The sequence below is a fragment of the Berghia stephanieae genome, chromosome 5 (genome assembly GCF_034508935.2).
Source record: "Berghia stephanieae isolate SIO BIC M18660-M18661 chromosome 5, UCSD_Bste_1.3, whole genome shotgun sequence".
Lineage (NCBI taxonomy): Eukaryota > Metazoa > Mollusca > Gastropoda > Nudibranchia > Aeolidiidae > Berghia > Berghia stephanieae.
Genome location: NC_088364.1, coordinates 70,573,419 through 70,645,507, shown reverse-complemented (window position 1 = coordinate 70,645,507; position 72,089 = coordinate 70,573,419). Strand labels below are relative to the sequence as shown.

General features: G+C 35.4%; 5 protein-coding genes across 7 annotated transcripts in view; 3 read left to right on the top strand and 2 right to left on the bottom strand.

The window, feature by feature from the left end:
• The window catches only part of LOC144973531 (chitinase domain-containing protein 1-like), a 28,779-nt gene extending 22,331 nt beyond the window's left edge, over positions 1 to 6,448 (top strand). Inside the window, exons 9-11 of the mRNA XM_078916066.1 lie at positions 123 to 278; positions 1,003 to 1,080; positions 2,985 to 6,448. Of these exons, the coding sequence (XP_078772192.1) occupies positions 123 to 278; positions 1,003 to 1,080; positions 2,985 to 3,126 (376 nt within the window). The 3' untranslated portion in view covers positions 3,127 to 6,448. The remainder of the gene's footprint in view (positions 1 to 122; positions 279 to 1,002; positions 1,081 to 2,984) is intronic.
• Positions 6,449 to 13,370: 6,922 nt separating this feature from the next.
• Positions 13,371 to 14,072, bottom strand: LOC144974010 (uncharacterized). Its single transcript, XM_078916898.1, has one exon. It carries the CDS (start codon positions 14,070 to 14,072, stop codon positions 13,371 to 13,373), a length of 702 nt encoding a protein of 233 aa, XP_078773024.1.
• Positions 14,073 to 20,426: 6,354 nt separating this feature from the next.
• LOC144973530 (N-alpha-acetyltransferase 60-like) lies at positions 20,427 to 36,749 on the top strand. 2 transcript variants are annotated; one of them, XR_013645569.1, is made up of 7 exons: positions 20,438 to 20,571; positions 24,753 to 25,090; positions 25,868 to 25,997; positions 28,388 to 28,484; positions 29,174 to 29,408; positions 33,347 to 34,962; positions 35,517 to 36,749. XR_013645569.1 is itself a non-coding variant. In XM_078916065.1 (6 exons), the coding sequence occupies exons 2-6, from the start codon at positions 24,975 to 24,977 to the stop codon at positions 33,483 to 33,485; spliced, it is 717 nt and encodes a 238-aa protein (XP_078772191.1). In that variant the 5' UTR covers positions 20,427 to 20,571; positions 24,753 to 24,974; the 3' UTR covers positions 33,486 to 36,749. The 2 variants fall into 2 exon arrangements, 1 of the variants encoding a protein (XP_078772191.1); XM_078916065.1 differs by having other exon boundaries at positions 20,427 to 20,571; positions 33,347 to 36,749.
• A 13,122-nt stretch (positions 36,750 to 49,871) lies between these two features.
• On the bottom strand, positions 49,872 to 64,061 carry LOC144973538 (cyclin-dependent kinase 20-like). 2 transcript variants are annotated; one of them, XM_078916079.1, is made up of 11 exons: positions 63,666 to 64,061; positions 61,789 to 61,862; positions 61,263 to 61,302; positions 60,716 to 60,904; positions 58,908 to 59,029; positions 57,346 to 57,408; positions 56,276 to 56,327; positions 55,862 to 55,933; positions 53,523 to 53,684; positions 52,520 to 52,705; positions 49,872 to 50,042 (listed from the first exon to the last, which is right to left on the bottom strand). In XM_078916079.1, the coding sequence occupies exons 1-11, from the start codon at positions 63,738 to 63,740 to the stop codon at positions 50,013 to 50,015; spliced, it is 1,065 nt and encodes a 354-aa protein (XP_078772205.1). In that variant the 5' UTR covers positions 63,741 to 64,061; the 3' UTR covers positions 49,872 to 50,012. The 2 variants fall into 2 exon arrangements, with proteins under 2 accessions (XP_078772205.1, XP_078772204.1); XM_078916078.1 differs by lacking the exon at positions 49,872 to 50,042 and adding an exon at positions 50,248 to 50,426.
• A 307-nt stretch (positions 64,062 to 64,368) lies between these two features.
• Positions 64,369 to 70,584, top strand: LOC144973539 (baculoviral IAP repeat-containing protein 5-like). The gene is made up of 4 exons (XM_078916080.1): positions 64,369 to 64,575; positions 66,643 to 66,752; positions 67,170 to 67,287; positions 70,426 to 70,584. The coding sequence occupies exons 1-4, from the start codon at positions 64,453 to 64,455 to the stop codon at positions 70,540 to 70,542; spliced, it is 468 nt and encodes a 155-aa protein (XP_078772206.1). The 5' UTR covers positions 64,369 to 64,452; the 3' UTR covers positions 70,543 to 70,584.
• The last annotated feature ends 1,505 nt before the right edge of the window (positions 70,585 to 72,089 follow it).

Sequence of the window (72,089 nt, the reverse complement as noted above, 5' to 3'; positions counted from 1 at the left end):
ATGAAAACAAAAATCCTGAGGTTTTCATTGATGAGACCTCAATATGAGAATCCAGTTCTTCATTTTCCTTTGTGTTGTTTGTGATATATATATTTTACATTCAATCTTAATCTCACCCTCAGACCTGGCCCAAACAGTCCCATTGATTGGGTGAAAGACTGTATATTGAACCTGGCCCCAGACTCAGATTCCCCCATCAGAAAACAGTTGTTGGTTGGAATGAATTTGTACGGTTTGCACTTTCAGCAAAGCCAAGGCGAACATATCCTGGGATCCCAGTAAGTGTTCAACTTTTAAAAGACAAAACGAAACCAAACAAAACAAAAAAACACACAGCACAGCTTTCTTTTTAATCCAATATCTGGTGTGCTTTTTCTCAGTCACTCTGATTAAGATTTAAAAATAGTTTTCATACTTTTTTCTAACAGTGGATTTAACAGGAATCAGTGGCCTCAATCCACTCTGCAACACTTTCATCCCCCTTCCTTACCCCCCCCCCCCCCCCCCTTACTGAAAGATTCTTTTCCTATCCAAGCCCAGAAATTGAAGAATTTATTTGTTTTGATTTTATTTTTACATTTTGATAAAATTGTTTAGGTGCAATATGTCGCATATCGAGGGTGTTCACCTCTAACCGTGCAAGCACCATGTGCAGTAAAATTATTTTTAAAGCTTATATTAAAGTCCAACCCCTTCTCTACCCTTGTGACCAACAGAGACTAATCATAATCCCCGTTATCTGTGATCTCAACACACATGTGAAGTTTTATTGCAGAAGCTGCACTAGTATGTTTTTAACAAAATTATTCTCAAAAATCACCTCTCCCACACTGACACAATTAGAGTCGGGTGCCTTGATACGATATTATTACTGAAACTGGAATTAATGAATTAATGTTGGTTGTGAAACATCAGTTTTATAAATAGAGGTTTTGTTTTAAACTCAGCCATTTTAAAAAGAAATAATTTGATGATATTTATGTACTCTACTTATCCTCACAGATATATTGAAAAATTACAGAAGCATAAAGCTACAATCCGTTGGAATGAAGACTATGCAGAACATATTATCGATTACAGGTAGGTGGATCTGAAATGTTGTCACTTGTTCATGTCAATATCTCTTAACCATATGCACTCGAAATTTAGCTGTGAAGATACTGGCATGTGCTCTTGCCAAAATGACAGTGAAAGTGTGCCTCACATACTACAGATGTACTTGCTTTATGTTATGGGTTGAAGCAGATGCTGGCCTCAATACACAGATATTACTACGAACCTCTACGGCCATGCCAGTGACCTTCAGAGGTCCGTGGACTTTGTTATAATTACCAGTATCAGATTCCAGTTTTGATCAACTTCGGGGGAATGCAAGAAGAAGAAGAGGAAAAATCTCTTTTAGACTCTTTAGAATGAATGAAGTTGACCATTACTTTGCTTTTCAATGGTTCAACATCCAGTTTTTGCAATTAGTTCTCTTTAATTTCTCTCCAACAGACTACAGATGTTTAATGTTACAAATTGCTTTTTATTGCATATAACCATCAATAAAAGGAGGCGTTTGTAACAGATTGTGCCCCTTAGTTGTGTTGAAAGCAGAGATAGTGATAATGAGGACAACTAATGCAACAAGGCAAAGGGAATTTGATGATTTCTAGGAGTAAACAAAACTCTCAAACATCAAAACTTAGAGAAAACTAAAAGCCATTGCACTGTTTACCAGACCCATGATTATTATTTAGTCACTAACCAAGGGAACTGAAGCGGGAAGCATATGCATTTCACCCAAGTACTCTTTTCCCCTTATATATCTATTTTCTAGCGCACTTATACAGTTTTAATTATTGGTAAATTGAATCTTGTGAAAAGGAATGCAGCATCCATCATGACAAAGAAATATCAGAAAATATCATAAACCCATAGCACAACAGTGTCCAAAACATAATAGCAGGTTAACGATTACATTCCCAGCCTACAACGATATTGACGAACAACGAGGAAGCAAATGAAGATCTGTCCTCAGTCTTAGGACAGATCTTCGTTTTCTCCCTCGTCGTTCGTTGCAGGCTGGGCACGTAATTGTTAACTTGCTCATGTCAAAATGCAAGGGCAACAATCGCCAAAACAAAATGAATAGTGAATTGTCTTTGATAGTACAACCAATGGGTTCATTTGTTTCCACAAGTATCCTACTACTAACAATAACTCACTGTTCACTTTCTTTTGGTGAACATCGCCTTGTAATGTGACAAACATTTTTAGGGAAGTGTCAGGGTATCCTGTTATTGAATGAAACTACTTTAGCATTTTTGAGCAGAGTGTAGAGCCTTTTCCAAAGACTCAACTTGGGACCGAATCCAGGACCAACCACTAGACCAGAAGTTGCACTAGTTGACTCTATTGTACATCAAATGCAAATAACAAAGAGTAATTAGATTCAATATTTCGTAATTACTAAGTCATTCGTTAGAGCCATATAGCACATGGAGGAGAGTTTAGTTTGGTTTCTTTAGTGTTAATAAATGTACAATAATTGTTGCTTGTTACCCTTTGGATAGGACACTAGTATGTTTATCACAAAGTGGCCTCCACCAGATCGAACATAACCAGTTAGATGGAAACCAATGTCCGTCTCTTGTCTTTTAAGTCTAGACTCTCTCTCTCTCTCTCTCTCTCTCTCTCTCTCTCTCTCTCTCTCTCTCTCTCTCTCTCTCTCTCTCTCTCTCTCTCTCTCCCCTCTCTCTCTCTCTCTCTCTCTCTCTCTCTCTCTCTCTCTCTCTCTCTCTCTCTCTTTCTCTCTCTCTCTCTCTCTCTCCCTTCCCCCTTTTATTTTTTCTCTCTCCATTTATTACTCCCCCCCCCCCCACTCCACTTCTCTTTCTATATCTCTCTTCTGATTATTTTCTTTCTAATTAAGATTATGCATTGCAGTATTGATGCTTGTTTTATTACAATTATTCTCATCATTCCTCGATCCAATTCAGACACGCCAACACTAATTACCAACTGTTCTACCCGACATTGAAATCCATCCACGCACGACTAGAACTAGCCAAAGAAATGGGAACTGGTGTCTCGTTATGGGAAGTTGGACAAGGATTAGACTATTTCTACGACCTTTTTTAATATTTGCCATTCCAGCTCATTTTCACATTCTAGCTCATTTTATATATTTACATTTACATTTTTGAAACTTCAGATGGTCTAAAGTAGTCCTTCAGAGCCATTAGGTCATTAGGCCAATGGAGCTTGAGTTTACCCAGTTTCTATATCAAGAACCGGACAATAGCAATTGCTTGTTACTATTTGGATAGGATGCTAGTCTATTGGAAAGTACTTTCTGCCTGATCTGTCAGTTCTAGCTGTCAAATCATTGCTAGGTGGACAGGGTGGCTGGGAAAAAAATCTTGACTTTACTCAGGGTTGACCCTCAGTCCTTTTGCATGTGAAGTAATTTCTTTATCAGCTGAGCTGTCATGATCACCAGATGATTTATCTTATATAAGATTATATGGACATTTATAAAATTATTTGGACATTTATTGTGATGCACTTAATGCTATTGCAATGTCTTGTTTTTGTGTTAAAATGATTCAATATTGAATGTGTGAAAACGGAATCTGAATGTAACTGGCAATACTATGAAAAAGTTTAGAAATCTTGTGTTAAGTAGCCTATGTGTTTGGTTTTTTTTGTTTTTGTTTTTTTTTCCCAATATATATGTGTCATTGAGAAGAAAAATTAAAATGTGTAACAAGATGTGTTTTCATAAGGTGTCTATAAAATCCAATATAATGTCTACAGTTCAGCATAGATATTGTGGACTTGTCAGTACTGTTCCTTATTATAGAGATATGAATTTGATGGCGGGAAAGATAGCTCTTGCTGTTTCTTCTATCCGTCATTCCGTTTTCCATTTCCATTTTGCTTCTGTCTTTGTTTTAGATTGAGATTGCTCAGTCTTTTCCTGGTCCTTAGCTGAGAGGGAGGCATTTAAATGTATGGCTATTTGACTATTATAGTTTTCAGTTTTGAATATATTGTACTTTGTAAGCATTTTGATGTATTCTTCATATCGGGATCCTTTCCTTGTGCCTGGATGAGAGTTTTAGAGAATGTCAAAATAGGTACATGGATGGATTGCTCACGGAATCTTCCGTTCCCTATTTGAATAAATCTCCTTTGTTTTACTTTTTCTCTGGCGCTTTTTATTTCAAATATGCAACTTTCTTCCTTTGTATCATCTTCCTTTTTACTGGCGCTGAAATTACCTAAAAGTGTCACAAGCTCTGAAAAACCCTTGAAAAACCCCAACAAAACATGAATTTCAGATTGGTCATTGTAACGCAGCTATATATATATATATATAATTATATATATATATAATCTTTCTTCTTGTATTGTGTGTTCTGATTTGTCTGGCACTGTTTCATACACACCTTTTCAGATTTTTCTCTAACACTAGTGCCTGCTTCCTACTTGTCACTTTGTTATTTATATTATTCAGAGAGCCTCGTGTTTGCAATTGTCTTAACTATACATTGTGTCATCATCATTATCATCATCATCATCATCATTACCCTCTTCGCCAATATAATTTAAAGCTTAGCTATGTATTATTGTCACCATCGTCTTTTTTTTACCCTTTTGATCTAACTTATTTTGTAATAGCATATCTCCAGTAACAAGTAATTTACATTACAACCCCTAGATAACGACATCGCTCGGGGCCGGAAAATTATGTTGTTTTTCCAGGGTTTTTAAGATGACGGAAAAAGGGTACGTGGTGAGACCTATGAATACATAACATATCGATGTGCGGACCAGTGCCTGAGAAATGGCAATCCCTACAACATTAGAATGTGTATTTCTCCTGTTTATAAAGGATATACGAGTTGCGCTTTCACTTTCTAATTTAGTGTGTATTGTCATTGTTTTGATCGTAAACAATGCTCGAACACCATTTAACAAAATAAACCAAGAAAAGCAAATGCCAATATGATAATACCACACAAGAACACAGATGCACCCGTCTAGTTTTAACAGAGAAGGTTCATGGACCCTTGAGAGTTCCATCTATTTAACTGCTTTTGCTGTGGTTCGAATGAACTTGCGCTGACTCCATGCAGCGTTGTATGTTTTCTGATTGATCAGTAACAAAGCGATCTCATTGAGGAAGGGGGGGGGGGGGGCATCTTTAATTGGTTAAGAGTACGAGAACTGCCGATTATTGTTATAACAATGTCACTAAACAGGGGTTTTACTAAATTGTATGTCGCGGTTTTGAGGTTTTTATTACTGATAACATATAGCGAATAATGTCACTATCCAGGGATTGTCGTTATTCAGGGGTGTCGTTATCCAGAGGTTGCACTGTATTTGATTCTTGTTTCTATTTCTATACAATAATATGATGATTTTGGTGAAATTGTTAACTAGTAATTATGTTTTGATTTTTTTGGTTCTGTATTGACAAACTGCCTAAAATTAACTTTGAATCTTGAATCTTGGTGTTTATTGAAATGAACCTTTCCTTTCCTGATCTCCCATAAAGGCCAGGGAGGCACTTAATGTGTCTTCTATCTCCTTATATTATCTGCTTTCTATCTTTGTCTTGGAATGAGATTACTTGGTTTAGTCCTGGCTCTGGCTGGATACCTTGGCTGGGAGGGAAACAGTCAAATGTATAGTTAGAGTTTTGGGAGATTATATTTTTTGTCTTGTAAACCATCTCTCTGTTATGCACTGTATTAGTTTTGGTTTCCACATATATGATTTGTATACATTTGAGTGTGTTCGTCTTAGTGGGGACCTGTGCTTGAGTCAGGATGAGGTATTTAGGTGATCTCAAACTAAGCACTCTAATGGTGTGCTCTTGGAATCTACATCTGTTCCTTTTTTTAAAAACTAATCTCCCTCCCATAGAGGGCAGGGAGGTATTTGCTGTGTTTTCGACCCCCCCCCCCCCCCTCTATCTGTTTTCCAATAGTTATCTGCCTTTGTCTTGGAATGAGATTATTTAGTTTTGTCTTGACCCTGGCCGGATTCCTTGGCTGGGAGGGAAACAGTCGAATGTTTTGTTGTAGTGTTGGGAAATTATATTTTTTTTCAATGTAAATCATCTCTCTGTTATGTACTGTGATTTATTTAATTTTAACATATGATTTGTAAACAATTGAGTGTATTTCTCTTAGTGGGGACTTGTGCTGGTGTCTGGGTGAGATTTTTAAGTGATCTCCAACTAAGCACACTGATAGCGTGCTCTTGAAATCTACATCTGTTCCATATTTGAATCATTTCCCCTTGTCTTACTTTTTCCTCAAGTCCTTTTTAATTGTACATCTAGAATGTTTTTGCCATCCAATTTTCTTCCTTTTTACTGGCGCTGATAAATGTGTTGCAAGCGCCGTAAAATCCTTAGAAATTAAAATTTAAATTTAAAAAATAATTTCCCTTTGTCTTACTTTTTATTGAGTACTTTAATTGTAATTCTATAACTTTTTACCATCCGATTTTCTTCCTTTTTACTGGCGCTGTATGACCCAAATGTGTAGCAAGCGGCGTAAAACCCTGGGGCAAAACAAAAACAAATAAACAAGAACCTTTTCTTGTAAATAAAAAGGCGGCAAGATGGAGGGGGGGGGGGGGGTGCGGAGTGGTACAAAAGGCTAAGGGTATGATAATGTACTATGGTCAGACATCTCTTGTCTTGGAATGAGATTGCTTGGTTTTTTTTCCTGGCCCTGACCGGAGTCCTATGCTGAGAAGGAAAGTCAAATGTGTTTATTAGTTTTGGGAGATGATATTTTTCCCCTTGTAAATCATCTCTCTCTCTCTCTCTCTCTCTCTCTCTCTCTCTCTCTCTCTCTCTCTCTCTCTCTCTCTCTCTCTCTCTCTCTCTCTCTCTCTCCCCAAGTGGGTCTGCTTTGACGTGGCGGGGAAGCTTGTGTGCTTTCAACGATCCCAATGGAGCTATATCAGCGGGGACTTCGTGTACCCTGGCAGGTCTAACCAAGCCGAACAGGTCCGGGGGGGGGGGGGGGGGGGGGGGAAGAGGAGCCAGACCAAGCAAATGATTCACAGGGTAGGTGGAGCTCATTACTCTCATGGGGAAACACTTCACCTAGGAGAGGGAAAACTCTGATTTCAAACCTGGGTATGTGGAGCTCATTAGTCTCAACTGAGACAATTCACCTATGAGTATGAGAAGGAAATTATTTCAAACCTGGGTAGATGGAGCTCATCAGTCTCGGTAGACAATCGTCTAAGGGAAGGAAACCCCAGCAGAAAACCATGGGTAGACTGAGCTCACTAACTCGATAGAGTAACTAATCTAGGAGTGTATCTCCAAAATTAATCCTGGTCCTCCAAGTCGTGGGGGGGGGGGGGGGGGGGGGGAGATGCGATGGGCCAACTAACCGTCCATTTAAAAATAGCGAGTTACAGAAACCTACAACAGCAATATAACCATGAATTCAGTTCTTGGGAGATCAGGGACTCCAATCAGGAGATGAATGGAGAACTTTTGGCCGACGTCTGTTCTACAAACAACCTTGTAATTGTAATTAGCGGCACACTTTTCCCACCCGAGCGTTGCCATAAAGCTACATGGGTGTCTCCAGAGATGACCCGCTATGGCCAAACCTACCAGGGAGCTGCAGAGCTAACGAACCCTCTTTGCCCAAGAACACCCTTGACAAAAATAAAACCTCCAAGATTGTTATCACATAAAAAGGCCATCCTATTAGGAACGGGGAATGTGAGAACGCTCTGGGAGTCATGTAGATGTGATCAAACCGTGGCAGAGATGAATAGATACAATCTCACCCTTTTGGGCGTGTGTGAAGTTCGTTGGAACGGCCTTGGAGAGACAAAATTACAAACAGGAGAATACTAACTTCGCGGAAGTTGTGTGTGTTGGACCCGCGATCTCCAGTAGTCGGTGAGAGAGAGAGAGAGAGAGAGAGAGAGAGAGAGAGAGAGAGAGAGAGAGAGAGAGAGAGAGAGAGAGAGAGCTCTAGTAATGAACGACCTGAGTTTGATACGATTTTTATGGATCGTGGATAGCTCATACGGTAGAGTCACGCTCTCATCGGCCAGGCGGAGTTGTCGTACCAATAAGGTCGCGGGTTCAAACCCCCATCACCACCGCGAAATTAAAAAAAAATTCTCTATTGTCTTCTGGCACTTTTCTACTCACTTCATCTCTTGTTGTTATAAACAGGAGAAACATTGATATATTCTGGAAAAGACATTAGCGACCACTATGAAGCCTCCTTTTATCCAAAGCAGCTGCTTAATGCCCCTTGGAATGGGAACCTGTGTATGATCGTATCATTACTGCACGTTTCTCTTCTCGTTTCCAGGTGTCCATATTCACGTGCTATGACCCCCCCCCCCCCCCCCCCCCCCTTTTTTTTTCCCCCACAAACACAGCAGAGGAAGAGGTTAAAGACAACTTCTATGCCCACCTACAGGAGTGGTAGATAAGATCCCAAATAGAGATATGTTAATACTCATGGGGGATATTGGTGCCAAGGTTGGAGGCACAAATGTAGATAGCAAGAAATGGGAAAGCAGCGGCCAGATGAATGGGAATGGAGAACTTTTGGCCGACGTCTGTTCTACAAACAACCTTGTAATTGGCGGCACACTTTTCCCACACAAGCGTTGCCATAAAGCTACATGGGTGTCTCCAGATCATCAGACAGAAAACAAAATAAATCATGTCATTGTGAGACAACGGTACATTTATATATATATATATATTATATATATATATATATATATATATATATATATATATATATATATATATAAAGAGAGAGAGAGGGGAGACACACACACACAGCGAGAGAGAGAGAGAGAGAGAGAGAGAGGGGGGGGGAGACACTCACACACAGCGAGAGAGAGGAGACACACACACACACACACACACACACACAGCGAGAGAGAGAGAGCATAAAACTAGAATTTTTCACTTTCCAACCAAATGGCTACGTTTCTAGAAAAAAATCACATGTATAATGTTACGTCATATGTACAAATAGTACCCTTCATCGATATGAATCTCGATCAATATGAAAATATTGTGTGTTATGGGTTGTGTTTGAAACAGAGAACTGTAATCGTATTTTGACAACAGAGAGATGTCAGATGCAATCAAATTCACACAAGACTTAAAGCAATAATGGTGAGACGTGTGGACATCGAGGCGTTGGAACGAAAGAAAGCCACACATCCCAGTCAAGTTGTGTGATCAACCCTGTTCCAGGGGAGACCAGTTTCAGCACCCATCTCAGATCACCAATGGGCACCATCTATATTACATTTCCATGTGCTCGAGGTCATTGGTCACATTGCAAAGTGTGCTCAAAATGACCCACATAGTGAAAAGTGTTCACGATTTGAGAAATATCCAACGCTACAATTGGTCATTTTGTTCAGCATGACTCATGGGTATGTTTACAACTTTCATAAACAAAGCAGCGTGTTTAGATGCATTGAGAATGTCCAATCGTTGCACAGCAACAAATCATGTGATTGGTGACTAGGTTGGACGAAAACATGAATAGAGATCGCTCCCATTCGCATGGATGGTATTATTCGTGATCATTACCACATTAAGCAGATGGACAACAGTGCTGAGATAGAGGTATCACAAGAACGTGTTCACCACATGATCACCCACTTTCTGGGGCTAAAGAAAAGTCTCTGTATGATGGGTGCCAAGAATGCTGGCACCGGAACTGAAGGGCCAACAAGTGCAGACGTGTAAACAGACGTTAACACAATATAAACAAGGCGACAAAGTATTCGTCTGTCAAATAATCACTGGAGATTAATCTTACTTACTTACTTACTTACTTAATCCTCTTCGGGCCTTGAGGCACATAGGGCATCCACCAGACATCTCCATTTTTTGCGATCGGCTGCTTTTGCGGTGGCTGTATTCCAGGACAGGCCTGCTTCTTTTAATTCTTTCTCCATGGTCCCTCGCCAGGTTTCTTTGGGTCTTTCCCGCTTTCTCTTCCCATCTGCTGTCCAGTACAAGGCTGTCTTGGGAAGTGACCAAGGCTACCACACACTCAGGCAGATTCCCTCGCGTATTGCTGACTGCGGTATAGGCCATCCGGTATTGCGTGTTCATTACGTGGCTGTATGTGTATGTGTAGCGCGAGATTCAATATGCTATTCATTCAACAGTTCCATGCTTATCGTGTTGCGTCTGTTTGTTTTAAACAATTAAAGTTTAATTCATGGATTACCATCATAGATGTGGATTATAATATTGTGTTCAAGTACAAGTCTTCAAACCACTTCGGGGATTAGTTCTACATTAATACTTTGTTCGATTTATTTATTAATTGTAAACAGGAATAATGGCATTGTGATTCGTTCGCTTGTTTCACTAGGCATTCTTTATGAACAGTAATGGCGTGGTGCTTGTGATTATGTGTCGGTTCAAGATTTGATTGACCTGTGTGTTGCTTTGTTTTAGTTTTAAATTGGTTCTCTCGTATAAATTATTGGACGTACATCGAATTATTTGTTTTTTAAAAAGTTTTAAATAACTAATAATAACATGGCTATTCAGACACATTTCTTTATCCTCATCTATATCCTTATCCAGACTTGGGGGTGATATCTGTATCTCTAGTGATAGAAGTAATATAATAGTATGAATAAGATATTACAATACCTTAACAGCTTGCGGATCATTGTTTAATAAATTCTGTCATTGAAATGTAGCTACTGAGTGCCGGATTCAAGCGTAGATTATACTTTGTAGTTTGTTTGTTTGTTTGTTTTTTAATTTTAAAGTAAAGACACGGATAATGACGAGAAAGTGTTCTGTGTTCGGTTGCAAAGGCGGCTATGCAAGTTGTCCTAAAAAAGTGACTGTGTATGGATTTCCTCATGATCCTGATGAAAGGATTAAATGGATTAGGAGCTTGCCGAATAAAAATATAACCATTGAGCAGGTGACGAAATACATGGGTGTGTGTGAAATCCATTTTAACAAATCTGACCCTATGAAAAAAGCCGGGAAGTATATGATACCTATAGTTCCCCCTTCACGATTTTGTAAAATAGATGAGAACGACGACTTTGATGAAAGTGTTTGTTCTAAAGTTCCACCCTCTTGTTGTCCAACACCCAAATCAAAATTAAGGTCAACTGTTTAAATCGTCTGCAGCCTCTAGGGCAGTACATGTAGGTGAATTTGAAAAATACAAAGACATGTATGCTTTTAAATCTGACACTTTTAAATGTGATGTTGAGGAATTGTTTAGAGAACGGGGAGGTACGCTGGCATGGGGTAAAGATGACACCTCTTTTGTTTATTTGAGTGAAAAAAAGGAATGGACCAATTCATGAGTGTACTGTGTATTTCACAATAATCGTTGATGGTGACCGTATTATCGCGGTGAAGTATGAAGCCTATCAAGAAGTTAGACGTATATATAATGCTGCGTTGAATAAGGATACGTTGACAGACTGGACTCAATTGAATGAGTTAGTTCGCTATATATTTGCACCATCAGATAGTGATAAAGAAGACAAAAAATTCTCTTATGTTAAGCGACAAATTGAGTTATTGAATTCACCAAAAAACAACAGGATTTATGATGTTGATGATTTCTGCCAAGCGTTTTCTTGGTACACAATTTCGCGGTCATTGTATCAAAAATTAAGAGGGGTTCTACAGCTCCCTTCTGTCACAACTCTTCAGAGAATAACTCATCATCTAGTCAGCTGATCCTGCGTAGGACGTTGCTTCCCGAACTTTCTTGCGAAACAGATTACGGTTTTCCGCCAGTCTACTTGCTTGAGTTGCTGTCATTCCCAGCCATTCACATATATCCTGTTCCCAGCTTCTTGTTGGTCTACCTCTTCCTCTCTTGCCGTCTACCCTTGTCTGCAGAATGTGCTTTTCTAATGATTCGTGGCGAGTCGTGTGGCCAAAATAGTTTAGTTTCAATTTCTTTACAGTTTGAAGAAGAATTGGTGATTTTATTCCGATCCTTCTCAGGACTTCTTTGTTTGTTTGTTTTTCAGTCCATGATATTCTGAGTATTTTTCTGTAGCATGCCATTTCAAAAGCTGTGATCTTTGTGCTCTCTGCTTTGCTGATAGTCCATGCTTCGCATCCATATGTTGCAGTTGGGAAAACAACACTTTTGAGGATTTTGATTTTTGTTTGAATGCACTGCCCTTTCCAGATATTATTCATCTTTTCTAGCTTTGATCTTGCCATTGCTAGTCTCCTCCTGATCTCTGGGGCCGATTTCCCGTTGTACTCAATCCTGGCTCCAAGATATTCAAAATTCTTTACTCTTTCTATTTCTTCTCCATTGATTTTTATGATGGCATCTGTTTTGCATTTGTCAGTATTCATGATTTTGGTCTTCTTTATATTCAGCTTAAGGCCTTTGGTCTCGCTATGTTCCTTTACAGATGTTATTAGATTCTCTAGTCCCCCCGGTGTTGTGGACAATAGTGCAGTGTCGTCTGCGTACCTCAGATCTTTTATGGGTAGACCTTGCATTTTAGGTTCGTTGTAATTACTTCTCCTGACATCGTTTTCCACATCTCGCATTATACTTTCAGTGTAAATGCTGAACAAATGGGGTGATAGAATACATCCCTGTCTTACTCCTTTTGTAACTTTGAACCATTCTGTTGTTCCGCTTTCTAGTTGTACCGCTGATTGTTGGTTCTCATAGAGGGATCTTATCAGGTTTCTAATTCTAGGATCAAAGTTCATCTCCAGGAGAGTTTCCCATAGTTTCTCATGATTAACACAATCAAAAGCTTTCGAATAGTCTATAAAACAAGTGTGGAGGCCAGAATTTACTTCTCGATGCTTCTGAATAATTTGACGCAAATTGAATATGTGGTCTCTTGTCCCTCTGTTTTTTCTAAAACCTGCCTGGGTGTTACTGACTTCTTCTTCCAGTTTACGTTCAATCCTGTTCATGATAATTTTTAGAAGGATTTTGCTTGCATGACTGATGAGTGATATTGTTCGGTAGTTGGAGCATAGTTGTAAGTCTCCTTTCTTAGGCAATGGTATAAAAATTGCTCTCCTCCAATCTGAGGGCCAAATTTCTTTCTCCCAAATTTTCGTACAAAGTCTTAGATATACTTCAACTCCTTCATCTTCGCTTGCTTTTATCATCTCAGCTTGAATGTTGTCACAACCTGGACTTTTCCCATCTTTAAGTGATTTAATTGCCCATTCTATTTCAGATTTTAGAGGTGGTAAGCTAGATTCTTCGTTTTCATTTTGCATGTTGTTTTGCAAAGGTTGGATTTCGTTTATTTGGTCTTCTGTGTACATATCTTCACAATATCTTTTCCACCTATGTTGCTATGTCTTCTGCTTCTGTGAGGGGTTTACCTTGCTCATCTTTTATCACCCCTATTCGTGATTGAAAACTTTTTGTGATGGTTTTTATTTCATCATACATTTCCCTGGTCTTGTTTTCTCTCTGAAGGTCTTCTATTTTTCTGCATTTTCTCATGAGATATTCTTTCTTATCCGTTCTGCACAGCTTTTTCACTTCCTTAGCTATCTCTTTGTATACATTGCTATGAGTGCCATGAGTCGTCTTTGCGTCTTTCCTCTCTTTGATTTTGTTTAGTGTATTTTCACTCATCCATGGTTGTTTTTTGCCCCGTTTTTTAGGAAGGTGTTTTTCAGCGGATTCCAAGTATATTTTCCTTGTCTCATTTGCGATCTCATCCGGTTCCTTTTCCTCGATATCTTGAAGTAGCAGTTGGAAACGATTCTTTACTTCAATCGCAAATTCTTCATTGATACTGTCAACTTCGTATCTAATAGGTCTTGTAATTTTTTTCTTCATTTTAAGCTTCAGTTTCAGTTTTGATATCAAAAGTTCGTGGTCTGTGTCACAGTCTGCTTTTGGTTTGGTCGTGACGTCTTGAATTATGGTGTTCCATCTTTTTTCAATCATGATGTAATCAATTTGGTTTTTTGTTCTTCCATCTGGCGATGTCCACGTAAATAGTCTTCTTGGATGTTTTTTGAACATGGTGTTCATAGAGAATAACTAGGACAGCAAAAAACCTTGACAATGATACGTTGTTCAAAGCATTTTTTGAAAATCAGGTCGAAAGAGGCAGAGGATGTGTTTTGATAATTGATGAAATATACGTCAAAGCTTCTCTCTCATACTCAGGTATTAAATCTTTAACAAAAATAATCTAAAATAATTACGTGCAATATTGGTTATGACAATAACGTTCAGTAAAGGTTGAGAGAATAATGTTAAAAAAACAAGTCATAACTTATTTCGGAATACACAGGAATTGTAAAGTGATCTAATTACATAACATAACATAACATAAAATAAGCGGCATCGTCTTCAAATTACCATTGTCAAAAATAAGTTTACATTCACATTTTGTTACATTGAGGATCCTGTGGTCGAGCTAAACTGCGATTGGGTCGCTGTGTTTTAATAAGATATAGTGGAAAGTACTCTGGATATCCGAGCGGCCTATCATGAGGATTGCAAACAATTACTGCAGTCCAATTAACGCCACAGAAACTGAGATAAACTTTGACCCTTTTAAATAAAATATTCTCTCAACGTTTACTGAAATTTATTGTCATAATCAACATATTATGCCTGACATTAGAATTACACATTTGTGTAATGAAGAGAACAAAATTGACTTAGCATTAATTCAATAGACAACCTTGCCTGAAATTAAACATTTTGGTCAGTAAAATCGAGTCTTACTGTAATAGATCTAATTAATGTCTTTATTTTTTAATTATTATATTTATTTCCAAATAGGTGGTGTGTTGTTTGGCTATGCAGCTGATCAAAAAGACAAACTAGCAAATACACTATTATGCATCATGGTGAAATGCTTATTTACTCACAAACGTTTTTTAGCTAGATTAATTCCATGCCATGCTTTGACTGCGGATTTTCAGTTTGAATGCATTAAAACTGTTTTATTACAACTTAGTTCTTGTGGTGCTAATGTTATTAGCATCATATGTGACAACAACAGAGTCAATCAATGCTGTTTTAGGAAATTCACTCCCCACTCACATGAAAAACCCTGGAAAGTAAAATCACCAGTCGACAATGACAAAACAATATTTCTAATGTATGACTCTGTGCATTTACTTAAAAACATCAGAAACAACTGGGTGACTGAAAAATTGAAGCGTTTTGAATTTTCGGATTCTGGCGGAACGAGAACTGCTTGTTGGGGCGACCTCGTGGAGTTTTACAATCACGAATCGAAAGGTATTGTAAAGCTTTCAAAATTAACCAAGTCATCGGTGTACCCTTCAAGCATCGAAAAGCAAAAAGTGGGACTTGTTTTGAATGTTTTTAGTGAAGCAACCAGTGCAGCTCTGAAAACATCGGAGTCTAAAAATGAATCCTGGTTGTCTACGGCTTTATTTATTGATAAAGTTGTTTCTTTGTGGAAGGTATTAAATTGTAAAAGTATTCGGCATGCTAAACGCCAACAAGACGTTCATTCACTCATCGTAGATAATGGCTCCGATCAGAACGATGCCTTCTCTCTGTTAGGAAAGTGGGTATCCAACGAATATCTGCCTCAACCCCCGAGAGGACCCAGAATAAAATCCTTGACCAAAGACACAGCCAATGCCTTATCGTGGACTTGTGGTTGTTTGCGCGACCTTTGTAGTTATTTGTTAAATGACACTGGTCCATTCAAACATGACTATGTCTGTCTTGGATTTTACCAACAAGAGGACTTAGAAAACCATTTTGGCCATTTTCGAATGGCTGCTGGTTGCAATTTTTATGTAACAACTCGTGAAGTATTGCAAACTCACAACCTGGACAGAGCCAAAATGATGCTCCGCTATTGCGAGCAGATTAATTTTTGTAATGATGATGGGCACCAATGTGGCATTTGCAACAGACGTTTGACAGACGCCGTACTTATACTAGTTGATGAGATGGCAACCATTGTTCACACTATAAGTCATGACGAAAAGTTGTCTTTATTCTATATTGCTGGATATGTTGCTTTTAAGTATGAGCATTTACGTGGTGTGAAAGATGAGTTTGATGGGGAGGTGACGTCTTACTTGGAAACACTTGACAGAGGAAACCTGCAGTATCCAGCTGTGGATTGTTATAATCTGACACTACTGGCATATATTTACTTCATCAAAACACCTGAGCAACTATGCAGAGTGAGATTTGTAAATATTGTGAAACAATTTCCAGCAATGTTCCACTTGAATGTTGATGTTTCTAACGATCCACTCATGAGGTTATGCAACATATTCATGAAAAGGTTTAGCAAGGAGAACATAAAGGAATCCACAGAACACATAAAGAGAAAAATTGTCAAGCTGTCCTCTCAGTCACAATGAGTAAGTACATGTTAAATATGCGGCCATATGCCATTTATAAATCAAAATTTGCTCCCTTAATAGCACCATATGAACCCTGGTTTCTATCATCACTTCATTTTTTTAAACTCCCTTTTCTTTCTGTCTTTCTACTTCTTTTTAGTCCTCTTTTTCAACCCCCCCCCCTCCCCCCACGCACACACACACACACACACACACACACACACATTCACACACTCGAAGAGAGGGAAAGTGAGAGAGAGAGAGAGAGAGAGAGAGAGAGAGAGAGAGAGAGAGAGGGGGGGGGGTGGCATGCTTTGACATATTTGACCTTTATGTATGACTTAAATAAAACTCATATCAATCATTTCATTTCATCGGTTAATCCATCAATTGCCTTATTCAGCATTCCAAAATAATCTTGAGCATTGTTATCATCATCATCGTCAATTCCTCCTCCTCCCCCCCCCCCCCCCCCATTTAGTTGATTTAATGTTTTTTTATTAGTACATCCTCTGTAATAAGTAATTTGTATTGATTCTTGTCTAATTACAGTAATACGATTATGTCGAAGACAACGAGAAAGTATGTTTTGATTTGTATTCTTTATAGTCAATCTGCTTGAAAATGACCCCTCTCTCTCTCTCTCTCTCTCTCTCTCTCTCTCTCTCTCTCTCTCTCTCTCTCTCTCTCTCTCTTTCTTTCTTTCTTTCTTTCTTTCTTTGTCTGTCTATCTGTGCGCGCGTGTATGTGTGCGTGTCTGTACGTCTGCCTCGATCTCTTCCATCTATCTATATTACTCACCTCTCTTTTACTTTACTTCTCTTTGAAGACTTGATATTCTTAACATAATACGTTGCGAAAGTAAATACAAAGACATTGTGCACTCTCTTATAGAACCCCCCCCCCCCCCCGCCCCCAACCCCAACACACAGACCATAATTAAATAATGCAGTTGAATCTAACACAATGCCGGGATTACGATGATCCATGCTTGTAAATTTGATGTGTAGCTGCGTGTGGGCCGTGCAAAGCAATGGCCTACACACTCGGCTGTGGCGAGCGGGTGAATCTGCCCGGTGTGAGTGCCCTGGAAGTGACCCTTTTTCCATTCTGGCCACATGACCCAGCCAACGTCATCTTCTTCTTTTTATTTTTGCTTTCAATGCTAGTGCAGTCAGCTTTCTTTAATAGATCCACTGTTTTTATTTTTGTAGTAATAAATTTTTGTAATAAATGAAAAATTCTTTCTAAACACTTGTTCTGAAAGGCTTCTAGTTTCTATATTAAGGAGGATGTCATTTTCCAGCTTTCACTTCCATAAAGCAGTACACTTAAAACATTGCTCTTGTATATTTTCAGCTTTGTCTTTCTCATTATTTGCTTTGATTTCCAAAAGTTTTTCAGCATGCCGAAAGCCTGGTTTGCCTTTTGAATTCTGTGCTTGATATCGTGTTCTGCATTTCCGTCGTCTGTTATTTTGGATCCGAGGTAGGAGAACTCTGTTACCTCTTCAATTATATGTTCATCTATCCTAATTTCACTGCCATGTTTTGGGTTCACCCTAATGTACACAGTCTTATCGAAATTTATTTTCAGTCCAATTTTCGAGGCGTTCTTGTGTAGTACGTTTAGTTTCTCTGAGGCGTCTGTGTGTGTACTGGAAACTAACGCGATATCATCTGCGTAGTCTATATCTTCCAGAAAGGATGTCAGTGTCCAGCGAATGCATTTCTTCTTACCATCTAAGTGTCCTAAGTATTTTTCACGAGCCAGTCTAGAGCCAGGATAAACAGAAGCGGGGAGAGTATGCAGCCTTGTTTTACACCAATTGTTACATTAAAGCTGTCTGTTAAATTGTTACCACAGATCACTTGGCATTGGTAGTTGCAGTACATTGCTTTTATTAAGTTGACTATCTTCATCGGTATACCGTAATGGCGGAGTATTTTCCACAGGGACTCTCTGTGTAAGCTGTCAAAGGCTTTTTCAAAATCGACAAAAATGGTGTAGAGGGTGCTGTTCCATTCAATGCTTTGCTCCAGGATTTGTCTCAGGGTAAATATGTGGTCACTACATGACTTCCCTTTTCTGAACCCTGCCTGCTCTTTTCTAAGAATGTTTTCAATGTGAAGTGAGATTCTTTTCAGAAGGATTCTATTAAAAATTTTGCTCGTTACGGACAGGAGTGTGATTCCACGCCAGTTAGCACAATTTCCCAGGTCTCCTTTCTTGGCTATTTTATGGATGATGCCTTTCTGCCAATCCTCTGGTATTTCTTCCTTTTCCCAAATGTTGGTGAACAATTTACTGAGAATTTTGGACATTTCTTGCAAGTTCGATTTAAGCATTTCCGCACTGATTTTGTCAATACCTGGGGCCTTGCCATTTTGTTGTTGTTGTATTGCCTCGTGCACCTCATGCTCAGTGATTGGACCAAGATTACGTCCATTTCTGCTTCTGGGATATCTGTGTAAGAAGATGGGTCTGGTCTGTTCAGAAGGTTTGCGAAATATCCTCTCCATCTTTCAATTTTCCCCTTTTCGTCTGTGATGACACTACCATCTTGGGATTGTAATGGTTTCTCTTTACCATAACTTCTGTTTCCTGAGAGCTTTTTTGTGATTTTGTATAGAGTTTGTGCGTCTTGTCTTACAGCTGCATTTTCTGCTTCAGTTGCTAAATTTTCTGCAAAATCTCTTTTGTCTTTCCTTGTGGATTTTTTCACTTCTTTATCCTTCAATGAGTATTCACTGGATAGCCTTTCTTTCAGTCGGGGGATTTAGCGTTCAAGAGGTTTAGTTTGATCGATTTTCTTTGGTTAATGAGCTCCCATGACCTTGCTGATATCCAATTCTCTGTATTGGATTTATTGTGTCCTAAGTGTTCAGTGGCACTTTCCTGCATGATGTGGTTGAAATCTTGGATTGTCATGTTTGTAATATCTTGTATTGCACTGAATTTGTTTCTTACTGAGATATTGAAATTATTTTGGATATCTGGGATTTTCAATTTATTGGTGTTGAAACGCTTCTTCTTCTGTTTTGCTATTTTTGTTTTCATCAATTTAGTAGAGATTTTGGCTGTGACAAGATGGTGGTCACTTCCAATGTCTGCCAATCGTCTGATTCTGACATCGTTTAAGCTGCTCTTCCATTTTCTGTTGATAATTATATGGTCTATCTGACTTTCTGTTTTTCCATCTGGTGATTTCCAGGTCAATTTGTGTATGCGTGGGACGAAAGTTCCACCAATAAATAATTAATCTTAGTTTCATATATTGACCTTGAATTGAAACAACAGTCAATTGAATGTATTTATAAGACCGTTCCATCCCATAAAAATTTTAAAGTTTTTGTGTCTGAAAAAATACAATAAACAATATGCTTACTATCTTTCTTCGTATGGCCAAAAATAAGTTTCTTAAAGCATTTTACTCGCTTATCATTGAACATTCTTAAGTTATATAGACGATTTATGTTGGGCTCCGAAATGATTGCAAACTCGAGACATAAATTAGCAAATAAAGATAAATCTATCACTGTCAAGACCATCAAAACTTCTGTAAATAATTCCAAACATTCTGTTGTATCGATTAACAAAATTATTTATACGAGTATTGAAATTTAAATATCAAAGATTTATTACATCATTATCTTTTTCACAATATTTTTTTACACTAAACTACTGTCATAATATAGATTTTGTCTATGAGCAAAATCTGGCATTTTTAAATGTTAAAATCCAACAACCACGTCATCCAATTGAATTGTCTGCGATTTATCCATCATATTTTTAGCAAAAAAACCCCCCCAAAAGCAACAAACAGCAAGATACAAAGAGTTATATATTGTGTTATCATCCTCATCATTTATATTATTGTGATGTTATGAAGATAGATTGCTGAACACTCTTTGTAACCCCTGACATTTAAAAATAGCACATTTAATTTTCAAAACCCCAGAGGCATGAGAGGATACACTCAATGTATAAGTTCTTCATATAGAGGACTGCATACGCACTTTCATTTCTTTCAGGACTTCCGGAAATGAATAAAAAGTAGGAATTTTGCCATCAGAAATGAATAAAGAAAAACATCAACAATCTAAGATAGACGTCTAGATCATTGTATCCGATTTTGATCAAATCAAAGTCAGACATGTTCAATTTAACTTTAGTTGGTAAGATTTTATATCGAATGCTGTAACTTACTTGCATTTATGATCCTTATTTCATACCCAGAAGTGATCTTTGGTTACTTGCTACTTCGTTAAGTTGATGTAGAAAGTCCTGGCTTGAGATTTATTTTTATTTTGGTTGATTGATTGACGATTGAATTTGAATGGAATCATTGAAGAATTGAAGTAAACAATAATAATGTAGGCACTTTGATAAAATTTTCAAACTCAAAATATCTTGATTTGACTCAGTCAGGGGGATGGGACTTGAAAAAACATAAAATTTGATACCTTATTTGTTTCTCTACGACCTACGGTTCCAGAGTTATTTATATTTTTCTACTGAAATTTGTTGTCAACTTTACAGAGAGAATCTGTGATCTCACTGCTGCCTCAAAACCAGCATCTCGCGGCGATCGGGAAATTTTGAGTCTTGCAGTCAACATGGCCCACTTATTGTTTTCAGTAATTTTGTTTCAATTAAAAAATAAATGGCAAGTGTTAGATATCATTTTAAAGGTCAGAAAATAAGCTTTATTTTCATATAAATCATTTTCATGTATGGAAAGTATGGAAAAAATTAATGATAAATGAAAATGGGAAAAAATATGAGGTTTTTGTCCTAAAAAGTGGGGTTGGTGGCGGGAAAAATAAAATAATGAGCGAGTGTATCAATTTTGATGAAATTTGGCAGAGATGCTCTTCAATTAATTGTCTATCGATGTATGAAGTATAATTAAAATGTATCCATAATTTAAAAAGTTCTTATAATTCAAAAATGTATAAATTTTTATTACATAAGTTTTCTGAGAAATACAATCAGGAATTGAGAATGAAATACACCGTTAGAAAGCTTGTTTTGTGCCCTTTATAATGATATCAAAATTAGTCACATAGGTTCACAAATAACGCCATGGTGACCAACACGGTAAAGGGTCAAAAATAAAGTTCCAAAAAACGAGTTTCACCTTACAGTGAGCCTATCGGCGGCCACTGGACTGGAGTTATCAAAGTGCCTAAATAATGACAATAATAATAGGGATTCTAGTAAACCTCTCTTTTCTCGACGTTCACGGTAATCGAATTTGACCCAAATGTAGATGCTTTATGATAAAGTATGATTTATCAATCTCCGTGGTAGACAGTACAGTTCAGTACGGCGAACGACCATAAACATGAACTTCATGATGAAGATTACTCGCACTCACAACAGCTCGATCGAGACACGAGTCCATAATCATAATCATAATCCATAATCATAACATTCATAATAACAAAACTAGTGGTCTAGAACAAAACAGTAACACAAAACCTTCCCATACCTATTGATACATCTTCCTTCAGTTCTCTATCTCTACACTCTATCTCTGTCATAGTCATAGTCATAGTCACATACTCTCTATTGTGAAGTTGTTTTTTTTTGTTTTTATTTTCAAATTTCATTGGCATTGGAATTTATTATTATTATTATTATTATGACATATACTCCTAATAAAATTTTTGCCTCAACTACTCAAACTTGAGCTTTTTTATAGGGTAGCGTCAATTGCCAAGGACCGTGTCAGTTCATCAACTACGCATGTGTACTTTTAACTGCCACGGAGTACCTTTAGTGTCACGAAGTGATGCATTGCCACAGAGTGATGTTATGTATTAATATTAATATTAATTAATACTCTCGTTTACTCTTCTTTCTCTCTCTGTGTCGTTTTCTCTTTTTTTTTTCCTCTATTACACACACACTCTCTCTCTCTATCATTTTCTCTTTTCCCTCTCTGCCATTTTTTTCTCTGTGTATGTATTTCTCTGTCATCCCCCCCCCCCCTCTCTCTCTCTCTCTCATATTTCCTCTTTTTGTTACGGACCTTGCCAGTTGGTAGATCATCAACTATTTACTATTAATGCCACGGATTGATCTTGTTGCACAAATGTTTTACGTTAATTATTCCGTATTAAGACGATGTGCAGTATATTTCCTTTAAAATAAAGGAAATCTTACTTTTCTTTTTTAATCTAGGACATCTTGGCAGGGATTTGCCACCTCGTCCTTCTGTTTTTTTGTCCCCGCTGAATGCGAAATCAACAGTAATTTTTGTTTGATATTATTTTAAATCATCTTGGAATTCGTGAAAAGACATAAAAATTAAAAACAAATGCCAACAAGTGTGGACTTGATCCTTTCCACAACGATTGACAATATGAGTGAATGGCGAATGGAAGAAAAGAAAGTGACGGGGTTCGAGATTCGTATGCGCGCAAATCGAGGCTGAAATCACCACATGCAGCTGATTGAGGCCCGACTGAAATCACCACATGCGGCTGAAGAGTTCCAATTTGACTCCTTGGCAATTGATGAACCGTCAACTACCAAGGACTCACTCCTTGGCAATTGACACTTCCTTTTTATAGCGCAATATCCACTAAATGTGCTCAAAGTACTTTACAAAGGGTGCCTTACCAACAGCAACACGTAACATGTAGAACGAGACAAGATGCCTGCTGTTAGGCGATCATACAATTTTTTTCCGACAGAGACAACGCTGTACTGTTAACGGCCAGGTACTAGTTTTACACCTTAGTACAGTGAGAGAATGTGAGCAAAGAGCCTTTTCCAAGGACTCAACTATACACCGAGTGAGGCTGAATTCCATGACCTTCTGATCTGAAAGCGAGTGTCATACCACAAGACAACATAGCCGCATGACATAATACCTAACAAATAGCAAATTATCGGCCTTACACATTACAAAAATAAAGTATTTGATTGGCACTGGTTTAAACCTAAACAACAACAATAGATAAGGGATTTCTGTTCAAAAGAAAATGAATCTTAAATCATTGAGAACCAATCCATAAACAAAAAATGCTGTGATAATTCACAACCTGTCTGTTTTTAATCCCCGGTGATTATTCACAGACGTTATTTTGAAACTCTGCTTGATTATAAACTAGACATTATTACACACAATACACATACATCATGAGTGCTTTAAACAAGCCATTAAGAATCAAATTTTTGGGAGGCCTTCTGAAAGCTCCTACATCCCCAGTATTCTTGTTTTATATAATGCTCTAGTAGGGGGTTTGGGAGGGGGTAAACTTTTATTTTTAAAAAAAAGTCTCCCCCCTCCCAAACCCCCTACTAGAACAAGAATACTGGGGATGTAGGAGCTTTCGGAAGGCCTCCCAAATTTTAAAATTTATTTTTGGTCTCAACAGGGTGGACAAAATTGCAACTTACACCCCATTGTTGTTACTGTATTCCAAGAAATATTAGCTTGTCATAGGCATGCATAATTTGGGGATATCATTCGTTCACACAATCTTCTACACTGGCCATTGTTATGCCGATGACACTCAGATTAATAAACATATGACTCATATTTGTGGGTCCCCGATAGCTCTGTTGGTAAAGCATTTGCTTCACAAGCAAAGGGACTGAGATCGATCCTGGGTGCAGTCGAGAATTTTTCGGACCCCCCCTGTCCACCCAGCAGTGAATGCGTAACTGAGTCTGTTAGATTTGGCGGAAAGTACTTTGTGATTGACTAGCGTCCTATTCAAGGGATAGCAAGCAATTGCTATTGTCCGTTTCACGCTATAGAAACTGGGAAAACTCCGGCTCCATGGGCTGAATGTCTCTAAAGGACTACTTCTTATTTTTGACCATCGCCTCTAAATAGTATAAAATGTTGGCTGGTTTAGTTGTTAAAAATTAAATTAATAGTCCTAATGATTATGAAGTGTGGGTTTAGTTTACATATTTTATTAGATATCGGCTATGTGACATAGTGGTATGCCACTCACCTTCAGATCGGAAGGTCCAGGGTTCGAGTCCCACTCTGAGCGTCACATAATTGAGTCCTTGGGAAAGGACTCACCATACTCAGGTGTAAGTAGAGTACCTGGTTGTTAACAGTGCTGTTTATGTCAGAAAAATTGTGATATCCCTAATAGGATCATGTCTCTTCTTATAATGCTCAGTGTTGCTGTTGGCTTGGGACCCCTTGTAAAGTGCTTTGAACACTTTTAGTGGATACTGCACTATATGAATGTTCAAGTTTTAAATCACTTTATGACATCTGCTTCACTCATTCTGATATAATACTGTTATGAAATGGGAAGTCACATTTAGTGTTATTACTCTATTTACCATCTTGAACAAATTTTTTTTTTTTTTTCAGAAACATGTTTTCAGCTGTCAAGGAATTTGGTCGACTGTTGTTCTAGTTTTCACTAAAATTTTGTTATGAGGAAAATGTTACAACGAGCATCATTTTCAACAAACAATGCCATTCCCAAATTAATTGTTCCTGGACCCAGCACCTTTAAAGAAAGCTTTGGAGGAGTGAAGATAAGTGAAAGACGTTGATTTTGAATCAGATAACATAAATGAATTTGATGCCATGGGGAGTGCAGCTCCTTTGTCACTGAGCATTCTTCAAGAGATTCAATTGCGGTTTTTGAATCCATCTGACATAGAGGAGGTGAAAAAACTTTGCAGGGAGTGGTTTCCAATTGAGTGAGTATTTTGGAGATTCCGTCAGATAATATGAAAAGTATGAATATTTATACTTGTAAATAAATATTGCTCAATATTATTTGTCTGATTATCATTACTCAGTGTAATCCCAGTGAATAAAATAATGAATCTAGTGTAAACTTGGTGTGAGCATTAGGAATGAATTTTATATTTTTTTCTTTCACATTTGCGTAGTAGTACTATTTAGTATTATTTTTAAATTGATTAAAATGTAACTAAAGTGATAATAAACTGTGATAATTTACTTCAGTGTTGACATTCAGTCTAATTCAGATAATCTGATCTGGGATGCTAAATTTCGGCTTTTCCCAGGTTTTTTTACACCCATCACTTCACACCTCAGCAGCTTTTTCAAGAAGGAGGTCACCGAAGCTCCTTCGTCTCAAGATATAAATAGTATTATTAGAATTGATGCAACTTGAAGTGAAATAAAAGGTCTTATTCTATTCACATTAGTAAACAAAATTTGTTATACAGCAGAAACTATAATCATTGAAAGTCGTTCAACACAGTGACTAGAGATGAAATCTCAAGAAACTGACTTTTGACAATTATACATGTTTTTTAAAACAGGATATTCATAAGATATTTCTTAATTGTAAAATAGAAAGTTCTTATTTTTGGTGATCAAATTTTTCATACATTAAGACTCCTTTTGATAATTATGTAATGGGAGCAAGCATATTTGTTTGCCATTGCGCTTTATAGGGTTTGTACACTGGAACGATATTATGGCGTTGTACCTTCTTATTTTAGATACCCAGACTCTTGGTATGAGGAGATCACATCCACATCCAGGTTTTACTCTTTGGCTGCAACTCACAATGCCCGAATTGTTGGTTTAGTTGTTGCTGAAATCAAACCACAGAGCAAGTTGAATAAAGAGGTGAGAAATTTGATTATTGGACTTTTTTTTTTTTTCTCTTCTTTTTCTGTTCTTGTTGTACTTCTCTGGCCAGTTCATTAGTGTCATTATGATTGTTTTGTTTTACTGTTTGATTGTGTGTATTTGTGATGTTTGATTGTGCATTTTTGTTATAACACATCTGTGTTTTCGAAATAGATGTGTTGAAAGAAAATAAAAAGATTTACGTTTTACTGTTTGATTGTGTGTATTTGTGATATTTGATTGTGCATTTTTGTTATAACACATCTGTGTTTTCGAAATAGATGTGTTGAAAGAAAATAAAAAAGATTTACAAATTAACACTTTTTTTTCTATCCCAGTGATAAGTTTTATTTCAAAATTTTGTTCAGATTCATTAAATGGAGTTAAATTAAACATTGGTTGCACACAAAATGATATTGGACTTGATTCAATGGTCGTATTTTAATGGCATAAATGTTTGCAACAGTGGTCTCAAATTTCTGCTGTTTAGTGGATTTCGGATATTTAAAGTCCTCTGCTATTCTGAGTTGTTAACTTTAGAGGCACTGCAGAATGCCAAGAAGAAAGGTCAGGTCTCTCCAACGTGAGAATTGATGATTAAGAATGACTCAGTGTTTGTTGGCGAGGAAACTAATATAATTTAATAAGAAAGTCACCTTCAAGTCATCCCATTAGGTAATTTCATGGACATATCCAAGTTTGCTATGTGGTCTGTACTAAGTCACTTCAAGAGAAGATGCCACTGGGAAACAAGTTATTGAAGTGCTTGCATTCCTTCACCCTCACACCACGTGCAATACCTTTTCATTGAAATGCCTTGAGAAACCAAGGTAATCAAGCTAGAGAACTAAGATAACTGCAATCTGGAGAGTTTGCCTTCTTGTGATGGTGGGAATATGTGGTGGGGACCATCTTTCTTCAAGGGAAAGAGTTCCTTACATTTATCAGATGTCAGCGTCCCTTTTCTCATGTTTCCATGGAGCTCAAATAAAGAGACACACACAACACACATTCAGTATTATGACTAATATTGTCTCCTCTTAAGTCATCAAAAATGGATAATAATACCCTCAGTTCATTATGTATGATATCATCTGAAAGCAGAAGGAAAGACCTCCCAGGAGTACTTTTATAAGAAAGATCATCTGGATGAGTCAGTGTGCAAAGAACTGGTGGCCAACATGAAGTCAAGTTAACTAAAGCTCAAGTGAAACTCAATACAGAGGCCTGCTAATTATGAATCACAATACAAGGCCCTCAGATATCTGCATCTTCAAAAATCATTGTTTTTGCTGTAAATATGTAAGTTTCATCAGTTTTATTTTGTGCAGATCCAATGGCGTTATCCATATTTGTTAGCTCTTTAATAAGAGACATGACTGTATATGTTAGAGACATGCTTTAAGTAGCAAAAATTCTGTTACATGAGAGTAGTAGATTGTTATGTAAAGTGGGCATGGAGGTTCAATATGTGATCAGAGCTAACAAATGTATAGTAGCAAAAAGTGGAATTGTATGCTTTTTGGGCTTTTGTATGTTTATACACAATGCTGATATAAATAACAATGTGAAATTGAATGTAAGCTTCCATTTAATATACGAAAACAGATAAAATGGACGTTGATAAAGGGGAAACCCGAAACGTTCATTTTATCTGTTTTCATTTATTAAATTGAAGCTTACATTCAATTTCACATTGCTATTTATTTCTTCAAGCTTCGAGCAGCGACATTTACATTACACAATGCTGATGACATTCGCAATCAAGTAATGGCTGAAGTCAGCCAGTAAGATTAACCTAAGTGAAAATTATACAGAGATCTGGCAGATGAGTAGTGGTCATAGTATACAACAGTTGTTCTGCACTTGATATTCAATGCTTATCTATGTTATGTGTACTTGAAGTTCTTGTTTTTTTCCTCTCTCTGAGCATTATAGGAATTGGTCTCTCAATTATTTTGGACATATATTTTTCATCAATCAATTGATATCCTTTCCTCTTTTTTATCTCGACTTTTTTAAAAGTGTATTTTATTGTGTACTAAGATTGTATGTACCTCTTTTTTTCTCAATCTTCATCTTTTTTTGGCTTAATTGTGTACTTATTCATCCCTTGGGGTTGCACAGCTGACACTTTAGGGGCATTTACAATAGATTCTGTCTTTTTTATACTTATTGTGAGCCAAATCATGGTGCAAAGTTTATTTTAACTTTGACTATATTGCTTACACTAATACACGCACTACTCTGATCAAATAGTGTTGGATTTTATAATTTATTTGTATTGTATAATATAAACAATGCTTTTTATTACCATTTTGACTTGTCAAGTGCTATAATTGAATAATTTTTTTAAATTATTAAAAAATTTTATTTACATTATCTAGGATGGTGAATTGTTGGGTCGCTGTCATCCCCCATCAACTCAAGTTGCCTACATTCTTAGTCTAGGTGTTGTCGGGGACTTTCGCAAGAATGGAATTGGTAAGTCATGTAGGATTTGTGATGTATCTCAAATTTTAGCCATTTTTGCTTACATTTTTTACAACCCTCTTCCTTCAGATTGCATTTTTTTTATTGGTTTCAAAGTTTCACCATATCCATTGTTATTATGTTTTTTTTATTTTTTTAAATAAAATTTAATTTGTTTTTTTTTTTTTTTTTGGTCTTTTAATGGTTTCAATTTTATGAAGCAATATAGAAATGTAGAACTATTCACTTTTCATCAAAATGAGATGTTCCTCAGAGGATAATTCATCCCTAATCATTCCATTAAAAAAAAAAATATATATATATATTGAAAGTCCCAACCCATTTCACTTCAAAAAAAAAAACCCCCCAAAAAAAGGAACGTGTCGAGAATTTAAATCAATGGTGTTCCATTATTAGCAGGAAGACAAATTGTACATTTGCCTCCCCCCCCCTATGGAATTAAGAGTTTTTGTTTTTCCAATCTGCAATCATTACATTTTGCCAATACCTTCACTAGTTTCTTAGATATGGTTAGTTAACCGTAGCTGGGTACAAAAACTCTATTTTGAGAAAATCAGCTTTAAAGCTATAACATAATTTAATGTAATCAAAATAAATATAACAGAATCATCGTCAGTGACTTTGTTTTGTTTTTTGATATATTTAAAAACCTTTTTTTTCTTCGCTTTTCTTTTCATCAGCTTCATTGCTACTTGACAGCTTACTGTGCCATTTGACATCAAAAGAAAATTCCAATTGTAAAGCTGTCTACCTTCATGTTCTTTCCACCAATACCGTTGCCTTGAGATTCTACGAAAGGCGATGCTTTGAACGACACCTCTTTCTTCCATATTACTACGCCATCCAGGGCAAGGCAAGAGACGGATACCTCTATGTCCTGTACATCAACGGGGGTCAGCCACCCTGGTCGTTTATATATCCTTTTTATTTTTTTATGTTTAATTTGTTTAAAAAGAAACGTAAAAAATACTCCATCCGCAAAAGAGATTAACATTAGCACTTTGTATTCTTAGATTTTTAAGTTCAATGGTCTCCACTTATATGCACAGCATGTAAGTCCCCCACTTTGCATAATAACGTGCTCTAACAGATTTTTTACTATGAAAGCCACCTTTCCAACTTCCCATTTCTTTGCCAAATAATTTGTTACTTGTTCCCTGAGTTCATAACAAAGTAACATGGTTCTAATCAAATTGTCTCGCAGAAAGTCGTATCATGATATGGTGCTGTCTCCAGTTGGTGAAAAATTTCTCTGAAATTTACAATGGGGTATTAAAAAAACAAAAAACCAAAAAAAAAACCCCCATTATTTAACTTTGTTTATTATACAGAATCAGTGCTGATGGTTTACCTTAGATTCACGGAAATCCGTGATTTTGGAGTCAGAGGAGGGATGTCATTTTTAAAAAATGACATTTTCCCCTATCAAATGTGCTGGCAGTGAGAGTATTAATGTGTGGTGGAATAAATGGGTGCAGTTTCCCACTTTCTTGAAGAACTGAACAAGTTGTGTTATGGAAGGTGCCAGACAAAGCAACAAAGAAAAATACAAGTAAAAAACCATCCCAAAAAATCAGTCGACCTCGACTGGGGATCAAACCTCAGACCTTCTCATTACCAGTCAGATGTTCTACCATTACACCACAAAGGCCTCCGATAGTTGGGACAGTTTTTTTATCTTACACCAGTGCCTGCTCCTTAATTTCTTAATTTGACACTTTCTTGAAGTTAGCTGGAGTATCTATGACAGCTTTATCATCTCAAATGCTCTAAAATTGGTATTTAAAGCAGTAAAAATGAGGCTTAAAGCAACCATTCAAAAATTTTCCTCCTTTTTCACTTATTGTTACTTTTCGTTTATTTTACTAAATTTACGGCATCGGCTTGTTCAGGATTTCTATTTAAATGTTGGCATCCCACAGTTGGCATTGTCTGTAGTAGTTTGATATCGGAATAGTGAGTGATGTTGATTTATATTTTTTAGCTCCACTGAAATTCAATTAAACTTCTATTGAAATAAATGATTCACAATAGAACAGCCTTCTGTAAATGAATACGTTTGTTGTGTCATTTATCTTTAAATTTTTATAAAAGTATTTAAATTTTATTACCAAGATCTGTTAACTTTTCTGTTATGAAGGTGAAATAAATTTTGCAATCATAACGGGTTTAAAGTTTTGTTTATGGCTATGTCTGTTTTTTGGATAGTTGTGTTTTAAAATTTAGTTTGTTTTTGTTTTATATATAATTTTGTGTTTGTATTTTCTTTGTTTGTTTTGAGTTCGTGTGAATCGGCCTTTTGCCACATTCTTTGAATGGATTTAGTTTATTTCATTGATTTGAGAAACATAAAGTCTGTTTCATTTGACACCGTTTCCTAATGCTAGGGCCTGTCCTGTGAATAACAAATGTTGAATTCATAAAGATATAGTTCACACGAGTCTGACATTTTTGGAACAGTATTTCACAGTACTGAGATCTATTGAAATAACATTTAGTCTTGGTTTTTGTTAAAGGAAATTAAAAAAATTAGAAGATTTTGCTCTTTGCAGAAATATTTTCATTGATATAATGGGTGTTATCCTCCTTTTTAATTCACGATCACTGTTGGCATATTTGCTGTTTTATTGTCGAAATCATCACCTAAAAACTTTGGAATAGACCCTGGAGGAAGATTTCTCATTGGGATGAATAAAGGCAGTTTAAGTGGGGGGGGGGGGGGGGGGGATTCCCACCTCCCTTCCTCTATGGCATCTTTAGATACCATCGCCTAGGCATTCCTAGTATAGAAGGAGTATAGATGTCCATCAAACAAGATGTCTGATGTCAACAGGAATCACCATGTTGTACAAAGTCTTTTTAATAATGTTCCTTTTTTTTGTATCCTATGTTATTATGGGAAATTAATCCTATATGACCAACAGATTCTGCTGTATTACAGTTTTCCTACTTTTTTGTCGAGGGATGGAAGGTCTTGGTTAAGAAACTTTTAAAATGTGCGGCTATGTGGTCTTGTGGTATGATACTCGCTTTCGGATCGGAAGGTCCTGGGTTCAAGCCTCACTCGGCGCATGGTTTAGTCCTTGGAAAAGACTCTTTACTCACATTCTCTCACCATACTCAGGTGTAAAATGAGTACCTGGTTGTCAACAGCTTTGTCTCTGTCGGAAAAATTGTAATATCGCCTAACAGGCATCATGTCTCGTTCTACATGCTCTGTGTTGCTGTTGGTCAGGGGCGCTTTGAGCACATTTAGTGGATATTACGCTATATAAAAGCACTATTTTTGTTTGTTTTTGTTTTTAATTTTTGTAGTTAGTAGTTGTTAAATTTGATGTTATTATTAATAGGTTTCTCATTGAGGGTTGATATACTTTCAAATCGTTTTCTGTGATTTTGTGGGGAATCTTATCATTTCGATTGTCTTGTGGTTTGTTTCTAAAACTTTAATCTTTGTCTTTATTGAGCTAAAGAAGGAACAAAAGTGATGTCACTCAGCTCATTGTTATTGTTTTTAGCCAGCCATATTTATGAGCAGTTCTCATAAAACTGTATTATTCAGACTATAAATGTTTAAGGTCACACCTAGTTTTTATGTTTGGTATGGTATTTCCGGCTCATTGATGTTGTGAGTTTTAAAAATATATGCAGAGCATCAATTAGTCTTTGTGCGACTTGTGCTGTTTTTGATTCAGATAATATTTGTTAACTTGTTGCCTTATCTTTTCTTTTCTTGTTTTAAATGTTGTCAGATGCTGACACTTCACTAGTTTGTTTTGGGTTTAATCTCTTGATGTGTTGAAGAATTTTTCAACAGCTGTTGAAATCACTTTTTCCCTCAATTACTTTATTTTGCCCGCGAGACTTTTCTTTTCCTTCATCAATTAAAAAAAAATGTATTATTTTATTTTCCTTTATTAAAATTTTTTTTTTTTCTTTTCTTTTGCCATTGTTTCAAAATAATTTATGTTCATCTTCTTCGCCTTCATTTGAACTGATATTTTGAGGACTGATGGCTTAATAAGCAGTGTGTAACCATAGTAGTAGTGGTATTAATAGTTGTGGTTGTAGTAGTAGTAGTAGTAGTATAAATTACTTGTAGTAGTAGTAGTAGTAGTAGTAGTAGTTGTAGTAGTAGTAGTAGTAGTAGTAGCTGTTGTAGTGGGAGCAGTTGTAGCGCAGTAACAGTTTTAATTTCAGTATTAATATTGGTAGTTGGTAGGAACAGTTGTAGTAGTACTATAAAAACTGGCAATTAGAACGCTGCTTTATTAGAACAGCTTCTTAATTGGAACTATCTGTCTGTGCTATATAAATTCTACTGGTTAATTGGAATGAATGCTGATTGATTGAATTGATTTAAGAGCTTTAGCAAGTGTTTAATCAATAGTTATGATAGTAGCATTTATTGTAGTAGTAGTCAATAATATTACTACTACTACTTATAATAAGTAGTAGTGGAGTATAAGTTGTACTAGTAGTAGTAGTAGAAGCAATAGTTGTAGAAGCAGTATTAGTAGTTGTAGTGGAAGTAGTAGTTGTAGTAGTAGTAGTACAATGATATACATTCCAACCATAATTCCTTAACTTACTTTTACTGATTAAGCATTATTCACAATAGTTATGATAGTATCATTTGTGGAGTAGTAGTCAAAAATATTACTACTACTACTACTACTACTACTACTACTACTACTTATAATAAGTAGTAGTGGAGTATAAGTTGTAGTAGTAGTAGAAGCAATAGTTGTAGAAGCAGTATTAGTAGTTGTAGTGGAAGTGGTAGTTGTAGATGCTGTAGTAGTAGTAGTACAATGACATACATTCCAACCATAATTCCTTAACTTCCTTACTGATTATCTTCGTCACTGCAGCAGTCTGGTTTCAAAGCTCCAGCCATGTGCACTTCCTCGGCACCTTTACAGTGCGGTCTGCAGGATGCTCCAAAAGTTTGTTTCTTGTTTCTCAAGGGAAATTGCCCATGGAAGTTGATGTGATATATTAATATGTGTGTTTGTAATACCTACACATTGTGTACATACAAATTTGTTTTATTCACTGATTGAACAATCTGTGTTACACGATTTGATTTATTGTATTTCGTTTTACTTTTTAGGAAATGAAATTGACAGCGCAGGACGCTCAAGCTTTAAACAATGGATATGATTTTATGGAAAACAGATCGGGCTGTTTTTGTGAATGACCCTTTTTTTTTTTAACCTTCCTTACTCTATATAATATAAGACGTTATCTGTTGCTATAGGGATATAATATTGATCTAAATTGAGCAATGGAAGGCTATGTTAGAGTAAGTATTTATAGGATCTTGTTTCTCCTCTATTTTTCTATATTTGTTTTCATCCTTCAAGTGGTTCTCTGTCCTTTTCAGTGAATAAGGTTCGAAGGCAGGTGTGAAAGAAATATATTATGGTAGTTTAAAGCTGCAGTAGTTTTTTTATTTTTTTTATTGTAACATTTGATAACAAAATCTGGCAAATTGAAATGAAAAAGTTATTTTTGACTGGTGTATCCTAGTGATCTTAAATTTTTCTTTTTCTCTGCATATTCACAGTCTTTTTTTTCCCCGATTGGCTGATATGTATGATTTATATTCTTAGATTTAAAAACAAAATGAAAAGGTCGTCATTTATTTTTTTCTGGATGATTGTTGTCATTCTACAGAAATAAACACTATAATTATAATTAAATCTTTCACCTGGAAGCAAATTAGGAGTTGATCAGAAATTTATATTATAAGCATTCCTCAAACTCTTTTTAAAATTACAAGGGCCCAGAGAGTTTCAATTTCTGAAGACCCTTTAACGGCATGTCTCTTGAGCTTTAGTGAAACCATACACATTGTTATTACTGCTCTCTTGGTGAGTGAGAACAGTAAGATTTAAAAGTCATAATTAAACAAACCTTGTAATGCTTAATGTATTTATTGAATAGATTTTATTTCTCATTTATATGGGTCTTTGGATGGCTTGTTTATTCATTACATCCATACTGAAGTATCAATTGCATTTTCTAACTCGCAACTGCAAAATTAAGTACATGTGGAATAATAGCTTAGAAAAGGTGATTTAGACTTTTCTTACATTGTATTGTGGAAAGAAACACTCACTAATTAGGATAATTTGGGAATATAGTTTGAACTGGAAGCTGTAGCACCATTACTACGCCTCCTTTTGATGTTATGCATTTGTTTTGAAGGTATAATAAAACAATAGACGAGTTCTCCTGGACTTTCAAACAACATTCTAGTATGATAACTTATATTTGAGCGTTATTTTCAAAACTTCATTTTTATTGCCTTTTATCTGAAACAAAATATTCTCCTTTTCCCCCTTATTATATATTTATTGTTTCCCCGTTTTTATGTATTCAAGTTTATAGCACTGGCATTATGTCACATTTATAATATTATAATCAGAAAACGAACAACCCTTTTAAAACCTTACAAGATGTGTCTTAACTCTTTCAGCGCTGGGATTAAATTTGCGTTTCCATCACAAAATGACTGAAGGGCAATTAAGAGTCTATAGATAATGAATGTTTTATCATAATCTCAACATGATCAACGTTAGAACTATTTTCTTATTCATTGTTTAGCTCATTTTCCCAATCGATATCATTTCATCATTCCAATCACTATCATTATTTTCTCCTATCATTAAAAAAAAAACATCCAGAAATCAAATATAAACTTGCTCAGAAGCAAGTTACTTTCGTCACGAAATGGCCATGTTGACAAAGGAAATGAACTAAGACCAGCACTTCCCTCCTCCCCCCCCCCCCCTCCCCACCACTTACAATTTAATTACCCCCATTGTGCAAAATGATTGTTCTAAATATAGAAGTAATGTTTCTAATTTAGAATATGTAATTTTGTAGAAATTCGGCTTCATTCATATTGTTTTTTTTTTACTTCTTACAACACTGGCCTCACTGTGCAGCCACTCATCATTGGGATGGTCACACTGGCCATACTTTGCGGCCAGTGGCGCTGAAAGAGTTAAGATTGATCGCCTATTGTTCCTCTTATGGTTAAATAGAATTATTTACCATAGTTCAGTGCAATATATTTTTTTTATCTGTGACAGCATTTTTTTTTTTTTTTAAATTATATTTTGCCATAATGTGTTGGCTTTTACATTACAACTTCTACTATTCTATGTGAAAGCTGATGCATTGAATCGTCTATGAAATAAATTGTGACGTGTATCTACAGTGTTCATCATTTAAAAAATGTTTTATGAAGTTACAACATTAATATCCCGAGCTGTTATATTCGACATATATGTATTAACTTCAATGAAATAATGTTATATGAAGCTCAAAAATATTGATATTCTCTTCTGATATGTTTATACAGACAATGCTTAGTATTTGTCAAAATAAAGTAGATAGCATTGTCAATTTTTTTGTTTTAATTGGCTTTTTGAAGCCATTTTGCGTGAAAAAATTGAGTTTATCATTTTGGCATTTTTTCTTGTTTCTCAATTTTACTTGTTTAATTGACAGATTAATGCTAATTAGCTTAAAGTATGCTTAATTTACCCTCAATAGGGAAGAAAAGTGTGATGTTAAAAAACTGGTTCCTATTTCATTGGAAGTGTAAAACAACTCTTCTGCAGGACTGAATACATACCTTGTGTAAATGGTTTCAGAGCGATGGCATTTTATTTTCTAGTCTAAATAAATGCTGGTGATCAATAAAGGCCATCCATCCTTGCTCTTTTACATCCCGTTGTTCATAAAATCTGCCTATGCATCCTGCTACTATAATAGTTATGCTACCTTATGATTCAATGTGTAACTTACTCATTATTTGTCCTCTGAAGGACTGGTTATATACACACTTCCAAGTCATTTTGGAACTGGAAAAGTAGAAGGTGTAAATTCACGACTTTTCTTCTCTTTTGGCAAGAATCAAGAATGAGGTTTATTTCTTCTTTAACTCATAGATGACACGTCAGACAGAATTGTCACAGAACCATTGTTCAGACATTGAAAACGGTGTGATTCATTGGATTTCTTCAACCAAGCAAAAAATAGTAAAAAGGAAGACTGATATACATACTGTGTGTCACTCTGATGGATACATTTCACTTCAATTTGTTTAATTTATATATTTTATTAATTTCCATTTGTAAACTGACAGGACAAGGTGAAATCTAGACACTTGCTCATGGCTGTGGTAGAATAAAATGAAAAAAAATAAATTTATACATGATTATACACTTTTAAAAGTTGTGTTTTGTAGACTTGTCATTTTTTTCATAAAACATAATTTCCTATGATTTGTTTTGCACTCCCTTTTCGAGTGCTTTCATTTGTTATTATATAAGAATAGGCACGAGGATCTATTTGTCATTGTACTGATGAATAGCCACTTTTAAAAAAGTAATTTAGAGTATTCAAGGTGCCGATCCACAAAGGCTTACAAAGCTAATTTGCTATATTTTGATTCTTAAATCTGATTAATTTGTATCACTTTAAAAATTGTAGCATTTACAGTGAACAATTGATTTTATGAGAGGTTTCGTCTCATTGGAGCTAGTTGTTTTATATTATTGTGCATCCTTGTTAAAATAATTTTTTTTTTCATTTTCTTTCATTAGGTCTTTATTTTCTCTTATCATTACCATTTTTTATCCTTTATACCATAAAAAACTGCTCACACGTTAGTGGATCGATTTGAAATGACACAAATTGTAAGGGACTAACGAATATACAGTTCTCCTTGTGATATTAAGCATTCTTGCGACATTGGTCACAGACTGTCCAGCTTGATGACCAATGGCACGTGCATGTTGTTCTTAATTAAGTCGTGACATTGCGTAGATAATGGATGGCGTTTTGCATTGTGTTTTCCTGCCTTGAAAATGTTTCAAGAAGACGTGGATGGCAAAAAAAATAATCTACACACCTCCTGTCCAGAATTTAGGAGCTAAAATGTCATGCGCGACGTGGTGAGCGAATTTCAGGGCAAAAACAAAAACATCAACTATCGGTACACAGAAAGGCTAATGGTAAACAACTCAGTGGAAAATCATTAGCCTACGCCAACAGATTAAAAATTAACGATGATTTTAAATGTGTATATTTTTTTTTGATCACAAGTATATATGATTTGTAAACAATTGAGTGTATTCCTCTTAGTAGGACCTGTGCTTGTGTCTGGACGAGACTTATAGGTGATCTCAAACTAAGTACTTTGAAAGTGTCTGTTTCTGATTTGAACCATTTCCCATTTGACTTACCTTTCCTTGGGTGCGTTAATTTAATTGTAATTCTAGAACTTTTTACTTTCCCATTTTCTTCCATTTTACTGGCGCTGATATGACCTAAATGTGTTGCAAGCGCCATAAATCCCTTAAAAACAAAACAAAATAAACAATATTTGCGCTGTAGATATGCTCAAGTTTTGATTTTTTTTGTTTGTTTTTTAAAAAATCGCACTAGTGTCCTCTTGTATTTTCATACACTCTGCATATTTATTATGATATGAATACATACTGCAATGTAATGTCAAACAGATAGAAACGGGTCATTAAACTGTATCCCATGTACTGCCCTCTCCACTTTTCACAATAATATGTCTCACATACATACATACATACATATATATATATATATATATATATATATATATATATATATATATATATATATATATATATATATATAATATATATATATATATATATATATATATATATATATATATATATATATATATATGTATATATATATTAGTGCCGCGCTGAGGACCGGACCGAGGACCGGTCCCACGGTCTTTTAGCTGTGAACCGTGGTCCAGTCCCAAAGAGGAAGACCGCCGGCGGTCCTCACTTCTTATCACCTTTCAACGTCTCGCGCCATACTACTTCCCCAGCGATTCGTTGCCTCGGTCCTTTGCCTATCTTCCACCAATCACCACCCATCCCACTTAATTAATCGCACCCACCCCCCTTTGCCATACACTAAACGACACAGACGACCATAGAGGCAGACGACCACCTCCCTCCACTCCGCAAACCGCCCTTTCGTGTGTGAGATGGGGGGAACAGGAGGCGCACGCCTTGGACGATTCCATTATACGGGGTAAATTTCAAAATTTACTACACCATAATGATCGCAATGACAATGATCTATGATGAAGGCATGACCCCTCTTCTCTAATGGGTTATTGTTTGAAATGTATGTGACTACTAAAGATGTGTGTGTGTGTGTGTGTGTGTGTCGAACCTAGCAAGTTGCAAGTCTGATTTTTTGTTTTCTTTTGTCCATCTCTTGTCGCCACTCCTTTCTATCGCATTGTTGTCATTTAAAATAATACAATAATATTAAAATTTCGTTTGGTGTTTTAACTAATCAAGTAATATGAGTTTCATTAGTTTCTTCCGTCCAAAAAAAACCCAGTTATAACGTCTGTATTTTTAAAAGGTCCAATAGAATATTTGGGGACCCCGATAGCTCAGTTGATAGAGCACTCTCTTTATACGCAAAGGGCCAGAGATCGATCCCGGGTGCAGTCGATTTTTTTCTGAATCCCTGTCTACTCAGCAATGAATGGGTAGCTGAGTTTGTTAGATCTGGCGAAAAGTCACCATCGACCCCTCTTATCACCTCATCCACCCCCTCTTATTATAACTTCACGTCTCTCTCTTACTCTTCAATGCTCGCTGCCCTCTAATGTGTATGTGTGTGTGGGGGGGGGGGGGGGGGGGGGGGGGGGGGGGTAGGAGTTGCGTGTGTGTATCAACGCCACGAACAACTCGATCAACGCCTTGGGCGATGCCATTATCTCCGTTAATGGGGATAAATTTCAAATTTTATTAAATTATCGAAGTAACAATGAAGTACGGTGAGCAAATAAAGAAGGCATCACCCCTCTTCTCTAATTAGGTTACAATTTGAAATGAGTGTGACTACTCCGTGTGTTTTACTCCTGTAGGCCATGGTTTTCATCGTGTAGCGGTCTTTAACGGTTCAAGAATGAACGGACCGGTCTAGAGACCGGTCCTTGCGGTCTTCATTTCCCAAGGACCGTAGGACCGTGGTCCTTAAGCTTGCCAAGGACCGCCCCGCACTAATATATATAGAGTGTATTCTATTTATCATTTTTCATTCCTCGTATATAGAATAAAAAGAGTAAATTGCTCTTTTTACAATGTTGTGTAGATGAATATTGAAATGGTTTTAAAGCCAGTTGCAAGATAATATTGGGTCCCCTCTTTGTATTTCTCTTTACTCTTGTATTACTTTTCTGACATCTTTAAATAGTAATTGACAACTTATACCGTTTTCAAATTCAGCTCTCTCTCTCTCCCTCTCTCTCTCTCTCTCTCTCCCCCCCTCCCCCTGGATGGGATCTTTTGACTTCCCACGGTGGGATGGAGGTCACTTTCTCTGTTTTCTATCCCCTTGGATCTGTTTTCTGAGTTGCATTCTGTCTTTGTCTTGGAATAAAATTACTTAGTTTTGTCCTTTCCCTGGCCAGAATTCTTGGATGGGAGTGAAACAGTCGAATGTATAGTTGTAGTGTTTGGGAGATAATATTTTTTCCTTCTAAATAATCTCTCTGTTGTGTACTGTTATAATTTTTATTTTGAATGTATAATGTAAACATTTGAATGTATTCCTCTTAGTGGGATCCTGTGCTTCATGTCTTGAGGAGACTTTAAATGATCTCAAATTATGTATTCCTAGAATCTTCATCTGTTCCCTATGTGAACTATTCCCTGTTGTCTTACTTTTTCTCTTGCGCTTTCAATTGTAAATCTAAAATTGTTTTACTATCCCATTTTCTTCCTTTTACTGAAAAGATCTACGTCGCAAGCGCCTTAACACCCTTAAGAACATACACTCCCCACTCCTCCCCATCTGAGTGGCCTTCATCTGACAAGATCCTCTGTTTCTGACAAGGTGGAACTGAAACTAGAAGTACAGATGGTTCGCTCTTTGGTCTGCTTCTAAACTAGCCTCCTTTGTCTTCAATTTCTCTGTTCCTGTTTGAACAAAAAGTGTCGCAAGTAAAGTAAAACCCACAATCACTCTCTTTCTCTTTTTATGTTTTACATGTGTGTGTGTGTGTATGGGTGTGGGTGTCAGAATCATTCCATATTTTGACATTTCAAATAATTGCCCATCCTTCTTCCAGTCGGTGGTCATGACTCCACAAATGTTAATCAAGCCTAGCCATGTAATTTTTCTTGCTTTAAAAAAAAAAAAATTGTCAGTTTCATTGGTAAAACATTGTAATCTGTTATGTATACTTGTTTTAAGACTACACAGGCTCAATTTGTCAACATGAGAATTTTCATCAATTCACTGATGTTACCTAACAAGATTATTTTTATAATTAATTAATAAATTATTGCAAAGGTGTATAGATATATTGTGAGAAACCCAATAAGTGAGGTGATTTGGCAAAACCCGTCCGATGTCATCCAAGCTAGTTTTGAAATATGAACGAATAAAGTTGAAAAATCGTTGTCTGCATAATTTTCATTTTTTTCACTTCATTGTTCTTAGTATCCATCTAACTACTAAAGGATTTTACGATTTGAAGCTTATAATTGATTAAATAACAAACAATTTCAGAGCTCTGTTGTTGCAAAATACTTTCGAAGTTGACCTGCAATCTGCCTCTGAGGTAGATGATTTCGAACCGAAATTTTTACCACCCCCAAACATTTATATATATATATAATTCTTTTTGTCATAGTTCTTTCAAAACTAATAAGTGTGCATGAATACAAGCTACCACTGAGTCAGCAAAACAATTGCGCATATATACAGTAACCGCGATAAGCAATAGTTCCACATTCCAATTACTTTCCTGTTTGAAATATAAAATCATGCTTGTCGCATTTTTCGTTCAATTTTATATCCTAATTTGCAATATAAGATATCCAAAAGTCAATATCAATGTCTGAAAACGATAATAAAAGTCACAAATGACATCCTAACTAATAGTACTGTGAGAGCAATTGGACAGTGAGGATGAAGCCTTACATGCCCACCTCTTAAAGTATCACGTCACAGAGTCAAGAAGGGCCAAACAGGGGGAAATAAAGTCAAGATCACTGGTTAACAGATTGACTTTTATAAAAATGTTTGAGTATGCTTGTTGTGTGGGAGTGCTATTGTGATAATAATGTAACTGTATTTTAACAATTTGTATTAAATATGTACTCTATGTCTTGTCTTTAAAAGAAGTTTTCTCCATTTTAATATTTTCCTTTCAAATTTGAATAACTTTTGCCCTAATTAAGCTATTTACAAAATTCAAACTGCATTAACTGTAATGATATGGGATTCGAATTTTACCTACATCTGATGGGTTTTGCCAGATCACCTCATATTATAAGTTGAAGAAAACACAATGTTAGTAGAAACAGTTGTTTCAATGCCCCTGTATTTTCATCCGTCGACACTGACATGAATAAAGTGAGGTGTCCGTGGTTTGGCGATTCGTTTATGGTTAACTGTTTGTTCAGATGTGTCTGCTTACTGTTAGTAATGGAGATAAAGATAAAGGTAGTAAATCTGACTCATGAATGAACAACACAAAACAAACAACGTTTTGGCCCTTGGCCTTTTTCAAGTAAACACAGAATACTGTATAATGTATTCTGTATTTACTTGAAAAAGGCCAAGGGCCGAAACATTGTTTGTTTTGTGTTGTTCATTCATGAGTCAGATTTACTCCCTTTATCTTTATCTCCATTTTATTGGCTCATTTAGGCACCTCTATTTATTAGTTTGACTACTGTTAGTAATTTGGGTGATGAGTAGTGTTATATATATTGTGCTTATTGTTGTGTATGACACTTTTACACGACCACAAATAGAATGTCAGCCTAAACAAAAGATCCAGAGTGATGACAAATCGTATATCTTAACGTGGGTTGGAGCTATTGGATCATGCATACAAGATATGTTTCAGTCCTATTTTCAAAGTGGTTGGTCGGACATTGTAGGATCCTTCTTACAGACCTTCCATTTATTATTTAAAGTTTGTAGCCTAACAAAATGCCTTTGTTGATTGCTGTTTGCTTTTAGATGCATTGTTTTGTTGTTCTTTTTTAGCTATGAATACACACACACACACATTCGCACACATACAGGGGTCCTCCTCCCCCTTCCCATAATCTCTACACATAACAGTATTTCTTTTCTTCTTTTTTTTTTTTTCAATTCCAAGTGTGTTATGCCTGACAAAGTTTTTTTTTTTTTGGTTTTGTTTGTTTGTTTTTTGTTGTTGCTTATTTTTTTTTTTTTGTTGTTGCCTTGATTTGACTAATCATGGAGAGTGGATATAAGTATAAGACCTTCATTTTTTAATATTTTTTTTATAAAGAAGGAGGAGGAGGCCCAATTACAAAAGGTTTTGAAATATCATTTCATTTGTAGCTTCACTCTATATTATTATTATTTGAAAATTTGATTTATTTCTATATTTGTCTTTAACAAAGTCAAGGACAATTTGGATCGGATTTGCTACTTTTTATTGCTTTCAGTCTCAGAATTACCATTATAAATATATTTAAAAAAAAAAATTGTATATCCTCGGAATTAAAAAAACGTTTTTTTAGTGTCTTTGGAAAAGATTGTTTAATTTTAATCTTCGTAAAATAAATCAACATGTTTTTTATATCATTATCATTATCAGGGAATTTAAGACCGAATATGTATTGTTTGGTCCTTATTTATTATTTTGAATAAATTTGTTTGTCGTTCGTTTTGTCTTTGAAAATATTTTTGTGCTATACATTCCCCAACCTCTCTTTCAAAGTCATACTGAACAAGATATTTGAGTTTGATGCATGAATAAAGTGTATACCAATTATCATTATAAACAAAAGTGAATATAACAGCTTCAAAATAGAACAAAATACCAAACACGGAACATTTCGGGTAAAAAACTCTTCTTCAGTCAATAAGAAAAGCGATAAAAATATAAATACATCTCTTATAAATCAGATAGATATCAGGGAAATATTTGGTATTTTGTTAGTTTTTGACGCTGTTATATTCATTTCTGTTTTTTACTTTTTACAGTCCAAGATTCTAGCAGCTTCGTATCACTTTGACAGGTTATCATCTACAGTTTCTAACATGAATTAGTTAAACATTGCACTTGAAAGCTGTTCATGATTCAAAAGAGACTCATTTATAACTTTTTGTATTGTTTTATATTATGGAAAAAAATATTCTACAATGAGTATGGCTTTTGCACAGAAATACAATCCATTTTTCAATACCCCAATGCCCTTTGTGAATGGTGAATTTGATCTCATTATATAATAAGTCTGCAAATATATACAGTAAAGGACCGAGCATTGCAAACAATTTGATGCCAATTCGTGGAATACTGGCACGAAATACAAATTGCGTGTGAAATACCTGGCATATTAATTCCCCCATATGAGTTAAATATCAGTTTCTTTTGAATACATTTATTTATTTATTAGCCACTCTTGTTACTCTCATAGTGGGCAGGGAGACACTTACTGACTGTGTCTTCTATCCCCCTATATCTATTTTCCAACATGCTTTCTGTCTTTGTCTTGAAATGAGATTACATACTTGGTTTTGTCCTGGCCAAGACCGGATACCCAAGCTGAGGAGGAAACAGTCAAATATATAGTTGGAGTTTTGGGAGATTGTATTTATTTTTGTCTTGTAAATCATCTCTCTGTTGTTATGCCCTGTATTATTTTTAGTTTTACATATATTTGATTTGTAAACTGTTGAGTGTGTTCCTCTTCGTGGGGACCTGTGCTGAGTCATGATGAGACATTTAGGTGATCTCAAACTAAGTACAATGATATTGTGCTCTTGGAATCTACATCTGTTCCCTATTTGAACCAATTCCTCTCTGTCTTACTTTTTCTTGAGTGGTTTAATTGTAATTCTAGAACTTTTGACTATCCCATTTTGTTTTCCATTTTACTGGTGCCGATATGACCTTAATGTGTTGCAAGCAACGTAACACTCTTTAAAACAAACAATACTCTTGTTAACTTATTATCATTTCAACACGCATAGTGTTTTGAAACTGATTACTTGGATGGGGTCTTTTGACCTCCCATGGTAGAAGAAGAGGTCACTATTGCTGTGTCATCTATCGCCCTATATCTGCATTCCTTTCCATGTTGCTCTCATCATCCTGGATTTAAATACGTTTCTTTTCCTGATCATGGCAGGAATCCTTACCTGAGATGAATGTAGTTCAAAATATAGTTCTTTCTTTTTAATTTTTTTTTAGTGATATATTTTTCTTGTGACTCATCTCAATAATGTACTCTTACCATTTTTATTTTTGAATAATATTGTTCTTTGGAAACATTTAAGAGTATCCTACATAGATTGATCCTTTGCTTGTGCCTGGATGGGACTTGTAGATAATACTAAAACAGGCTCATCGATAAATTGCTCATGGAAACCTCTGCTCCTTATTTGAACCAGTCCCCTTTGTCTTCCTTTTTTCTATGGTGCTTTGAACTTCAAATCTCCAACTTTTCCCGAATTATCTTTCTTTTTACTGGCTCTGAAATGGCCTCTGATCCAGATATGTACTTTCTTGTGTCTCACAAAATGTTAACCTTTCCAGAAATTTACTTTCTCAATTGATTATTTAAAGAAGTAGTGGATGAATAAATGGTTAGGCGAATTAACCCAACAGGTGGCCGAGTTGATGTTCTTAAAAAACAAACACAAAACCCACCTTTTGACAGAATTTGACGGTTGTTTCCTTTTTGCGAGAGATTAACAACCATGATGCTACTCTAACTTCTCCAGAAGTTAGCCCCATTACAGTTACTAATTTATAGCTGACACCGATGGAAATGACAATGACAGTGATATCTTGACAAAAGTCATTTATTGGGTCGACTTTAAATCAGCCTCGACAGCTGTTGGGCTAATGAATAAAGAGATTATTGGTGAATGCATGAGTCAGTCAACTAAAATATTATATGAAATTTTGTTTTTTTAACTTGTCCCCTACCAAGCCATTTCCTGTTTTATTTTCTTTAATGATTGGAGTATGTGTGTATATATTGTAAATATAATATTAGCAGCCAACCGGTTCTACAGATCATTTTTGTGTTCAGTTCCATGTTCAGCTTATTTCTGACCCATCGCTCCAAAATGGTATTCATATGTCTGACCTGTTTAGGTGGTGAAAAATGAATGTATAGCCAGAAGTATAACACTTATGGTGACATTTTACATTTTATTAATAAGAGAGGATAATTCTTTAGGGGTGGCAAAGTAAAATGTCATGTCCCTGATATTTTAAATATAAAATCTCTTTTTGTCATCTGGTTTTTCTCTGATCTGATGCAGATGTGAGAAGTTTGGATTTTTTATACTGATTTTAAATCAAAATTGATTAAAATCACTTCGTGTTACAGTCCATTCCGCATTTAAGCACAGTCATCGGGAGAAGGTTGAGGCGTGTTTAATGCCGAAACATGCTCGAGTTTGAAGTAGACGCAAGGCAAAGATTTTCATGAGTTATTTTCCTTTGTTAGTCGTGATTGCCCAACATGTTATGTTATTGTATTATTTATCGTTACCCTCAGTAGTGAGGTTATGTGATTTTGTTTTGTTTTATTTTCATTTTCATTATACATCATCATGGATGGTAAAAATGAAATAAAACCACCCAATTTGTAAAACAGGGATATAGTTATAGGGGAGAATCTTGATGTTGAGGAGGTATGTCTTATTTTGATGAAAAATAATTCAGTAATTGAGCTTTGCTTGCGATCTGAAACAATCCTGTAATGCACAGCTCTTTTAATTGCTTCGACTTTAGTTTGAGATGCGAGACCAGTTGATTTCACAACAACACTAATAGAAATCAAGCTGTGCAACAGGTCCGAGGAAGAAGGCATTTTGGTTGTCACTACCCCTCTGTCGCCTTTCTCCACTTCCACACCCTCTCAAATTTGCTTCCTTTCCAGTGTATTTTGGACAATTTCAATGCCCATGAATTCACCAGTCCATGAAAGAGAGTCGATAATAATAACAATTAACAATCAGAATCAGTCTTGTAATGAAGCATGCCTGAAGCTGAAGTTACCATGCTTAACTTGTGTTAGTTTATAGCAAAAAATTGGTAGGAGTTATTTAGCATGCTTGAGTCTGAAACTTGCTTAACTCTCTCGAGTTCACCCTCATGGAAAATCGAACAAATTTGTTTGATTTTCCATGCACATGAACTCGAAAGAGTTAAAGACGGCATGGTCTGTCCTGACCAGTGGATCTGCTTCCAAGTTTGAAAACTACAATCTCTAGAGGTGCCTAAATGAGTCAATAAAATGTAAAGTAAAATAAAGGGAGTAAAAATGACTCGTATAAACAAGATACAAAACAAAGTAAAGGACGTTTTGGCCTTTGGCCTTCAGGTAGGCATATACACACACACACACACACACACACACACACACACATTTTTTTAACCTGTAATGATATAATTCCAATGTAATATAACATATTTCCTTTTCTTGTTTACCTGAGGAAGGCCAAATGCCAAAACGGCGTTTGCTTTGTTTTGTATCTTTTACAAGAGTAATTTTTACTCCCTTTATTTTGCTATACATTTTTTGTTGTTGAAAACTACACCACGTCTCTGCTGTACTTAGAAAAGATACCCTTTAAAAAAATCTGGCCAGACAACTTTGACCCTATGGTTTGTTAGATTAAGATGACACCCAATTTGTCAAAATTTTAAAGACTTTTAAGAAGTTGATTCCAAGAAGTTTAGTGTTTAAGTTTAAGACTGTTGACAGATTAGGGGTTATGTTGATACATGAAATCAAAACGTTTTGAGTTGAATTTTTTTAAAAAGACGTTTTGTTAATATACTGAAGCTTTACTTATCTAGATGAAAATCATTTATCATCTCTAGGTTTGATGTTATACAGTTTTCGTTTTGACACCCTGATTCTTTTACAGATTCTATGCTCGTTGACTATGACATGCAGAATACAGTGGAATCCGTATTAAGTCAACCTCTGCTTAATGCCAACCAATCTTTCTCTGTCCAGCAGTGTTGGCTTTATCAGGATTCCATTGTATCTATTTCTGTATTTTAACAAGAATCAGCTTTCAAGTTCTTTTTAAAAACCTCTTCATAAACATGAATTAATCTTGAATTCTGAATCTTGTTTTAATATTACAACAGTATATATTTTTTTATTTCTCTCTCTCCCCCCCCCCCCCCCCCCCCCCCCCTCACCCTCTTCCCGATTTTATGTTCAATTTTACGAGAATTTAATTCCCAACAAAATTGTGAAGTCTAGTCTAATTGGTTTGCCATAGTCACCATGATATTGTTTCTGAGTTGGTTTTGTAAATTTAGAATTGGAACAGCTTTGTATTTAAACAAAAATAAAAGTGTATGTGTGTGTGTGTGTGTGTGTGTATTTTTTAATCTCATCCTTTTATAGAGCTTTTATTATGCCAATAGTTATGTTCATTATGATCAGGAGGATAGATAATGTGTGTATATCTATACAGTGCTTGACCACGCTATATAATTATTTTATTATTTTGCTCAAAGTGCTTTATATACAAAAATTTGCTGTGAGAAAAGAAAAAAAAACCTTGAAAAATTTTGAAACCTGTAGCTGCCAGACTATAAATGATGCGAGTCAAAAATTTTACTCCATGGAAATCTATTTATTGAAATTTATGTACACAATTTTTCAGGAAAATATTATGAAAAATGTTACCTCTACAATTGTCCTTAATAAACGCACCGCATATTTGCTGTATGTCGAGGACTTGGGACATAATTCTCAAGGTTTTATTTTTGAATGAATTTACCTTTCAGTTCGACAGTACGCACAAGTCGGGTGGTTTGTGGGGTACTTGAAAAGTTTACTATCTCCGTATTTCGTTATCTCCCTGTCCTTATCCTTAAATAAGGTGACTTGATTTTACTAAAACTTGGCTGATTTTACTCAAACTTGGCTCGAGTCCTTTTATGTGAGGGAGACCATTGGATCTCTTTTTAAGTAACTCTATCTCTCTCGTTCCTTCTTCACGTGTGTAAATATATGTGTGTGTGTCTCTATACAGTAGTCACTTGGTTCTAGCACATTTTGCAATGTGATATGCTGGAGCTGAGTGACCGATTGTGTTGTTTAACTCTCATGAGCATCGGTTTTCAGCCTGCTCGGATTCTAGCTCGCTTTTTGACTTCTCCCAAGAGCATGATAGAATTCTGCAGAGATAGGAACGTCAACCTGACACTTTTTCAAAGGAAAATTACAGGTTGCTGAATTTCTGTATTTCAACATCTTCTATTACTTTGTCAGCACTTAGGATCATAATAAATAAATAAATATAAACAATTGAGTTTACCTTGATTTACAATTTGGGCTATACAAGACAATAATATGCTAGGTACTTTAAGGATGAAGATTAGAGCTGTATCTTTTACCTATTAGTTTTATCAATGAGTAATGAATGACTGTGATTTGTATATATATATATATATATTATATATATATATATATATATATATATATATATATATATATATATATATATATATTATATATATATATATATATATATATATATATATATATATATATATATATATATATATATATATATATATATATATAATATATATATTAATGTGACCATTGCCTTGAAACGGTATTATGCGTGAGTGCTTTAGAAGTTGAAAGTTGGATTTACAACCAAAATTATGACGATAAGTAATGAAATGTATGCTTTAATTTATTAAATAAATTGAAGATTACATTTAATCTCTTATCGTTATTTTTTCCTTCGAGCTTTAAGCAGCAACATTTTCATCAACAAACTAAAATTATTAGATTATGGCAAAATTTATTATTTATTGAAAAGAATGAATATTATATAGTTTCTGAAGGTGAAGCATGAAAAATTATAATTCCATATTTCTGTATATTTTAACTTAAAATTCACCTTTTGGGGTCTAGTTCACTCCGACATAAACCCAATTGAGGTGGTGGGCCACATATATAATACTTATATTATATGATAATGTTTCTTTTTTGTTGTCTTCAGAAAATGTGGAATACTGTACCGTAGTCTGATATACCATGCTTTGCTTCTTTTTGTCACCACAGATAATTATTTAAAAATTAAATATTACCATACATTCGTTTTTAATTTGTGATTATAATCATATTATCAGTACTACTAGATTCTTCACACCCCTCACAACCATGGTATTTTTCATATATTGTTTTGTGTTATTTTTAGACTTTTTTGTGACAATATCCTCCAAAAACAAAGAAGTAAAAATATTATGTAAAAGATAACAGTCTTTATTCGTTGGTTTGGTATTATCCCTCTTCTCTGGGTGGGATCTTCTGACCTCCCATTGTGGGAAGGAGGCCACTTACACTGCGTCTTCTATTCTCTGTATCTGTTTTTCCTTTCCATGTTGCTCTCTGTCTTTGCTCTGGATTGAGATTGCTCAGTTTATTTCCTGGTGCGGGCGGGGATCCTTAGCTGGGAGGGAGACAGTCAAATGTATAGTACTTATTTTTTTTGGAGAAATGATAATTTTTTCCTTGCAAATCATCTTTTGTTACAGTTATGTTCTATTATCATTAATAGCTTTGAATAATGTACATTGTATTTTGTAAACATTTGAGTGTATCCTTTATAGAAGGATCCTTTGTTTGTGCCTGGATTGGACTTTTAGATAATGTCAAAATAGGCACATTGGTGGATTGATCATGGAATCTGGGTGGGGTTCCTGGCCTCCCATGGTGGGCAGAGAGGTACTTACTGCGTCTTCTATCCCCCTATATCTGTTTTCCAACTTTCTTTCTGTCTTTGTCTTGGAATGAGATTACTTGGTTTTGTCCTGGCCCTGGCCGGATACCCTGGCTGAAAGGGAAACAGTCAAATGTATAGTCATAGTTTTGGGAGATGATATTTTTTTCCTTGTAAATCATCTCTCTGTTATGTATTATTATATTTGTTGTTTTGAATTTATAATGTAAGCATTTGAGTGTATTCCTCTTAGTGGGCACCTGTGTTCGTATCTGGATGAGACTTTTAGGTGATCTCAAACTAAGTACATTGACGATATGCTCTTGGATTCTACACCAATTCCTTATTTGTACCATTCCTCTTTGTCTTACTTTTTCTTGGGTGCTTTAAATGTAATTCTATAACTTTTTACTAATCCACATTTTCCCTTTTAACTGGCGCTGATATGACCTAAATGTGTTGCAAGCGCTGTAAAACTCTTAAAAACAACAAAAACATTACTTACTCTTGGGTGCTTTAATTGTAATTCTATAACTTTTTACCATCCCATTTTCTATCTTTTTACTGGCGCTGATATGACCTTAATGTGTTGCAAGCGCCGTAAAACCCTTAAAAACAACAAAACGATCATGGAATCATCTGTTCCCTCTTTAAACCAGCCCCCTTTGTCTTCCCTTTTCTTCAGTGCTTTCGCCTAAATATCTACACCTTTCCTTTATCATTTTCCTCTTACTGGTGCTGAAATGACCTAACCGTGTCGCAATCACCGTAAACTCCGTAAAAACAAACAAACAACAATCTCCCTCTTCTATTTTCCACTCACCTTTTTGACCCTGAAACTCAGAAATGGACAAATAAAGTTAAAGTTCATCTTATCCCAGGGGTCCCGATAGCTCAATTGTTAGAGCACTCACTTCACAATCAAAAGGGACCAAGATCGATCCCGGGTGCAGTCAAGATTTTTTTTCTGACAGCAGTGATTGGGTAGCTGGGTCTGTTAGATCTGGTGAAAAGTACTTTGCGATAGACTAGCGACCTATCCAAAAGGGTAGCAAGCAATTGCTATTGTCTGTTTCACTCTATAGAAACCGGGATAAACTCTGGCTCCATGGGCCTAATGGCTCTGAAGGACTTTCTGTTATCCCCTTTTCCATTCCTTTCCGTCCTTAATCTATTTACCAAGTTAATCCAATATGAATTGCCCTTAATTTGAAAGAATGTTCCAATTCCCATGAAATTTTGGAAACTTACTTTTGTACTTTTATTTTTCTACATGGTCACAAGCTAAAATGGTGCATTTCTCCCATCTCATAAAGTCAAAAGGTAACACTTAGTTCTAGTTCAAGTCTTAAGTTTCAAAAGACAATGTTACCTCCCTCACTGCAAATAATTACATATCGATGGTTACCGGATCAAACCTCTGAAGTTCAGATTTTCATGATCTATAGAGATACAAAGCTCGTATGTAGACTTCAGAGTTTTGATCTGCTGATCGTGAAAATTGAGATTTCACAGGTTTGATCCGCTGACCATTGATATCTATCTTTTAACATTTTTCATTCATTAATTATGGTGTTTTCTGCATGAGAAAAAAAAAACAGATTGAAATAACTTGGGAGTCTTCGATGCCTATTATAACAGGATAAAGATATTCCATTTGTGTATTTGAACTCAGATTTTGGCAGAAGTTCATTGTTAATCCCAAAGAATTAGATGTAAAAGAGATACAATTTACAAAAAAAAATTTGAACATGTAAAAAGTAAGTCTGGGATACAAGTATTTTTCCTTTGAGGGGTAGTTGGTTTGGAGTTTTGTGCTTTCAGAATATCCCGAGTTTTTTTTAACTCACTCAATCCTTGAGATTTTTGCTTCTTTTTAAAATTGGGAAAACATGTATTGAAAATGAGCATGTACATAGATAGTTTTATTCGACTACCATTAGCATGCAAAAATTAGCTTTGATACTACGCCTGTAGTTTGTCTCAGAAAAATGTAATAAATAGGCATGGGACAAGGACAGCTGTACCAAAGGTAAAAGCAACAAGGGTAAAATACGGATATAATCGGTGATAGGGTTGAGTGAGTTAACAACACAGTACTAGTTGGATTCTAACATGCTCTTGTGAGAAGCCAGAAAGTGTGCTGAAATCCAATGTTGATGGGAGCTAATGACTTCTTGTATTGTATTTAGAGTTAATTATTTTACTTTAGAAGTGTAGGGTGACAACAAATCTGGATCAATGAGGGATTCTGATATTGGAGTGTCAAGATTATATTCGTGGGCCTGGTGCTTCAACTGTAATCCACTTCTCCTGTTGGTGCGTTGGGGAATTGGCAATTCAGAATGGTGGGCAGGTAGGGGCTCAGTAAAGAAATATGGATGAAGAAGAGCCTGTCGAGAAAGATAAATATATGATATTAAACCCAGAAGGCAAACAATATAATTATCTAATCGTTCCAACAATTTTATGCCATACTTCTTCTACATCAGCAAATCATTGATAAATTGGCCAGGAAATCAAACTCAATTCTCAAGGTCTTTGATCTCTTTAAAGGTCTCTAAAAATCAATTGACAGGAGAGTAAGCACAAAACACCTACAAGCACCTACAACGAACATGCTTGAAACGAATTGATGAAAACAATAATTGAATGCCTGTGCCAAATTCCCCCATCCCTCTACCCCCTTCCCTGTTACATTACATCAAATATGAGAGAAAAAGCATTTTTTTTTGTCAGGGATTGTTGATCGGCTATGTGGTCTTGTGGTATGACACTTGCCTTTAGATAGGAGGGTCTTGGATTCAAGTCCCTCTCTTTACTCACATTCTCTCACTGTACTCAGGTGTAAAATGAGGTACCTGTGTGTTGACAGCGTTTGTCTCTGTCAGAAAAAAGTGCAATTTGCCTATCAGGCAACATGTCTCATCCTACATGTTAAGTGTTGCTGTTGGATAGGGACCCACTGTAAAGCGCTTGGGGCCCTTTAAGTGGATATTTCACATTATAAAAGCTTAAGATTTTTGTTTGTTTTCTTAATTTTTTACATCCTTGCTTAACTACAAAGTAAATCAGACTCTGCCTAATGTTGGATCTCATGAGTATTCTCTTAATTTGTGTCTTCGACGGTTTATAAAGTCTAATTTTTTTCCCTCCTATGATACAGAACCAAAGTAACCAAACATCTATCAAAAATGTGTCTTAGTTTACCTTTTTGGCTGAAATGCGTTTCTTACTGGGGTAGACCAAGAACTCTTTTAGAAGATTTAAGGCTTCAAATGATGCGTCAGGTACAATTTCTTCTAGAGGGATTGGGGGATTCTCTGGGAACGAAATTTTGTGGTAGTCTGGAAGATCTAGCTTGGACATGCCCTGGAATGAATTGTAAAATCATTTTATGGTTTATGTGTTTGTGTGTATGTATGTGTGTGTGCGTCTGCGTGGGAAAGGGATACGCAAAATTTAACACCTACTCGTTAGCCATCAAGGATTACGTATTCATTTCCTGAGCAGTCAATTGGGTATTTAAAAAAAAAAAAAATGACAAATAATCTACTTGCGATAAATTTGAAAACCTCATTGTTGGAATCAGCTTGAAAAGTGGAGAAAAATTGTCTTTGTCTCATAAAAATCGGTCTAGAAATAACCTTTTTTGTAATAGATTTGATTTTGAAAACAGCTTTCTCAAATTTTATAATTTTATGATAATTTTCTTATTTTCCGGTCGATGTTCTTGATTTATATATCGTTTTTCACTTCTCAATGAGACGAACGCACTGATGTAACTCGATTGATTCAAGAGTTTAAAACACAGATTTCGTGTTTTGATTGTGAGTCCAGCCTTACTAAGAATTCACGAGCGTTGAGATATGACGTAACTATACATACAAGACCTCGTTCTCCACGCCATAGTAGGGCTTCCATTCATCGCTTTCGGTCAACCATGGTCTTTGAAGTTACACAACATATCCCGCCTGTGATGCCTGTACATAAATCAAGGGCTGAGCTGACTCATGTTGACAAGCGAGCTATCAAAAGAGCAATCGTTGATTGGTCAAAAACTCAGGATTTCATATAAGGACATAAGTTCTTGAAAGCGATACCCACCCACCTGTCAGTGGACAGAACTGATATGATGAAATTAGGGCTCCATAAAATGTTATATCATGGTAGGCTCCACCCTCTATTTCTATTCTGGCGTAGATGTAGACGGCGATAGCATTTCCGATATCATAATGACTAGTGGGCAAAGGGTTAAAGCTTCCAAACAATCCCAATCGTCGTCTATCTCTAATGGGCCCCGTTAGAGCCCTGACGCGCAAACTCAGAAATATCAATAGGTGTACGACCAATAAGGAACCTCCCCTTTAGGGGAGGCAACCAAGAACTGACTCTCAGACTTGCCAAAAATGCAGCACAAAAAATGTAAAATATTGGTCAAAAGCATGTCAAATGCCACAACCCAGATTTTCATGAATGAAAAACATCTAGAAGCAAAAGAGGCAGCGCCTTCAAATACTGGGAGCCACTCTTACTACAGATGGAAGATTAACATTTAAGAATTAGAATAGCAAAGGCAACTTCATCAATGGTCAAACTAAATCAAACTTGAAATTAAAGCTATTCAAATCCATAATTTTATCAACGATTTTATATGGCTGCAAAAGCAGGACACTGTCAACAGAGTCCACGAAGAGACTACAGAAAAAACTCCTCGGTATTTCTTGGAAAGACTACAAGATTAATATGCGCTTGATGAAATAAGAACACTGGCAGGTCCACAAGAGCCCCTAAACGTTCCATCATCAAAGAGAAAGCTCTCACGGTTTGGTCACGTGACGCAACATAACTTAATGGCCAAAACAATATCATAGAGCACACTGGAGGGAAGGAGAAAAAGAGGTTGATGAAACAAGAACTTGGACGACAACATTAAAGAAGGGGCAAGGATGGATAGTACCACTCTCACAAAGATGAATGGCGCCAAACAGCTGCAGGAACAGTTCTCATGTCTCCTCTATGAAGAACACCAGGTGACTGAGGTGTAGTGAGCTGTATTTGGCACTTTTAGAATAAAAAAACAAACAAAAAAAAACATAAAAAACATTCTTGTCTTCTCTAAAACGTGAAAAAAAGGGAAGATTAAAATTATATCGTCAAAATCAATATTATGACAAAAATATAAAACAAATAATGTGAAAAAAAAAATCACAAACCTTTGAAATCCTTTTTATTGTAAGGCATTTAAAGGGCACTGCGTTCAATAATTTGCTGAAAATAGCAATTTTGGTATTATCATTTTTTTTTAGACCTGCTTTAACGATAAGCTCAATTCCGATTACTCTTTATAATCGTTGTTCAGGTCAACTATGTTCAGATTTTGATGTGAAAAACAAGCAGACAGTCTTGGCATCTTTCACTCTCAGTAGATTTCCTGAAGATTTAAAATAATGATCTCTCCTCGGTCACTATATATTGCCCATTCGCCTCTGATATATTTGGAACATGCACATGAAAAGTAATTTAACCCTCGACTCCATAATACTTACAGGCCAGTTCTTTTCATTCGGAGTCCCAAGAACTCGTATGACAAGACAAAGCTGTTCAATATCGGTCTCTCCCTTTAAAAGATAAGAATACATTAGGATGGTGATAAAGTCCAATTTATTTTCCATTATTAAAAATAATTTGTCATTTAAATAAAACAAAAGGAATTCGAAATGTTCATCTTACTTCCTGGTTAAGGATAAATGTAAATAAAAAAGAAACATAATCAATTATCATGTTCTCAAACATTGAATTTAAAATAAAAATATTGATGGATAAAAAAACCCCCCAAACTATTTCAATATTCTAAAATACATCAAACACAGTAAATCTTTACTTACAAAATGAATTTAAAATTAAAAAAAAAAAAAAGAAATAAAACCATGTAAAAAACAAAAGAGAATTAGAAAACTTACAGGAAATATAGGTGAATTATTCAACAGTTCACCAAATATGCATCCTACAGCCCTGGAGAAAAAAAAAGAGATTTCAAATATCACTCAGTGGGGTTATGATCAGACTCTTCTTTTTTTTTCAATTACAAGCACACACCAATAGAACAAAAAATGAGAGTTAATAAATGATGAAGCTAATTAAAGCATATGCATGTATTGCTATTCAATTGATACAATCTACGAGCCAAGCTTGACCCGTGATATCATATAATAATACCTGATGTGCTTAACATAAGTACATAACACAGTATATGTCAACATCTTCAATGTTCATTAAGTTGTACAATCAAAGCCAGTGATCATCTTAGTGTGAATGAGTAATGTGGTAGGTAATTAACACTATCGAGCAGATTGCCCAACACAACCCCTCCCCGACCCTTTCATTTGTGCAATTCTTTAATTCTTCCCCTTTCATCGTATCATTGAAACATATTGAGTTGACTTTAAGCAGAATCTCTGCTATAAGCCGTTGACGTCATCAGAAAGCTATTAACAATAATAAAAGAAGAAAAATGGTGTCAGGTGGTGACGTCAAGCAAATTTACTTTGTGTTATTTGCTCAGTGCAGTTTTGGGCAAAACTAGCTATAGTAACCACAAATCATCTCAGATCATCTGCTATATTGTTTCAAAATGGTGTATCTGTAACTCTAATTGATATTGCGAAAATGCGAAATTTGCAGAATAAGCACCAAATCTGTAGCATGAAACCTATTTGTGGTCCATTGCCTAAACGCATTATTATGTTGGGGATCATTTTGGAGTTAGAAATTGGATTTGAAATTAAAATCGTGAAACTGTAGCCAATTTGATCTTTTTTATTAAGGAGAATGAATATAAAATATAGTCTCTTAAAGTATGAAAAATTACAACTCCAAGGTTCAGATTTGGCATCTAGGTCAATCAATAATATACCAGATTGATGGTAGGTCTCATTTCACAGAGCTCAAGCTCAAAAGCAACAAAATATTACTTTCGCTGTATGGAAACAATAAGAAAGAAACTTAAACACCATAAATTCATTCTACTCACCATAAGTCAACACCTTCATCATATTTCCTTGCACCATAAAGAAGCTCTGGTGCTCTGTACCACCTATAAATATTCATTTATGAAATTACAAAAAAGAGTAAGGCAATTAAATCACCATAATAAGTTGCATGTACATATAATAAATTCAAAACGTTAGTGACTGTGATCATGTACGTGGAGAATGGAGGCATATTGACATTAAAAAAAAAATAATGAAATGATTCATTTTTTTTTAAGACAAGAAAAAAAAGGCTTCAGTGAAGGATAGTCAGAATGGTAGATTTAAAAAAAGGAGAAATTAAGGGTGGAAAAGAGAAGAGATAATATAAAGAAAACGTAAATTAATATAATATTAAAAAAAAAAAAAAAAACTTATCATCTACAAGCACAGACCTTTTTTTCAACTCAATTACCATTGGTTTGTGTGTATGCGGAGAAGTTTCCGTATATGGGCTTGAGTATGCAGGTGTATGTGTGTACGCATGTCAGTGCGTATGCTAGTTTATTTAGTCTGATTGTTAAGCGCCATAGAGCACTTGTCAGTGGATTGATGGGCACTATATAAGTAGCCTACATTATATTATTATTTATGGTAGTAAAGATTCACATATTCGACTACAACTTGATATCCAGTGATAGCAATATTTTCATGATGATATTTATTCTGTTATCAAGATTTACCAAACATTAAAAAATTTTAATATAATTTTGGCCAGTTTGATGTAGTTAACCTTTACACCTCACTTCAAATTTTGACGTCACTGACTACTAAATTAACTAACTGGTTGATAACTGTAAGTTCTAATTCATGTCATAGACACCCTACTATGCATCTCCGTTAATATTCTGTACAATTTGGATCCTTGGATTGGAAAAAAAAATTAATGAACCATTGAGGGCCTACGTCTTTTTTGTATAGTGCCAGATGTATTAATATTATAATTGTTTACTATAACATAAATAATATAATATTTCGATTGAGAAGTGAGTTGCCAATTTAGTGTATTTCAATTCAAACTATACTATTGGAAATAAGTTTTGAATTTTGATTGATTTGATCATCTAAGGCAGTGATGGAATGTTTCTCTACGACTTTGTAGCGTTTAATTTTCTCAGCCACGGGGTTCAAGATCAAGATTCAGTCGAGGACCTTGGCTAAGCTTGTTAACTATACTAATCCATACTCGTGTTAAAAATTAAAATTGAGCTTTATATAGCGCAATATCCACTAAATGTGCTCAAAGCGCTTTAATGTTCTGTGCACTTTACAACATTTATCACAGCTCATTCAGAATTTTAAATATGTGCACAATATTTTTGAACAAAGATATTACTGTTTTGATACCAGGAGGGAATCCAAATGATATGACCATTACTGACGGATCGGAAAAAAATTTGGACATAAAAGACATAAAATTAAGGTCAAACTTTGACTCAAAGCCAGCCATACGTGTTTACACTACAATATACTGAAACTTATTAGACCTACATAGATTAATACAAAATCAACTTAGAACTGTGAATATATAAAAATAAATCTTAATTTTTAAAATCTATTTTACCTTGTAGCCACTTGATGACTGTATTGTCTGTCTCCTTTGTTTTGAAAAACACGAGCAAGCCCAAAGTCTGCAATCTTTAAATGGCCAGTAGAGCTGATCAAAAGATTTGCAGGTTTCAAATCCTGGCAAACAGATTAAAAAATGGAAGAGGAGAGAAAGAAAAAATGAAAAATTAAATAACGATCAAAACCTGTTTTGTATTTCTTGAGAATGACTTATCATTTTTTATGAAGCTAAATGTTCATTCTAATTCGATCCAAGGTTGGAATTGCTTAAGGATTGGAAAAAAAACCCACCAAAACTAACAATAAATAAAAACTGCGTAATATGACAATATGATAGAGATAAATGGACTGTACTAAACAGCCATGCATCATGGGAAACCTTGGATATTCTTGAATATCAATTGTTATGAGTAGTGACTATGGGACTCAAAATAGCTTATCCTTTGATCTACCCCTTAGGATTATTTAAAAAACAATGGTGACTACATATCATGATCTCACTTTGTCTTCTTAGCCCAACTTGAGGCAATAACCCTTTCAAGTAACATGATTTTTCCCATTCTTTTAATAATAAGTCTATTATACAATAATTTATCTAATAATTTGTTCTTTTTCACCTTACCTTATCAAATTATGTCTATTGTTCATTTCAAAAAGCCATTTCAAAAACTTCCAAATTATTATTATTTTTTATCTTTTTGCTATAATTCACCGAGAACAAGCCAGAGCAGTGTGCTACTGACCAATTTCACTTGCAACAAAGACCTTATGACTTAAAAAAGACAAAGGCTGGCAACTTAAAAGTTTACTATAAAAAATGTTTAAAAAACAAAAAACAAAACAAAACAAAAAAAACAAAAACTAAATATATCTTGCAAATGAAATCAACAATAGACAAACAAAGGTGTGAAAAATCTCATGAAAAGTGGTCTGTTTGAATATGTTTGTTGGTGTTATATGAATGATTTTATTGAAAACATTGAGATAAGGTACAGTCCACTCCGGATAATTGCAACTCGGTTAATTGCAATATTTCCCAAGAAACGGAAGTATTTCTTTTAAAAACTCAATGGTTAATTGCAACAAACTTTGGTTAGTCGCAATAAATTTTCATCCTCAAAAAGTGGAAAATTCAAGAGATCCATCAAACAAAACATGATTAAATTTCACCATGGATGTAGTCATGACAGGTTGAAGAATCGAGAGTGAGCGGGATTCGATGCTACACTTGTGTGTCACCACTCTATTAGATACAAGAGAAGGTAAAACTTTGCATTATGGGTTTGTGACGTCATCTGTGGCCATTAAATAGGAGACAGGGGGGCTGGGCATAGTCTTGACAACAGGTAGACAATGACAGTTGTAAAGCGGGACTGAGCGATACTCTTTGTTTTGGGATTGACCTCTGCATTGTGACTAACGAGTTTGGTGAGAGCTTACTGTCTCTCTTCACGGCTAATCTCTTTGACTCTTACAAATGTTGAAAGTTAATCCAATCCAAATAAGATGTCGACTTTCATCAAAGTTGCGATAGAACTGGTCGAACATAGTTAGTTATTGGAGAAAGAAGAGGGATATTAATATTATTAGGGAAGTGTTTTTAACGGTAAAAATTCTGTAATAATAATAATAATAATAATAATAATAATAATAATAATAATAATAATAATAATAATGATAATAATAATAATAATAATAATAATAATAATAATAATAATAATAATAATAATAATAATAATAATAATAATGATAATAATAATAGTAACAAAAACAACAACAATAATAACGAAAATACAAAATTACCCTGTGCATTATATTGTTCTCATGACAAAAAGCGATGCCTTTCAACAGCATCAACATGTACGATTTAACTTGAGCTTCTGTCAATGGTTTTTCAACCTTTCGAATGACTTCTGACAGATCTGATAACATGAAGTCAAAGACAAACACAATGACCGATCCATGAGGGAACACCTCTCTCAATTTTACAACCTGAAAGTATAAATGATTCATGTGCAAGACTTTAAAACCAATTTCTTCACAATGATGTTGCATATAGAATTAATAATTAAAGAACAACAAAAATGTATAAAACAAAAGAATGTTATCAATTTTATGATGAGAAATTAGTAATAAAATGTTCATATTGATAACGAAAAAAGAAGAACCTGGAAAAAAAAATTAGATGGAACCCCCCCCCCACAAAAGAAAAAAAAAAAATAACAAAAACAAAACAAAGAAAACAAAAAAAATCCCAAACAAAACAACAACCCAAGAACAATGTAAACAATTTCCCTCTTAATTTTGTTTTTAAAGTCAAGCAAAATTTTCATAACACAAACAAACTTACATAAGGGTGATCTTCTATCTCTTGGAGAGCTTTTATTTCTCTGGAAAGAAAAATGTAAAATATAAGATATTTGTCCCTTTATAGGATGGTCTCGTTTTCATCTCAGAACATTCAACGTTTGGTGATGATGATTACGATGATGAAAATGATGGTAGCGATGATGATGTACATACATACATATATACATACATACATACATACATACATACATACATACATACATACATACATACATACATTTAAACATATTTACATACATGCATACATACAAAGATAGATAGATAGATAGATAGATAGATAGATAGATAGATAGATAGATAGATAGATAGATAGATAAATAGATAGATACATACATACATACATACATACATACATAAACATACATACATAAAAACATACATACATATGGATGTACGTACATACATACATGTGTGTGTGCAGCATGCATACATACATACATACATACATACATACATACATACATACATACATACATACATACATACATACATACATACATATCTACCTCAATGCTGTATTAGGTATCCCTTCCTCTGGATTCCTCAATGGAACCTTTTTTAAAGCTACAACTTCTCCACTCTGGAATTTAAAATATACATTATATTATATTAAACGAAACCCAGACCTCATTAAGAAAAAGGTTTACTAATTATGAAAAAAAGACCCCTCCCCCCAAAAAAGAAAAAAACCCCAAAGAAATCCCAGAAAATCTAAATGTAAATGGAGGTAAAAAATGAGTTATTCTACACAATCTTTTTTATTGGAGAGATCCTTATCATTGTGCGGCTATATGGTCTTATAGTATGACACTCGCTTTCAGATCAGAAGATCCTGGGTTCGAGCCTCTCTCTGCGCATAGTTGAGTCCTTGGAAAAGGCTCTTAACTCACATTCTCTCACTGTACTCAGGGGTAAAATGAGCACCTGGCCGTCAACAACGTTGTCTCGGTCAGAAAAAAATTGTAATATCGCCCGCCTAACAGGCGTCATGTCTCGTCCTAGTGTTGCTGTTGGCCAGGGACCCCCTATAAAGTGCTTTGAGCATGTTTGATGGATATTGCGCTATATAAAAAGCTCAATTTTTTTAAAGCTCATAAACAGTGATTAAGCAAAACTGGGATATTTAAAACTTAATTTCCAGCAGAAATTATTACAATTAATGTTTAATAATATAACATGTCCAAAAGAAATAAAGCATTCATAACTTAATAACATGCTGGTCTCACTTCACTGTTGACCCGATTGTAATATAATATGTATACATTTCTTGCCTTCTTATCTGTGAAATATCAATATTGCTGCTTGTACTTCGACCTGCAACTTGACATTTGTGACAAAGAGTATTACGTCGAGATGAACTAACTGCTGGAAATTGAATGTGATAGCCATGATCGGACAGGAACCATGAGTCTTGGATGGCAACTTGTCTAGGAGAGGAAAACTCAGAGATAAAACCGCCGCTGCCTGTGGACAAGTCTTGGATGACTAAAGGCTAAGAAAGCAAATCCCAACAGAAAAGCAGGCCGAAGTCAGAGTTACTGGGCCAAAAGGCATAAATAACCTGGACAGGCATAACTGCCGAACCCATGAGGGGAATGAAGAAAAAGAAGAAGAAGATATCGCTACAAATATGAGACTTTGGGTTGATTTCGATTCATTACGATGGAGAATAAATAATTTTTTTTTTACATTGCAAAAAACTCAAATTTTGTATTTCAAAGCAATTTATTTCAAAAGTGCTCATAGAGGTCCGATTCATTCCGACATAACACCTTTATGAGATGGTGGGTCACACATCATCTCTTTGACCAAGGACAAAGTTAAATGAGATTTTGTATCTACAAAATGTGCTCAACATATGTGGTCAATAAGAGTTCCCAAGCCAACAGCAACACTCTGTGTTTTGTTTGCTTTCAGGGAATTGATGGCGCAATTAAATCATTTCAGCGCCAGTAAAAAAGAAGATGGTAAAGGAAAAGTTGTAGATCTTAAATTAATAGCGACCAGAAGATTCCATAATCAACTCATCAATGTGCCTATTTTGACATAACCTATAAGTCCTACCAAGGCCCCGGCAAAGGATCAAGCTAAGAAGAATACACTCAAATGTTTACAAACTACAATATATTAAAAACTTATCACCAAAAAAGTACATAATAATAGAGAGCTGATTTACAGGGGAAAAATACCACCTCTCAAAAAAGTACTTTATACACTTGGTTATCTCCCTCCCAGCTAAGGATCCCCACCAGGGCCAGAAAAAAGCAACCTTAATCCAGATCTATACTATCTATCTTAATTAGACTAAAGCAATGTCTATAGACTATAGATAGAATGATAGATAGTCTATAAATACTCTAGATAATAACAAAACATACACTACCTCAATGTGTTTGGCTTTCAAAACAATGCCGTGGGCACCCTCTCCGATTCTCCCAAGAATGTTATACTGCTCCATGTTACAGAATGAGAAATCGATATTGACAAAATGAGATATAGATACAAAGGACCAGCCAAGTCAGAATCTCTGGTAAACTCTCTCACTCTCAAACTTCAAATGTCCACTCTCTATCTACGTTGAATTAGAAATCAGAAAGTTTCTCTTCGATTATTTTCACATACTTGATTTTGAAATTTCGACTGAATTATGTAAACAATGACAAAAGTAATTGGACTGACGCATACGCTGAAACCATGCATGTCGCATTCTTACAATGAAATGTCATAAAATTTTACAATCACTGGAATTCACACTGATCGCTTGATTACGTTTGGCAACGGAATTTAAGGGAAGGAATACACAGGAATTAAAAAAAAAAATAAAAGAGTAGCCTCCCGTGAAGTACTCGTATGAGATTGCAATACTCGTCCATGTCATAATATTTTGAATTATTATTTCATCTACAATTTATCCGGCGTATCGTCTTACATACATCTTGCTATTAAACATATGCATGCATGATTAGAATGTTATGGAATAAGAATTTAAGAAAAAGAGCGTTTCTGTCAGCATCTATTTATGCACCTCGCCCTCTTTGTTGCTCCGTAAAGATTTTATTCAGAATCGAGTACATGTTTGTGTTGTCACTTATCACTGACAGTCGCGGCCAGTTTGATTTCTTAGAACAAAAATTAGGAACATCTACTGAATTCCTATAAAGTTGCTTTCTATGAAAATGACAATGAATGGAAAGACAATAATCAACGATGTGAACCTTTGTTTGGAGTCAGAAAGACTAAAAACTTTTGGTGATTGGCCAAACGATCCTGAATGGTTTTGTACTCCCCAAAAGGTAGAGATATTGTGATTGATTGTGTGTGAATAAGAACGACAGAATGTGAAATTGAAATCTCCCACTCCCACCCTACTCCTACTCTCTGTCACTGTCCCTACTTTGTAGGCCAGGCACTTTGCAAGATTCTGCTCTGGTTGTATTGAATTATTAAGTGGCCAGAAGGCTGTCGTTATTCACAGACGCGTCTGTGTTTAATCAAGGATCCTTTATAATAAAGTTTATTAATCAAAGGTGTTTAACCCGTATCGCTGTGATTATCCCCAGACACCTGTCTGGGGATAATGAAAATTCATTATTCCCAGACACATATTTGAAACTCCGATCTTTTAAACAATTATCCACATTCCAGAATATGGAATGTTTCCAACTGCACATAGAAATAAGGATCAGGATAGTAAAAAAAAAACATAAAATTAACCAACATTAAATATGTTGTTACCACAGAACACAATATGCGTCAACTTCAAAGTGGGTGTCATGGCCGAATGGTTTAGTCGTCTGCCCTGGAATTTTTACGGTTCAAATCCTGGTTCTGCCACTTTTTTTTTTTTTTTTTTAAAATTCCGTCTTCTTTTTACAGAACGTTGCAAGGGATAAATGTCCCATCCATCCTCCCCCCACCTTGTGAACTTTCACCCATGGCTTTCACTATCGAGGAATAAGATTACACAGAGACAGTAACTATTGTTAGCTTTGTGTCATCTAACAGTGCAGAAAAAATTGAGTGGAATTGTTGGTGTAGAACCATGTGCTGTGCATTTTATGATCCTTCCTGAATGAAAACCTGTCTACTATATACAGTAACATTACTTTAAACTGAAAGAAGCTAAACCGAAAAATACCTTAAACCGCAAAGAATTTAATAAATTGTACTAGTTTCTTCATTATCTTTGTACTAATTCTTACGATGAACCTTCTAAGAAGGACTTTCTTTAAACTGAAACAACTTGAGAGCACCTTCCCTTTTTCTCTCTCTATTTTTCTTCAAAAATTCGGGAAGGTCGCCACACATAATAATGCCCGGCGATATTAAAACAAAGAGCGTAAGTATAAGATGTGGGTGGGGGTAGGCAAACACTTCAATCACTGCACTTAGGTTTTGTCAACACCACTATCGCAGACTGGAAAAGGAAGACAACGGGTGAATGGCAGGCGAAAATGAGGAAAAAGGGGGAGTTGGGGTGTAGAATCACGCAAGCGAGATGTTCTCGCTTGTGTGTTGATGCTTTGGAACTGACTGGATTTTCAACACGACAATGAGGGTGGTGGTACACAACTTACCATTGACATGCCATTTCATTTCCACTTTGATTGAATGTGTGTGTGAGAGAGAGGGAGGGGGGGTTCTATGTAATAAGGCCTTTGAACCTAATGGCTTTTCAACAAAAGAGGGGTGTGTAGTAGACAGCTTAGCATTGACACGCCTTTTCATTTCACTTCACCTCTGAGTAGCTGCACATCATTCCTTATCAATTATCGCACAAGAACTTTCGATCTTATTTTAGCTTTACATTTTACTAAAAGATGTCTAAAAGAAAGCACTGTGCTTACATGTTGGAGTTTAAAATCAAAATACTATGTGAAGTCTATGAAAAAAAAAAGTTGATCAAGACAGAGATATGTAAAAAACACGGCATCCCGAACTCAACTCTTTCAACAATTTTGAATTGAAAACGAAAACCCCCAAAAATATTTTTAAAACACACAAAAAAAAAAAAAAATAAATAAATAAATTAAATTAAAAAATAATAATTTTTAAAATGGTTACGAAGACGACATTTATTCAACAACTACATTTAAGGGGAAACCCATGGTACGATTAAATGAGCAAATTCCTTAAATAGTTACTACCCTTGAAAAATATCGCAAAACAGAAACTTGCTTTAAACCAAAATGTCTTTAAACCGAAATGGTTTAGAAGGTCCCCAAAATTTCGGTTTAAAGTAATTCTACTGTATTATACAGAATTTTTTTTTTCAGTGTCCATTTGGTTCCTGCACAGGTTGGGCTTCTTCTTTCCCCCTCATTTGCATAATTGTTAATTTTTTGTTTTTATTTTTGCAGTTGGCAAGTGCTGGCTTCTGTTTCAATCCCAGTGACGATTGCTTGGACAATGTTTGCTGTGCGTTTTGTTCCAAAGAGTTGGATGGATGGGAGCCAGATGATGACCCTCTGTAAGTTTTGCTATGGATAATGTATTTTATTCTCATAGCGCTATGGTCCATGACACCTTTAAACACTACCATTATCATCGGGAGGTGGCTTAAGAATGCTCAATGTTGAAGCTTGCATGGGTTTAGACTGGACATTATCCAAATATTTTCCATGAGTTGAATTTGATGAGTTATTTTCTTTTGTTGGTCTGTCATTATCACCCAAGACCATGTGACGTTTCTGCCTTATTTATATTGTTTCCCATTGTTGTATTTTGTTACAGGTTTTTTCCTTTGACTCTGATTGGTTTATTTATTTTTAATCTAGATTTATTTTTAGAATTCGCCATTGTAGAAATGGAATATATATGTGTTTAACAAAATTTTATTTCACAGTTTCACAGTTATATTTCTTTTTCAATAATTTTCAATCTCCAGGTCAGAACACAAAAGACACTCCTCGAAATGTCCCTTTTTGAAACTGAAGAAGCCATTTGAAGATCAGACATTGGAAGAATGTAGTAAATTTTTGAACAAAGTGTATGTTTTCCTTAGTGTAAGTAGCCATTTCACATTCATCTCTGATAAATTTGAAGTTGACTTTTGAGGTTATTTCATCAAGCATTAGGAAATTGATTTACCTCTTGAAATTTTTATAAATTTTTGTCACATCTACATGTAGATAACCTTTGTGGTAGATATGAATCGTGCAATGTATTTGTTTTGTTATTTCAATGGATAGCAACTGATAGGAGGAGAAGTAGAAAACTAAGATTGAGATGTCTTATTTTGTGTTGTTTAATTAGGCAGTTTAGCGAGAGCGCGAGCCGCCGGCTGAATCGGCGATCAGCCACCCATTGAGTTTTGGTGACCGGCCATGGAAGCGACCTGCGGGAGTGGTCGGAAACAAATGCAATTTTTGTTTCGTTTTTCGGATCGTACTTCCACTTCAGATACATCTTTTTGAAGAGGAGAAGCTAAACTACGAAACAGTCTTTTTCTGAAGTCGATCGGATCACTATAACTCGAGTTATTTTCTTTTGAAATCAATGCAATTTTTAAAGCTTAAGAACATAAAAACCCGTTGGGCGACATTATTTAAACTTCGGAGACATAAAATTCAACTATTAAATATTTGAATGACACAAGATATGTAAGAATTAAACTTGACGCACGACTTGTTTAACTCTCCGCAAAAAAAACACGATTTTAGACTTACCGCTCAACTGAGCCGGCATTCAGTATTCAGTGGCTGTGACATCACGCTTCAAGCTGACGTTTGGACCCACGGTCGCTGCTGATTAAACACCACGCTCTACCTCCTTTATTGGCTTATTATTGATATTAACTTTTTGTTTTCATAATGTTTTTTCATATAATGTTTTTTCATGTAAGAGCATTTTATTCTTTTATTTTCATTCTTATTTGTTTATTGAAGTTAAAGTACGAAAAAAAAAAATAATGGTTGCCATGGGAGTCGAACTTCCGCCATCTTTGTTTACGATTGAAACTAGTCTGTGTGGCCCCCATGGTAAATATTGAATAAATATCTGTACTGGAGTCCTAAAAGTGAAGAGCTGAGCTAAGACCCCCCCCCCCCCTATCCACACACACACCCTCCCATCATCACCTTTGGTTTATTTGTTTTGGATTTTTTTTTTAATGGGGAAGATGGGTGGGGGGGGGGGGGGGGGGGGGGGGGGCGGTCATGTCGGTAAATTTTAACTTTCAATAGCCACTTTTGGTCCACCAGTCAGTCATTTAAAACGTTTTAACGTTCGGTTTGTTTACAGTTCTTTTGAGAGTCCCATTTATTTTATTTAAAAAAAAAAAAAAATTAAAACGGATTTATCTACAGTTTGTTTAATTATAGTGTGTTGACTTCCTTCAAGCCCTCACTTTTCATACTTAGGCAACAAGGAATTGATCCAATATATATCTGTTTCACTCCAAAATATTATTCCTTTTCATATTTTGCTTCATTTAACTTTGTTTTGATTCAGATGAATACTTTCAAATGTTTAAAGGATGTCAAGGAGAAGCTTGCTGCTATTGCTGAGTCTCAAGGTCAAACTCTCACGTACTCAGTAGTAGTTCATAAGTTATGCCTATTCATGACCACCAAAGGAAGAAAGAAGACAATAAAAGCAAAATCCAGTTTATAATGAAAGAATAGAATTCTACCTATATTTTGATTTATAATTCATCAAAATCCGTCCATTTTTGACGAAGTTACGTCTTCATAGGCAGTTGTTATTACTTGTGTTGTCATTAACTCGTCACAACTTTGCAATGGTAAAATTGGCCGTTTTGAACCCCGAAAAATATTCATTTAAAAATTCATAACTCTTGAACCAATTGAGATATCTCAAAAGTTTAAAAAGCATTGGAATAAGCACAGCAAGCTGCTTCTGTTAATACCAATTTAAAGAAGTTCTTTATAATTTGAAATTTTCACTAAACTGCCTAGTTTAATCATTTTGTGGTTAATTTATTAATCTGTAAAATTAACTATAACAACTACAATTTTTTTCTCCTAATAACACTACAAATTTTAGAATTTCAACTAGGCAGGTCTGCATAAATTATAAATTTTATAGGTTTCACAAAATTCAATGAGGGCTTCCTCATTATTATTTCTGTGACCCCTTGAAAATTTTCCAAGGCATATTTCTTTCTCCTTTCTTTTTCCAACGTTCACATTGAAGGCCTCCGCTGGTCATAAAATTGGTCTACTAATAGATAGCTGTAGAATTTTTTATGTTAGTGTTTATGTTGGTGCATAGACGTTTATTAAGGTGTTTATGTTTATATCTTGTTCTTTGTTTCCGGGACTCTCCTGTGACCCCTGTTTTGATTGGACTAACTGAACATTTACAGTAATGGGCCCATGGAGCCTTTTGCAAATACAAGCCATTGCAGATTGCAGATCCTGTTTCGAATTATTAAATCCAAGTTGAATTACACAAATCCTGTCACTTAACTCCATCTATATACAGTGCACTCTGGATACGTCAATGTTGCTTAAGTTGTTTTTTTTTTCTTGGTCCCCCTCCCTTCTTCCTCTAAAACATTAGTAAAAAAAAAACAAACACTCCATATAAGTCTGTCCTTATCACTCATAACCACAATAAAACCACAAATAAACAAGTATTTCCATTGGTTAAAAAAGCTACAGTAAGAATTTTTATTGGTTAAGAATATCCGCGAACGATTGGTGCACATCGATGTGACGTAGGTGCTTTGCCTGACGTCCGTGCTCAATGTACATAAGCAGTATCGAATAGTTTTGATTTATCCATCTCACAATTTTACATCCTTGCAACTTCAAGTCAAGATTTATTTTTTTTTCTTATCCCGGGCCATCCTATCTAATGACCTTCTTAATAAGTATCAATTTTATCAAGAATTCAAATAGTCTACAACTGCAACGGCAAACAGAAGGTTGACAACCCTATCGCGGAAAAGAAAGATCGAGCTGATCGATGCAGTTGAAAAGTCTGGCATGTGACAGAAAATCATTGCAAAGGAAATTGGCATACTAGCCAATTCAGTCTCGACGATTTACGAGAAGCGTTACCACTACAGAGACCTCTACTTCTCTGGTCAATTTGATGGTTCACAGAAAGGACAAGTGTCTTAACAAATTCTCATGTACTTTACTCACATGATGCTGCTCTTTATATCTTTACAGGATCTGGCATTCAACAAGTATACCAAGGAGTTTAAAGACAATGCATCACAAGCTAGGGAGAACATAGAAACATTCTTTTTGGAGAGATACATTGGATGTGGAGAAAATGAAACATGAAAGATGCGATTAGTTATAATGTAGAATCAGTGTCAAAGATTTTTTGTTTTTTTGGTTCGAATTTTTTTTACATTTGTAATAATATTTAATAATGTTGTTTTACTCTGTCATGTTTCATTTTTATTTTTTAATATTACAGACCGGTTAAGTCAGTTTTACCTGAATGAGATGCTAATTGTGCGGCTTTGTGGTCATGTAGTATGACACTCGCTTTCAGATCAGAAGGTCCTGGGTTAGAGTCTCGCTCGGCACATATTAGAGTCCTTGGAAAAGGCTCTTTACTCTCATTCTGTCACCGTCCTCATGTGTAAATTGAGTACCTGGTGGTTAACAGCGTTGTCTCTGTCCGAAAAAATTGTAATATCGCCTAACAGGCATCATTTCTCATTCTACATGTTGCTGTTGGTCAGGGACCTTTGTAAAGCGCTTTGAGCATGTTTAGTTGATATTGCGCAATATACAGCTCACATTTTTATTTTTAGAACATTTTAAAACCAATGTAAATATTTTTAATTGCTCTGTTCAAGTTGATTAAATGATAATATCATTAATTATTGAGATAAAATTTAAATGGTCTGAAAATTAAAACTTGAGTAAAGTGAGTATGATTTAGTATCATTTTGCTTTTCCTTTTAATGTTTAAACTGTTTTGTCAATTTTTATGTTGATTTTTATGATTCAAGTATTTTGGGAATTTTATGGTAGTCCAGAATAAACTACAGTTCTCGCTGGATTCTAGCATGCTCTCGGAAGAAGCCAAAAAGCATGATGAAATCAGATTCTCATGGGAGGTAACAACTTGTTATTATATTATAAAATTCTGTCTTCCACCCCCTTCATGCCGTATTAGTAATACCTTATAATAATAATAAGTTCCTCCCAAAAAAAAAGGAAATTTGTGTACAGACGAACGAAAATAGTCTTTTCTATAGAAGACCTCTCTGGTAAATCAAAAATGTGTATTGCCTGAAGTGATACGGAAAAAAATAATTACAGTATGGGAAATCTGGGTGGGGATCCTGACCTCCCATAGCGGGCAGGTAGGTACATACTTTGTCTTCTATCCCCTTATATCTGTTTTCCAACATGCTTTCTGTCTTTGTCTTGGAATGAGATTACTTGGTTTTTTTCCTGGCCCTGGTCGGAGTCCTGGCTGGAAGGGAAACAGTCAAATGCATAGTTATTGTTTTGGGAGATGATATTTTTTCCTTGTAAATCATCTCTCTGTTATTTATTATTATATGTTATTTTTAATGTATAAGGTCAGCATTTGAGTGTGTTCCTCTTTGTTGGATTTTGTTCTTGTCCGGATGAGACTGAAAAGTGATCTCAAACTAAGTATATTGGTGGTATGCTCTTGGAATCTACATCTGATCCCTATTTGTTCCCAGTTCACCTTTGTCTTACTTTCTCTTCAGTGCTTTAATTGTAATTCTAGAACTTTTTACTACCTCATTTTCTTCCTTTTTACTGGCGCTGATATAACCTAAATGTGTTGCAAGCGCCGTAAAACCCTTAAAAACAAACAGTATGGGAAATAACCTTTC

Bases quoted from the DNA above. Each gene is read 5' to 3' on its own strand.
- LOC144974010 (XM_078916898.1), bottom strand. From the start codon at position 14,072: ATGAACACCATGTTCAAAAAACATCCAAGAAGACTATTTACGTGGACA.
- LOC144973530 (XM_078916065.1), top strand. From the start codon at position 24,975: ATGGGGAGTGCAGCTCCTTTGTCACTGAGCATTCTTCAAGAGATTCAA. The intron at 28,485-29,173 runs GTAAGTCATGTA...TCTTTTCATCAG, and splicing joins CTTTCGCAAGAATGGAATTG to CTTCATTGCTACTTGACAGC. The intron at 29,409-33,346 runs ATATCCTTTTTA...TAACTTCCTTAC, and splicing joins CAGCCACCCTGGTCGTTTAT to TGATTATCTTCGTCACTGCA.
- LOC144973538 (XM_078916078.1), bottom strand. From the start codon at position 63,740: ATGGAGCAGTATAACATTCTTGGGAGAATCGGAGAGGGTGCCCACGGC. The intron at 61,303-61,788 runs GTAGATATGTAT...TTTTCTTTCCAG, and splicing joins ATACCTAATACAGCATTGAG to AGAAATAAAAGCTCTCCAAG. The intron at 50,427-52,519 runs GTAAAATAATTA...TTTCCCTTTCAG, and splicing joins TGTCACCCTACACTTCTAAA to CCAGGGTATCCGGCCAGGGC.
- LOC144973539 (XM_078916080.1), top strand. From the start codon at position 64,453: ATGAAAATGACAATGAATGGAAAGACAATAATCAACGATGTGAACCTT. The intron at 64,576-66,642 runs GTAGAGATATTG...TTATTTTTGCAG, and splicing joins GGTTTTGTACTCCCCAAAAG to TTGGCAAGTGCTGGCTTCTG. The intron at 66,753-67,169 runs GTAAGTTTTGCT...TTCAATCTCCAG, and splicing joins GAGCCAGATGATGACCCTCT to GTCAGAACACAAAAGACACT.